The 57,132-nt window shown below is 43.5% G+C and overlaps 1 protein-coding gene across 1 annotated transcript; it reads right to left on the bottom strand.

The window, feature by feature from the left end:
- Positions 1 to 5,385: 5,385 nt before the first annotated feature.
- Gmeb1 (glucocorticoid modulatory element binding protein 1) lies at positions 5,386 to 55,955 on the bottom strand. Its single transcript, XM_045150932.1, has 10 exons — positions 55,666 to 55,955; positions 42,025 to 42,181; positions 34,232 to 34,314; positions 29,382 to 29,506; positions 26,430 to 26,533; positions 20,555 to 20,712; positions 16,128 to 16,259; positions 14,562 to 14,699; positions 10,671 to 10,793; positions 5,386 to 6,223 (listed from the first exon to the last, which is right to left on the bottom strand). The coding sequence occupies exons 2-10, from the start codon at positions 42,150 to 42,152 to the stop codon at positions 5,523 to 5,525; spliced, it is 1,692 nt and encodes a 563-aa protein (XP_045006867.1). The 5' UTR covers positions 42,153 to 42,181; positions 55,666 to 55,955; the 3' UTR covers positions 5,386 to 5,522.
- Between the last annotated feature and the right edge of the window lie 1,177 nt (positions 55,956 to 57,132).

Below are 57,132 nucleotides of genomic sequence, written 5' to 3'. Positions count from 1 at the left end.
ACTCTGAAGTTTCTATGTAAAGCCAGATACACAAAGTGACACATGTATCTGGAGTTTGTATGCAGCAGCTAGAAGTCCGGGAATGCCCATTCTCTCTCTTTCTGCTGGCGGATAAAATCATTCTTGCAGGGCTGCAGAGATGGCTTAGCAGTAAAGGTACTTGACTGCAAAGCCTAAAGGCCAGGTTAGGTCCCCCAGAACCCACATAAGGAAAATGCATATGGTGGCATATGCACCTGGAGTTTGTTTGTAGTGGTTAGATGCCCTGGTGAACCCATTCTCTCCAATAAATAAACAAATAAAAATAGAAAGTAAGCCAGGCATGGTGGCACATGCCTTCAATCCCACCACTTGGGAGGCAGAGGTACGAGGATCACTGTGAGTCTGAGGCCATCCTGAGCTAGAGTGAGACTCTACCTTGAAAAGCCAAAGAAAAAAAAAAGAAATTTTTTTTTTTTTTTTTTTGGCGCCAGGCGTGCTGGCACATGCCTTTCATCCCAGCGCTCAGGAGGCAGAGGTAGGTTGATTGCTGCTAATTCAAGGCCAGCCTGAGACTAGAGAGTGAATTCCAGGTCAGCCTGGCTAGAGCAAAATCCTACCATGAAACCCCCCCCCAAAAAAATTTTTTTAGTGTTTTTCTTATTTGAGAGAGAAAAAATGGGCATGCTAGGGCCTCTAGCCACTGCAAACAAACTCCAGACACATGTGCCACCCTGTTCATCTGGCTTATGTGGATACTGGGAAATTGAATTTAACCACTGCAGTCATCTCTCCAGCACCCCGATTTTTTTTTTTTTTTTTTTTTTTGAGGTAGGGTCTCACTTTAGATCAGGCTGACCTGGAATTCACTATGTAGTCTCAGGGTGGCCTCGAACTCACAGTGATTCTCCTACCTCTGCCTCCTGAGTGCTGGGGTTAAAGGTGTGTGCCACCACGCACCCCCCCTTTTTTTTTTTTACTACACTGAAGTACACCTCTAGCATTACACCAGAACTTCCCTGCAAAGAATTATTCCAGGTGTAAAGGGTTGGCCCGCCCCCAGGAAAGTATGGTTTTTCGAGGTAGGGTTTTGCTCTAGTTTAGGCTCACCTGAAATTTACTATATAGTCTGAGGCTGGCCTCAAACTCATAGCAGCCCTCCTACTTTGGCTTCCTGAGAGCTGGAGTTAAATGTGTGCACCACCATACCCAGCAAGGAGATAGACAGATCAAGAGAGAGGGAGGAAATGGGCTCAGCAAGGCCTCTAGCTGCTATAAATGATGCATGTACCACTTTGTGCATCTGGCTTTAAGTGGGTACTCTGGAATTGAACCTGGATTCTCAGGTTTTGCAAACAAATGCCTTTAACTGCTGAGCCATATCCCTAGCCCTCAATTTGTTTTTTTTTAAGACAAGGTCTCAATATGTAGCCTTAGCTTGGCTGCAACAACTTGCTATGTAGACCAGTGTGGCCTCAAACTTGCAGTGATCCGCTTACATCTGCCTCCCTGTCAAGTGCTGGGATAACAGGTTTGTGCCACGAGGCATGTGGAGCCTAGAAACTGGAAAGGACAAGGAAGGGCCCAAGCAAGTGCATGGGCAAGACAGTTGTACACTAAGGCCTTTGTGAAAAACCACATGGAGCTAGGCATGGTGGTACACACGTTTAATCCCAGCAATACATAGTGAATCCCAGGTCTTCCTTGGACTAGTGAGACCCTACCTCAGGAAAAAAAAAAAAAAAAAAAAACACAAGCGGGGGGGGGGGGTTGGGGTAGGGAAGGTGGTGGTGGTGCATGCCTTTAATCCCAGCACTTTGGAGGCAGAGGTAGGAGGATGGCTGTGAGGTCAAGGCCACCTGCCCTGAGACTACATAGTGCATTCCAAATCAGCCTGGGCTAGAGTGAGACCCTACCTTGAAAGACAAAAACCAACAAAAACAAAAAACATGGAACTAGGTGTGGTAGCACCAAGCTTTTAATCTCAGGTAGGTTTAGGTAGGAGGATCACTGTGAGACAAGCCAGAAGCTTTTGTTGTTGTTATTTTGACATGGTCTCATGTGATTCCTAAATTAGAGGCTTGATCCTTCATTTACTCAAGTCCAGACCAATAAATAGTCCCATAGCTGCACTCACCTCCAGTCTGCTTCAGTATCTCACTAGGTCACCTGTCTGTAACTTTGGTAGTCTGCTGAAGCCTATGGAAACTTCTCAGAATAATGACTCTCAATGCTTAAAATAAAATACAGAAGCCAGGTGTGATGGGGCACGCCTTTAATCCCAGCACTCTGGAGGCAGAGGTAGGTGGATCTCCAAGAGCTCAAGACCACTCTGAGACTACACAGTTAATTCCAGCTCAGCCTGGACCAGAGTGAGACCCTACCTCTAAAAACAAAACAAAAAAACAAATATACACACATACATATGTATGTATGTATGTGTGTATATATATATTGAGAGAGAGAGAGAGAAACCATTGCACTTGGGTATGTGTTTTCACTGCAGAAAAGTTCTGGGTAACAACTCCTTGAATGCAGGGGCCTGTATCTTGTCTCTGCATCGTCAGTGCCTAACACATAGTTGGCACAGACGTGGTACTTACATGTTTACTTAATGAATGGGTAGGAAAAAAAAAAAGATGGCTACTTTCAAGTTAGTTTGAGGAGTGATTCGCCTATCAGTGACTAGCTTGCCTCACCTCATCTGAAATCATCCAGACCAGAGCCCACCTCCACACTGAGTATCAGCAGCAGCTTTCACTGGAAGACCAGGAAAACAAGAAAACGCAGGTATTTCACTGGCTAAGAAGATTTAGCAAGTGGAAAAAAAGTAAAGGCTGTCTGGAGGGCAGCTCTTGACTTAAAACACTACAAACAGTTATGATGGGAGAAAGAAAGGACTTTGAGAAGCTGCATCATTCAAGGGCTCTTCCCTGGGTCTGACTGCTCTTAAGAAGCCATAATAGCACAATAGGAAATGAAATATGCTTTTCTGGGTGCCAGTAACTGTTTCAGTCTTAGACTTTGTTTTTTATCTACCAACAGCAAACCTACGGGAGCAAGAAATAAAAATCCAGTTCCTTCTCTAAAGATATATAAAGGGCCAAAGGTGTGTTCTAAACTGAGTACGAAGTCAATTACTGGTTTTTTTTGTTTTGTCTTTCCCCCAAGGTAGGGTCTCACTGTAATCCTAACTGACCTGGAATTAACTATGTAGTCCCAGGGTGGCCTTGAAGTTACCACAATCCTACCTCTACCTCCTGAGTGCTGGGATTAAAGGTGTGCATGCCTGGTCTAGGTTTTTCTTTTTTGTTGTTGTTTGAGACACTGTCTCATGTATCTCAGGCTATCCTTGAAGTCTCTATGTAGCTGATGAACTGAACTTCAATCTTCCTGCCTCCATCTCCCAAGTGCTAGATACAGACATGTACTACCACGCCCAGTTTGTAACTAGAGATTGAACCCAAGGCCTCAAGCACTTTACCAAGCCCTATTAGAACTTCTGAATAAAAAAATAAAACTGTAATTATAAATCAAATGGAGTTCTCTCCCCATTTAGAAGCTTCCTTAGCTCTTTCTCTGATGGATAGAGGGATGTAATTTTCAGTTATATGACAGCATTTCCAACATGTGTTGGGAGAAAGACAGCTTTACGTGGACACTATATCTCCCTTTTGTCCAGGCTGACCTGGAACTCACACTGTAGTTCCAGGCTGGCCTTGAACTCACAGCTATCCTTCTTCCTTGACCTGAGTGCTGGGATTAAAGAAGGCATGCGTCACCATGCCAGGCTTTTTCTCTTCTTTTCTTTTTCTTTCTTGAGGTAGGGTCTTGCTCTAGTCCAGGCTGATCTAGAATTCATTACATAGTAGTCTCAGACTGACTTTGAATTCACAGCAGTCCTCATACCTTTGCCTCCCAAGTGCTGGGACTAAAGGTATGCACCACCATGCCTGGCTCCCTCTTTTTTTAAAAAAACAAGAAACTACAGGTCAGAGATTTCCTTTTAATTAAAAAAAAAAAAAAATCCTCCCACTCCTAAAGTGTGTGCTTTCTTTGACCTATTTTTCTATAAGTTGTCTGCATTTTCCTATATTTTTCCTAGTGTAGTAAACAATGCAATCAAATAAAAACCAGGGTCCACTCTTGCCCCAAACACTGAAGAGTCAGAGAAGGAATCACAGCATGGAAAATGGCCCAGTCCTAAATATACAAACATTTAGGGAAAAAATCCCTCCCCAAGACATTATTGACATTCCTGGTACAATATAATGTTGCAGACAATGTTTCTTTCCCAGGGAGTCCAGCTCACTAAGGAGACATCCAGTCCATGTCTCAGAAAGGCTAGAGATGTTACCAGTCTTCCCTGTCAAGCCTAAGGCTTTTTATAAGCTCAGTACTTCATAGAAACATCTGTGATATAAGCGGTATAAAAATGAGTCTAAAAGGGGATGAAGGCAGGCAGACGCCTGTCAATGTTCTCCAACTCAGCCAAAAAGCTGAAGAGCATGGGATATAGGAGACAGATGCCAGAGAGCTGAGGGATGAAGAGGAGAACAAGAGGAAGCACCAGATGAGTGGCTGCTTTTGGTTCCCAAGTGCGTGCACACAAACACACACACTCGCGCACACACACACTCGCACGCACGCATGCTGCACCAAAAACGGCAGCTGATCTGAATGAGGAACTCCTCTCAGAATCATGCAACAAAAATGACTGGCTTGGAGCCCCATACTCATGACAACCACAATCCAAGAACTAGAGCGATTTACACCATGTCACAGTTTGTAAAGGAATGGGCTGATTTGGACAGTACATGCTTTGATTAAGTAGGGAGCAAGGCGAATTCTCACCTTTAAACTCAAAGCATAGCTGTGGCATCCCTTGATTCCTATCACTGGCCTCCTCTCAAAATAACACACATGGCAGCAACCCTCGGAGAGCTCTAGAGGCATCTGATACCCCCTGGCAGTAGGAGAGTTCCCTTGTCTCAGCCTTGTCATAGCACTTCCCTTCGTAAGCTGCTGATGGCATGCTACCTTCCCCGCTAGGCAAAGTTCAGCTTCCTTTCGTTTTAGTTTTGCACTGGCCTCTGAGGCTATTCCCAGCACACACACACACACACACACACACACACACACACACACACAAACACACGTGCACTTCTGCATCCACATGTGAGCAGGTTGTCTTCCAGTGCAGGTCTGTGTTCCAGAGTTTTGTCAATGCATCTAACAAGAATAAAAGCACACATATGTACACAGACAAGCCTATCTGGAAAGGGTGCCTGACTTCCCCTAGGAGAAATAACTTTCTTGGGGTTCTGAATGACTAACTCTTTTAACATCTGGAAGGGCAGCTTGTTTTGTCCATTTTTTCAATGAGGGAGAGGAGGAACCCAACACTTTCAGTTACAACAAGATTTTTGTTTTGTTTTGTTTTTTTTAAAAAAGGATTCTATGTGGAAATGAGTGGGACAATGATAAAAATAAACATAATTAAAATTCCAAACCAAAACATAGCTCCTGGCCCAAGATCCCAGTTAATCCTCTAAGACCACAATCTCCACGTTGTGGACTTGATGCTGGTGCTCTTCCATCTCAGCCACTACTTTCTCCTCAGTCCTCAGCTCTGTCTCCAAGATGACTGCTTTGCCCTCAGTGTCTTCAGCCTCAGGGTCTGGGGCTGGGTCAATTTCAATGATGGTCTGCCCATCCTCCGAGGTGCTTTCAACAGCCTGGATTGCTGAGGTGAGGCCAGACTCCATGGCCACCAGCTCCACAGGGCTCACCATGGTGGCCATATTGCCCAGGGTACTCCCATCCTGCATGGTAGTGGAGCTTAGCAGCGCTAAGCTAGATGACGGGTGGATGGTCACTGTATCTGGCGAGCTGCTCTTGGCAGAGGAGACCACTGTGGCATAGCGAAAGAGCTGAGGACCAGAAGGCAGGGTGTGGACAGTCACAGGACTGGAGCCCTGGCTGAGGGTGGCCACTGGAATATTACCCATGGAAAACGACTGACCCACTGGGGTGATAGTGATAGGTGAGATGACTGTGAACTGAGGCTGCTGGGCGGGAGGAGAGGGGCTCAAGACAGTGGTAGAGGCTGGCCGCTGGAGCCGGGGCCTTTTTGGAGGCTTAGGCGTGCTCACAGGCATCAGTACCACATTTTGAACCGTCTGGGACTTCAGCCTGGGATCTTGGGCTTGTTTCTTTTGGTCTTCCAACTGGCGTTCCAGGTCTATGGAAGAAAAAAAGTAAAAGCAGCCTGTAGGCAAAAGTGGAATCTTAGGAACACTAGACAGGTAAAGGAGGTGTAAGGAAACATGGAATCTTGTCCTGGTTTTGCCACCATACAGCTTCAGACAAGTCACTCCATTGTTTCAGGCTGGAGAGATGGCTCAGAGGTTAAGGCACTTGCTTGCAAAGCCTGACAGCCTGGGTTCAATTCCCAAGTACCCACTCCATTGTTTCTAAGATGACTAGTGTGGAATTTTTTTCTTTTTGTTTTTTCAAAATAGGATCACAAGGTAGGTTTTTCAAGGTAGGTAGCTCAGGCGGACCTAGAATTCACTAGGTAGTCTCAGGCTGGCCTTGAGCTCACAGTGATCCTACTGCCTCTGCCTCAGTGTTGGGATTAAAGGCGTGTGATATCATGCCTGGCACACTTTCTTTTTTTTTTTTTTGGAGGCAGGGTCTCACTCTAGCCCAGGCTGACCTGGAATACACTATGTAGTCTCGGTGGCCTCGAACTCATGGCAATCCTCCTATCTCTGCCTCCTGAGTACTGAGATTAAAGGTGTGCACCACCATGACTGGCTCTGGCACACTTTTTAAAAAAAAATTATTTATTTTTATTTGAAAGAGGGAGAGAGAGGCAGGTAAGAGAAAATGAATGAGAGTGCCAGGGCCTTCAGTTGCTGCAATCAATTCCAGACACGGGCTGGAGAGATGACTTAGCAGTTAAGATGCTTAACTTAAGTTTACCTGCAAAGACAAAGGACCTCAGCTCAATTCCCCAGGACCCATGTAAGCCAGATGCACAAAGCGCTGCATGTGTCTGGAGTTCATTTGCAATGGCTGGAGGCCCTGGCATACCCATTTGCTCTCTCTCTCTCTCTGCCTTTCTTTTCTTTTTTTTTAAAATATATTTTTGTTCATTTTTTATTTATTTATTTGAGAGCGACAGACACAGAGAGAAAGACAGATAGAGGGAGAGGGAGGGAATGGGCATGCCAGGGCTTCCAGCCACTGCAAACGAACTCCAGACGCATGTGCCCCCTTGTGCATCTGGCTAACGTGGGACCTGGGAAACTGAGCCTCAAACCGGGGTGCTTAGGCTTCACAGGCAAGCGCTTAACTGCTAAACCATCTCTCCAGCCCTTTTCTTTTCTTCTTAATTTATTTTATTTATTTGAGAGAGAGGGAGATAAAGAGGCAGATAAAGAAATGAGTGTGTCAGAGCCTTCAGATACTGCAAACAAACTCCAGATGCATGAGCAACCTTGTGCATCTGGCTTATGTGGGTCCTGAAGAATCAAATCTGAGTCCTTTGACTTCGCAGGCAAACGCCTTAACCACTAAGTCATCCCTTCAGCCTCTCCCTTTTTTTTTTGATGTAGTCTCACTCTAGCCCAGGCTGACCTGGAAATCTCAGGGTCGCCTTGAAATCACAGTAATCCTCCTACTGCTCCTCCTGAGTGCTGGGATTAAAGGTGTGCACCACCATGTATGTCTGGCTCATGTTTGCCTCTTTCTCTCTCTCAAAAAAAAAAAAAAAAAAAATACTAGACACATTTGCCACCTTGAGCATCTGGCTTACATGAGTCCTGGGAATCAAACCTGGGACTTTTGGCTTTAACCACTAAGCAATCTTTCCTGCCCATTTTGTTTTGTTTTGGAGGTAGGGTCTCACTGTAGCACAGTGTGGTCTGGAATTCACTTGGTAGTCTCTCAGGGTGGCCTTGAACTCACAGCAATCCTCATTCTGCTGGAATTAAAAGGCATATGCCACCATGCCTGGCTTTTTTTTTTTTTTAAGATTTATTTGTTTATTTATTAGACAGAAAGAGGGAGAGAGAGAAAATGGGCACACAAGGGCCTTTAGCCATTGCAAACAAACTCCAGACACATGTGCCACCATATGCATCTGGCTTACGTGGGTACTGGTGAATTTAACCCAGGTCCTTTGGCTTTGTAGGCAAGTGCCTTAACTGCTAAGCCATCTCTCCAGCGCACCCCCCCCCCTTTTTCTTAATAAGCTTGATACAATGCATCACAGATGGAGAGCTCTGGGTAATGGTGTTAGTGTTTGTTTTTTTTTAATATCTTGTTTTTATTTGTTTGAGAGAGGGAAAGACACAGATAGAGAGAAAGAATGGACACACTAGGGCCTCAGCCACTGCAAATGAACTGTACATGCACCATTTTGTACATCTGGCTTTCACGGGTCCTGAGGAATCAAACCTGGGTCCTTTGGTTTTGCAGGCAAACACCTTAACCTCTAAGCCATCTCTCCAGATCAAGTATTTATTTATTTATTTTATTTATTTGCAAGCACAGAAAGATAGAGAGTAGAGAGCAGATGTGTGCACCACTTTGTGCATCTGGATTTATGTAGGTACTGGTAAATCAAGCCTGGGTCATTAAGCTTTAAGGGCAAGTGCCATAATCAAGGACCCATCTCTCCAGCCCACTTTTTTTTTTTTTAGGTAAAATTTAGCTCTATCCCAGGATGGCCTGGAACTTGTAATGTAGTCTCAGCATGAACACAAACTCATGGTGATCCTCCTACTTCTTCCTCCCTAATGCTGGGATTAAAGGTGTGCACCACCATGCCCAGCCCACTTTTTATTTTATTTTATTTTATTTATTTATTTGACAGCAACAGACAGAGAAAGAGGCAGAGAGAGAGGGGGTGGGAGGGAGGGAGAATGGGCGTGCCAGGGCCTCCAGCCACTGCAAACAAACTCCAAAGGCATGCAGCCCCTTGTGCATCTGGCTAACATGGGTCGTGGGGAGAGGAGCCTTGAACTGGGGTCCTTAGGCTTTACAGGCAAGCGCTGAACCAAGCTTTTTTAAAAACTTTTTTTGGTTATTTATTTTTACTTGAGAGCAACAGACAGAAATAGAAAGAGGCAGAGAGAGAGAGAGTGCGCGCACACGCACCAGGGCTTCCAGCTACTGCAAACGAACTCCAGATGCGTGCGTGGGTCCTGGGGAAGCGAGCCTCAAACCGGGGTCCTTAGGCTTCATAGGCAAGCGCTTAACCACCAAGCCATCTCTCCAGCCCACTTTTTTTTTTTTTTTTTGAAGTTAGGGCCTCACCCTAGGCAGGCACACCTGAAATTCACTATGTACTCTTAGGGTGGCCTCAAATTCAAGGCGATCCTCCTACCCAACTCTTTTTTTTCTTAATCAATACTTAATTGATTTAAAAATTGTTTTATTTGGGGCCAGGCATGGTGGCACATGCCTTTAATCCCAGCACTTGGGAGGCAGAGGTAGGAGCTGAATCACCATAAGATCTAGGCCACCCTGAAACTACATAGTGAATTCCAGGTGAACCTGAGCTACAGTGAGACTCTGCCATGGGGAAAAAAAAAGAATAAAATAAATAAACTGGGCTGGAGAGATGGCTTAGTGGTTAAGGTACTTGCCTGACAAGCCTAAGGACCTATGTTCAACTCTCTAGATCCCATGTAAACCAGATGCACAAAGGTGAGGCAAGCACAAGGTCACACATGATCACTAGGTGGCACAAGTGTCTGGAGTTCAATTGCAGAGGTTGAGGCGCCAGCGCAGCAATTCTCTCCCTCTCTAACTAAAATATTTTTTTAAATGTTTTACTTATTTGAGAAAAAGATAGAGAAATGGAGGTAGAAAAGGGAAAGTGGGCATGCCAGGGCCTCTAGCCACTGCAAACATACAAGATGCATGTACCACCTGTGCATCTGGTTTATGTGGGTACTGGGGAATTGATCCGGAGCCCTTGGACTTTGCAGACAATCACCTTAACTGCTAAGCCATCTCCCAGGCCCCTATTTATTTATTTGAGGTAGGGTTTCACTCTAGTCCAAGCTGACCTGGAACTCAATCTGTAGTCTCAGGGTAGCCTCAAATTCACGGTGATCCTCCTACCTCTGCCTCCCAAGGGCTAGGATTCACCCGGCCACCCCCAATCTTTTTTTTTTTTTTGAAATAGGGTTGGTTATTCTCTTTCAGCCCACAGAGCCAGTGTGAGCACCGGAGCATATGTTCTAAAAAGGTAGCTGTAGCCAGGCGTGGTGGCGCTCGCCTTTAATCCCAGTACTTGGGAGGCAGAGGAAGGAGGATCGCTGTGAATTCGAGGCCAGTGTAAGACTACATAGTGAATTCCAGGTCAGCCTGGGCTAGTGAGATTCTGCCTCAAAAAAACAAAAAAACAAAAACAAAAAAAAAAAAACAAACTAACTAAAAAGTAGTGCTTTGAGATGGAGAGATGGCTTAGTGGTTAAGGCGCTTGCCTGCAAAGCCAAAGGACCTGTGTTCAATTCCCCAGTATCCACATAAGCCAGATACCTTGGCCTCTGAGTGCTGGGATTGAAGTTGTGGGCCACCATGCCCAGCCTGGTAAATATGTTAATCCTCTGCAAAATTCAAGAATATGAGCAAAATGTTTCCTAAGAAGTGAGATAATTTATACGTACCTGTCAGAGTATAAAGAAACTGCTCTTCTCCTTGCTCTATTTGGTTCCTTCTGTTGTCCAAAACCTTCTTAACTGTGTCCATTAGGCCAAATGTATGTGCCACATTGTTAAGAACAGCAGCATCTATTTGAAACAAACACATGCCATAAAGTTAGACACAAGAGTTCTATACCCTGTTGTGGTGGCACACACCTTTAATCCCAGCACTTGAGAGGCAGAGGTAGGATTGCTGTGAGTTCAAGGCTACCCTGATACTAACAAATGAATTTCAGGTCAACCTGGGCTAGAGTGCAACCCTACCTCGAAAAACCAAAAAGAAAGGCTAGAGAGATAGCTTCGCAGCTAAAACTCTTGCCTGCAAAGTCTAGGGATATAGGTTCAACTCCCCAGAACCCATTTAAGATAAATGCACATGGTGACGCGTGTGTCTAGAATTCATTATGCAGTGGCAGGAGGCTCTAGCATGCCCATATTTGCTCTATCTCTCCCATAAATAAATAAACATAGATAAAATATTTAAATAGTAATTACATGTAAAATAGATTGTAAAACAAAAAGGTTTCTAAGACAGGTGCAGTAGTACACACCTTTAATCTCAGCACACGACAAGCAGAGGTAGGAGGATCATCATGAGTTCAAGGCCACCCTGAGACTACATAGTGAATTGCAGGTCAGCCTAGGATAGAGTAAGACCCTAACTTGAAAAACAAACAAACAACAAAAACTTTAGGGGGCCAGAGGGATGGCTTAGTGGTTAAGGTGTTTGCCTGCAAAGCCAAAGAACCCAGGTTTGGTTCCCCAGGACCCACATAAACCAGATGAACAAGGTGGCACATGCGTCTGGAGTTCATTTGCAGCAGCTGGAGGCCCTGGCACGCCCAGTCTCTCTATCTCTCTCCCTCTTTCCCTGTCAAATAAAAACAAAATATATTTAAAAAAAAAACTTGAAATAGTTGTATTGTCTGCCATTACTATTTTTTAATCTTTATTTTAGGGACAGAGACAGAGCAAGAGAGAGAAAATTGGTACACTAGGGCCTCAGTCACTACAATCAAACTCCAGACACTTGTGACACCAAAGGGGCTTGTGCAACCTTGCACTTGCCTCACCTTTGTGCATCTGGCATATATGGGATCTGGAGAGTTTTACACGGTCTTTAGGCTTCACAGGCAAACTCCTTAACCGCTAAGCCATCACTACAGCCCTTTCATTATTTTTTAAATATATTTATTGCAGAATGAGAGAGCAAACACTCATGGGTGCATGGGGACTTCTTACCACTGCAAATGAACTCCAGATGCACGTGCTATTTTATGCACCTGGCTTTACATGGGTACTAGGGGACTTAAACCTAGACTGTTAAGTTTTGCAAGTCAGCACCTTTAACCACTGATCAATCCCCCAAGCCTCTACTCTTATTACTTCTTTAAAAAATAATACATACTTTATTTGTTTGTTTTTGAGGTAGGGTCTTGCTCTAGCCCAGACTGACCTGGAATTCACTATGTAGTCTCAGGGTGGCCTCGAACTCACGGCAATCCTCCTACCTCTGCCTCCCAAGTGCTGGGATTAAAGGTGTGCACCACCACATCTGGCTAAAAAAATATTTTTTACTTTATTTATTTATTAGAGAGAGAGAGGCAGAGAGAGAGAGAGAAAGACAGTGGGTGCAGGAGGGCCTCTGCCCACTGCAAACAATGCACTCCAGACACATGCACCACCTTGTGCATCTGCCTTTATGTGGGTACTGGGGAGATGAACCTGGGTCTATTGGCTTTGCAGGCAAGTAACTGCTGCTAAGCCATCTCTCTACCCATGCCATCATTACTTCTTCCTCAACAATATTATTATTTTGGCTTTTTATTTTTTTAAAGGTAGGGTCTCACTGTAGCTCAGGCTGACCTGGAATTCACTATATTGTCTCATGGTGACCTCAAACTCACACAATCCAACTTCTGCCTCCTGAGTGCTGGGATTAAAAGCATGCACCACCATGCCTGGCTTGATGTCTTTTTGTTGTTGTTGTTCTTGTTTTGTTTTGGTTTTGGTTTTTTGAGGTAGGGTGTTACTTTAGCCCATGCTGATCTGGAATTCACTATGAAATCTTGGGCTAGCCTCAAACTCACAGTAATTGTCCTATCTCTGCCTCCCTGTAGTGCTGGAATTAAAGGTGTGTACCACCATGGTTGGCTATTTTGGTGTTCTACTTTTTTTATTATAATATTTTATTTATTTATTTATTAGAGACACAGAGAGATAAAGAGTCAGATAGAGAATGGGCACAGCAGGACCTCCAGCTATTGAAAACAAACTCCAGATGCATGAGCCACCTGTGCATCTGGCTTATGTGGGTACTAGGGAATCAAACCTGGGTCATGGAGTTCGTTTGCAGTGGCTGGAAGCCCTGCTGTGCCCATTCTCTCTCTTTCTGCCTCTTTCTCTCTCTCTTGCTCTCTAAAATAAATAAAAATAATACATACACACACACACACACACACACACACATTTGCAAAGAGAGAGAATGGGCATGGCAGGGACTCTAGCCACTGCAAACAAACTCCAAATGCATGTACCACTTTGTATACCTGGCAGTATATGAGTACTGGGAAATTGAGTCTGGACGGGCAGGCTTTGTAAGCAAGTGTCTTTATTAAGTACTAAGCATTCTCCCTAACTCTCCTTTATAATTTTAAAAAAATTATTCATTTACTTGCATTTGTGTGTATATGTATGTGCATATACCAGGATCTCTGGCTGCTCGAAACAAATATCCATCCAGCTTTACATGGATGGCTGGGAAGCAACAAAAGTCATTTAAAGGTACTTCAACTGCTAAGCCTACTCTCCAGCCCTTCCTTAACTTAAATTTTAAGGCATGGCATGGTGGCACACACCAGCAGTCCCAGCACGAAGGAATCAAAGGACCATGAGTTTGAAGCTAACATGGGCTACACAGCAAGACTCTTTCTCAGAGGATTCTAATAACATCAAAGCTGGGGAGATGGTTCAGGGGATAAAGTGGCTGGCATGCAAGCATGAGAATCTGAGTGGGTCTCCATGTAAAAAAGGGTGTGGTGGTTCATGCCTGTAATCCCAGTGCTGAGAAAGCAGAGACATAAGAATCCAAGAGCTCATTGGCTAGCTGGTGTAGCTGAATTGGTGGGAACTGGGTTTGGTGAAAGACCCTGTCCCAAGAAAATATGGTGGAGAATAACCGAGGAAGATCCCCAATATCAATGTCTGGCCTCTAATACACATGCTCACGTACGTGTATGTGCACCCTTACACATGTACATACAAATATACACACACCCTAACTTTTTTTTTTCTTTTGGCTTTTTTAATTTTATTTTTTTTGTTTATTTTTATTTATTTATCTGAGAGTGATAGACAGTGAGAGAGTGAGAGAGAGAGAGAGAGAATGGACACACCAGGGCCTCCAGCCACTGCAAATGAACTCCAGACATGTGTGTTCCCTTGTGTGTCTGGCTAATGTGGGTCCTAGGGAATGGAGCCTCAAACCAGGGTCCTTAGGCTTCACAGGCAAGCGTTTAACCGCTAAGCCATCTCTCCAGCCCTCTTTTGGCTTTTTTGAAGAAAGGTCTATCTAGCTCAGAATGACCTGAAACTCACTCTGTAGCCCAGGCCAGCCTCAAACTCATGGTGTTCCTACCTTAGCCTCCTGAGTGCCAGGATTAAAGGCATGTGCCACCATACCCAACTTGGGAACCCCTTTGACTTCCACTCTAAATCTGTTTCTCTCTTAGTGGTCTTTAACCTTCCTTATATATAAAATAAAGATAATAATACCAGTTGTGTAGTTAATAGGAACATGCCTACAGTTATGAGTATTCAATAAATGATAGTTCTTACTAGGATCAGTGAACTTACCTGAGACCTGGAAGGGAGCCTGTATGAGCCGCTGCTGAACTCCCCTGAGAAGTTCCTCTATTTCCTTCTGTATATTGCAGACAACCTCTTCCATCAACCCTACATCTGCTATTCCTTTCCAGAACATCAAAGTGTCCTCTGGCACAGAAAGGATAAGAGGGTAAACAAAGGATGCTACTCAGACACTTAGGCACATTCTAGTGTTAAATTCAAAATTATTTTAATACAAAAGGATTTCTTATTAGGACATTTCTGGGAAAAGTTAAAGAACTTCTAGAACATTAGCTGCTTGCCTAAGCTGGCATCTAATTACTTAGCTCCATCAGACTCTTAAGGGCTTGGGATAATTGCTACAATTTGTCATGCCCTCTACTTATGACTCTAGCTATAAAAACAGACATGTAAATCTAATGAAAATATTAAGCTAAATAGAAAATAAATATTTGTAGGGCATGGTGGCACATGCCATTAATCCCAGCACTTGAAGGATTGCTGTGAGTTTTAGGCCTTTGAGGCCACCCTGAGACTACATAGTGAGTTTCCAGGTCAGCCTGGGCTTAATTTTTTTTTTTTTTTTGAGGTAGGGTCTCACTCTAGCCCAGGCTGACCTGGAATTCACTATGTATTCTCAGGGTGGCCTCAAACTCATGGTGATCTGCCCACCTCTGTCTCCCAAGTGCTGGGATTAAAAGTGTGTACCACCACACCCGGCTTACAATTTATGTTTTTAAAATATTGGACACTAAATATTACTTGCTCAAATTCAATTTTTAATTAAATAATATTCAATACTATAAAAGTTAGAGAATAGTAAACTAAATATTAATTCATAGCTATACTCTTCCTAGTCCATATTTATATATAAACAACACATAAAAGCTGGGTGACAGAAGGGGCTCTAAGATCCCTCCAAATAATGGTTGTGTCTTTTCATTTATGTACCCAGTATATAGTAACAATGCCAACTAAAAACAGGCAATAATTAAGGAAATTAATAAGTGCAGAAGATATGAAGCCTTTCCTGATCCCTCTAAGTGAATTATTAATCACTACCCTCTACACTACATACTACCTAATTTTTCCTTCTAATGTCTCAAAGCTTGCTTTAGTTAGGAAATGTGTCAGAAAGCCAGGCAGGGTGGCATATGCCTTTAACCTCTGCACTCAGGAGGCAGAGGTAGGAGTGCCATGGGTTCAAGGCCAGCCTGAGACTACATAGTAAATTCCAGGACAGCCTGGGCTAGAGTGAGATCCTACCTTGAAAAAAAAAAGTGTCAGAGAGGGGGCAGTTGGTAAGAGACATGGACAAATAGCCAAATTTAGCTTTGACCCTTACTGGCCTTGGACATGCTATTGAATCTTTCTGAATTTCTATTCCTTTATATGTAAAATATGTTCTACAACGTGGTAGCATGGATTAAAATAAGATGTTCTTAACTATAGTTAGTATTCAAATTTATGAGGAAGAAACAGCATAAGTAATCAAGAGGCCTTCTTTGTCCATAATCTCAAGGATGATAAAGGATATAAGACCCTATAAAAGATACAAGTCATGCAGAAGAGTACCTGAAATTTCCTCTGAATCTTTTTTCATGCCCTCCTCTGTAGCCATCGTGACAGCAGCAGTGAGAGCTGAATTCCATTCCAGCCCCGCCTCTTCCATGCTCTCTTCTGAGATGGCAATCTGTGTAATACTACCTAAATGAATACCATTAGATTGAAGCCAGTGAGTTTTATGAAAGTTATTCCTATCCTCTATCTCATACTCACAGCTGCAAAGATGGAGAAATCTAAATATGCCTGCCTCTTACCTGTAGGACCATATTTTAACCAGACATCTAAGTAAGCCAGGATGAAAACCCACCTTGCAAAAGAAAAAGATAACAAAATCACAAGAGCTATCTGCTTACTAAGCAGATGCTCTTGAAAAGACTGAAGGTAGACCTGATGGCCAGGGAGCCCAACCAAGACATACTGAGTATAAGAACCTAAAATATTTTAAAGTGGTGTGCTTTGTCATGAACCCTAGTACAAACATGTTTGATACTAAGCATCTAGAATTCCTGAAGTTGCCATAGCTAACTAATTTAATCAGCCTGTAAAGAGAAAGCAAGAGAAATAGAGACAAAAAAAAAAAAAAAAAAAAAAAAGGTAAGAGCCAGGCATTGTAGTGCATGCCTTTAATCCCAATCCCAGCACTCAGGAGACAGAGGTAAGAGGATCACCATGAGTTTGAGGCCACCCTGAGACTACATAGTGAATTCCAGGTTAGCCTGAGCTACAGTGAGACTCTGCCTTGAAAAAAACAAAGAAACAAACAAACAAAAAAAAGAAATTATGAAATCTGCAGGAAAATGGATGGCTCTGGAAAGGATTATACTTAGTGAAGTAACCCAGGTCCAGAAAGCCAAACATCACATGTTCTGTCTCATATGTAGATCCTAGCTACAAATGATTAGACTTCTATGTGAGTAAGAATAAAACTTAGTAGCAGAAGCCAGTAAGCTAGGAAGGAGATATTAAGGAAATACAAAGGGAGGGAGGGAGGGAGGACTTAATAGGATACTATGGTATATATGTAAGTAGGAGAACAGATTAATGGGGGTGGAAAGGCCTAAGTGGGATCCAGGGAAGAGACTGAATAAAGGAAAGGTAGGGAGAGCGCTAATCAACATCTAAGAGGGTATAAATAAGTCATATGGAAACCTACTTTTTTGGACAATGGAACACCCAGAAGCCATAGATTATTCTTTGAAAATCATCAGTACCAAGGATAGGATACCTTCCAAAGAGTGTTGGTTAGGGAGGTCCCTGATACACCTAAAATATTATAGCCTATTGCCAAGGCTTTATTTACAACCAGGAATAGATGCTAAGACCCTATTGTGGAAGACTCCAGATACTTGGGCTGCAAGTTCACTGAGAAATCCTGCTGGAGCTGAGCTGAAAACCTCCTCCATGTAGACCAGCTGGCAGAAAGCTGGAAAAAGCTACACTGCATGCAGTTCAATGGGAGAGAGAGAAATCACCAGTGGAGATACTCAACAGTGGACACTGCAAACCTTAAATTTGGTCAGTCAGACCAAATGAGCCAACAGGTGTAATAGTGGTATATCTGTTTTGGGGGAAACCAACCACCCACTCTCTAATTGGAATGGAGGCCCTCTCCATGAGTGGGAATACATGCCTGATACTGATAACCTATGACAGGGGTAGTCATGAGCCCTAGGGGTGTAACATCTGCTGGTGTCTGGCTAAATGTACATATTATGCTCACCAAACTGTCCAGTAAGCACTTTTCTTAATGTTTATATCCATATATCAATGCTAGTCTCACTTTTGGTTAGAGAAGCTTCTCTTTTTAGATGGTGGTGACCATGGAATGACTCAAAAGGTACCATAGCACTGAGAACAGCACTGAGTGACAGAGGAGTACTCAGCACTGGAACAACTCTGCCACACCTTCCAAGGCTCAGGGTCCATTGCAGAAGAGGTGGTGGGAAGAATGTAAGAGTCAAAAGAAGGGTATGACTCCTTACAACGTTCTCCTCCAGGCATAAAATGGCCTGGATATCTATGAACTCCCAGTGCCTGACACAACCTACATAAGACCATCATAATAAGAGGAAAAAATAATGACATAAAAATAAAAGAGGCTAGCCAGGCATGGTGGTGCACACCTTTAATCCCAGCACTTGAGAGGCAGAGGTGGGAGGATCATCGAGAGTTTGAGGCCACCCTGAGACTACATAGTTAATTCCAGGTCAGCCTGGACCAGAGTGAGACCCTACCTCGAAAAACAAAATTAAATAAATAAATAATAAATAAAATAAAATAAAATAAAAGAGGCTAGCTGGGAGTGGTGGTGCATGCCTTTAATCCCAGCACTAAGGAGGCAGACGTAGGAGGATTGCTGTGAGTTCAAGGCCACCCTGAGAATCCATAGTGAATTCCAGGTCAGCCTGGGCTAGAGTGAGACTCTACCTCGTAAAACCAAAAATAATAATAAATAAATAAAATAAAAGAGACTAGCCAGGCAAGGTGGCACATGCCTTTAATCCCAGCACTCAGGAGGCAGAGGTATGAGGATCACTGTTAGTTCAAGGCCACTCTGAAAGTACATAGTGAATTCCAGGTTAGCTGAGCTAGAGCAAGACCCTACCATGAAAAACCAAAAACTAAATAAATAAGTAAAAGAGACTAGCCAGGCATGGTGGTGCACGCCTTTCATCCCAGAACTCGGGAGGCAGAGGTGTGAGGATCACCATGAGTTCAAGGCCACCCTGAGACTATAGATGGAATTCCAGGTCAGCGTGAGGTAGAATGAGACCCTACATTGAAAAACCAAAAAAAAAAAAAAAAAAAGAGAGAGAGAGAGAGAGAGAGAGAGAGAGGGGGGGAATGTATGATGGAGAGTGGAGTTGCAAAGGGGGAGGTGGGAGCAGAAAGGGAATTCCAATGGTCTATTGTCTATAATTATGGAAGCTGTCAAAAAAAAAAAAAAATTAAAGGTTGGAGAGCTGCTTAGTGGATAAGACACTTGCCAGCGAAACCTAAGGACCCAGGTTCCTCAATCATTTCTGTAGTCAGGCTACCTTAACAATGAACTACTCCATTTTACTTTGTTTTAGCCTAAACTCTCTTTCCTTCTTATCATTCCTTTGGGCCCATTCTGGACAGTTCCTTCTTTGGGATTTTTCCATCTGCAGACAAAGATAAGTTTTAACTCTTCAGCAATTAACTTTTATAGTAACTTAGTGAATCAGTTCAACTTTTAGCATCTGGCATTACATGGTTACTGAGGCTCAAACCCAGGTCATTAGGCTTTGTAGGCAAGCACCTGAACCGCTAAGCCATCTCTCCAGCCATAAAACATTATTTTCAAGTAGAGTATGTTCCTAACTTTTTGGATCTTGGGCATTCTGGTGACTCTGTTGGGCATTTTCAAGATTTTATGATAGTAATTGACACATTTTATTCATTTATTTATTTTTTACAAGGTAGGGTCTTGCTAGGCAAGGCTGACTTGGAATTCACTATGTAGTCTCAAGGTAGCCTTGAACTCATGGCAATCCTCCTACCTGTACCTTCTGAGTGCTGGAATTAAAAGCATATACCACTACACCCAACTAATAAAATTTTTTAAAAGTCAAAATCAAGCAGAGAGAGAGAAAATGGGCACAGCAGGGGCTCTTTCCACTGCACATGAATTACAGATGTATGTGCACTGGCTTACAAAACCACATGCACAAAGGAGAATATGACTGGTGTTTGTTTGCAAGCTTGCAAAGTGTGCCAACCAAAGTTCAATTCCCAGTACCCAAATAAAGCCAGATGCACAAAATGATGCATGCATCTGGAGTCCAGGTAAGCCTGGGCTAGAATAAGACCCTACCTCAAAAACAAAAAGCAGGGCTGTAGGGATAGCTTAGCAGTTATGGCCCTTGCCTACAAACCCTAAGGACACAGGTTCAACTCCCTAAGACCCACATAAGCCAGATACACAAAGTGGCATATATGTCTGCAGTTTGTTTAAAGAGGCTGAAGGCCTTGGTGTGCCCATTCTCTTTTTCTTTTTGCTGAAGTGAAAAGTAGGAATTGTTTATTTTTTTTCTCAATTTTTATTAACATTTTCCATGATTATAAAAAAATTCCATGGTAATACCCTCCCTCCCCCCGCCCATTTTCTCTTTTTCTATCTGCCTCTCCACCCCCCCACCAAATAATAAATAAAATTTAAAAAAAAAAAAAAAAACAGAGGGAGAGAGAGAGAGAGAGAGGGAGAAGGAGGAATACCAGGGAAGCTGAGCATGCAGTATCTGCCTATAATCTGAACACCAAGAAGGCAAAAGCATGAGGATCATAAGTTCAAGGACAGCCTGGACTAGTTAGTGAAACTCTATTCTAGAACAACAAAAAAACCACCTGGGAGAAGTGAGGGGCAGACGTGCTGCTGAAAAGCACTGGGTTTCAGGTGGTTTCCTACCCCCTACCATCAGCCGCGGTGGGTGTCTGCACCACGCTTGTCTGCTGTCCTGGCACGGGAGCTCTTGCACTGCTGATGAGAAGATCAAATTTGGTACTTCTGCAGGTATTGGAGCAAACTTTGTCATGTTGGTAGAAATCAATCTGTCCGGAGTCCATCATTTTCCTGTTCAGGAGACAAGAAGTACCAGTTCAGCTTGTATTTCATCTACAGAGAACTGGGCCCAAGGAACAACAGGGACAACCTGCTGAGTCTGTATAGGTTAATGAAGCCTAATAATATTTGGAGTCATTAGATTATAAAAACTCTAAATGGCCATATAAAATTTTCATTACTCTTGACCACAATGACCAGTATGCTCTCACTGTATGAGTTTACTCATTATAAATATGCTCTTCTAGTTGCTGTTACCACCACGCATTACATATATATTAAGAATGTTGCTGAATGTCAAACCTGACAAGGGAAATATGCTAGCTCATATCCAACAAAATTGAGAAATAGACCAGGAACACCTGTTGCTATTCCCCTCTCCCATTCTCTCTGTACAAGGTTTCATATCCAAGCTGGCCTCAAACTCACTATGTACTCAAAAGGGCTTTATGCCCCTGATCCTCCTGTATGCTTCACCTCCCAAGTGCTGAGATCAGAAGTGGGCACTCCTGTACCTCATAGTACTGCCACAGTTCAGAATTCCTAGATTATTGTCACTTTTTTCTTTTCTTTTTCAAGGTAGAATCTAGTTCTATCCGAGGCTGACCTGGAATTCACTATATAGTCTCAGAGTGGCCTTGAACTCACAGCAGTCCTCCTACCTCTACCTCCTTAATGCTGGGATTCAAAGCATGCACCACCACACTCAGCCTTTTTTCGTTTTTTAAAGATTTATCTATTTATTTAAGACAGAGAGAGGGAGGGGGAGAAAAAGAGAGGGAGAGAGAGAATGGGCACATCAGGGCCTCTAGCCATATGCATCTGGCTTACGTGGGATTTGGAGAATCGAACCAGGGTCCTTAGGTTTTGCAGGCATACACCTTAACCACTAAGCCATATCTCCAGATCCCCCCCACCTTTTATTTTTTGAGGTAGGGTCTTGCTGTAGCCCAGGCAGACCCAGAATTCACTATGTAGTCTCAGGCAGGTTTCAAACTCATAGTGATCCTCCTACCTCTGCTGTCCCAGTACTGGGGCACCATGCCCAGCTATTTTTTTTTTTTTTTTAATGAGAGAGAAAGAATTGGAGTATCAGGGCCTCTAGCAGGAATTGGCATGCCAGGGCCTCTAGCCACTGCAATGAAACTCCGTATGCATTTACCACCTTGTGCAGATGCATGACCCAGTGCACATGTGTCACCTTGTGCATCTGGCTTACATGGGTTCTGAGGAGTCACACCTGGGTCACTAGGCCTCACAGTGCACATGCCTGGGTTTAAAATTTTTTTTTCTTCCATTAAGAACTCATTGTTTCATGCATATTAGGCAAACTTTCTACTAGTGAACTATACCATAAGCTTTACAAAGATTTCTTTAAAAAGAGTTTAAAAAATATTGAAACAAGGGCTGGAGAGATGGCTTAGCGGTTAAGTGCTTGCCTGTGAAGCCTAAGGACCCCGGTTCGAGGCTCAGTTCCCCAGGACCCACGTTAGCCAGATGCACAATGGGGCGCACGCGTCTGGAGTTCATTTGCAGTGGCTGGAAGCCCTGACACGCCCATTCTCTCTCCCTCTGTCTCTATCTGCCTCTTTCAGTCTATTGCTCTCAAATAAATAAATGAAATAAACAAAAAATTAAAAAATAATATTGAAACAAGGCATGGTGGCACATGCTTATAATCCCCGTACTGGGTGGCTGAGACAGGAGGAACACCATGAGTTCAAAGGCCAGTCTAGGCTAAAGAGTGAATTCAGGTCAGTCTGGGCTAGAATGACAGCCTGTCTCAAAAAAAAGAGAGGGGTAGTGAGGCATGGTGGCACACGCCTTTAATCCCAGCACTCGGGAGGCAGAGAGAGGAGGATCACCTTGAGTTCAAGGCCACCCTGAGACTACATAGTTAATTCCAAGTAGACCTGGACCAGAATGAGATCATACCTCAAAAAAAGAGAGAGAGAGAAAAAAAAAAAAAAAAGAGAGAGAGAGAGGAGGTTAAAGAGACAGCTTTAGTGGTTAAGGCACTTGCCTGTAAAGCCTAAGAACCCAGTTTCAGTTCCCCAGGACCTGTGTAAGCCTGATGCACAAGGTGGTGCCTCCGTCTGGAGTTTGTTTGCAGTGGGGCTAGAGGCCTTGGTGCACCCATTCTCTCCTCTGCTCCAATAAATAAATAAAATAGTTTTTAAAAAGAGGTAAGATATTCTCAAGAGTATGCTGCATATTCTCTTATAATTTTCTATTGTTTTGGGGTTGTATACTGTGAGTGTGTGTGTGTGTGTTTTTCTGGACAGTGGCTCTCTATGTGGATTAGACTATCTGGGAATTTACTCTATAGTCTATATTAACCTCACACTCAATATCCTCCTGCCTCTACTACCTAAGTACTGGGATTACCAGCACCACCATACCCAACTAGAAATTTCTAATTCCTTTACAATTTAAAAAAAAAAATTTCTAGGTAAGGCCTCACTCTAGCTCAGGCTGACCTGTAATTCACTATGTGGTCTTAGGATAGCCTCGAACTCTCCGCAATCTTCCTACCTTTGCCTCCCAAGTGCTGGGATTAAAGGTGTGCACAACCACGCCTGGCTTTTTTTTTTTTTTTTTTTTTTTTTTAATTTGAGAGAGAGAGGCAGATAGAGAGAGAATGGGTACACCAGGGCCTCTAGCCACTACAAAAGAAATACAGACGCATGTACCACCTTGTGCATCTGGCTTACATGGGTATTGGGGAAACAAACCTAGGTACCTAAGCTTCATAGGCAAATGCCTTAACTGCTAAGCCATCTCTCCAACCTGAAATTTCTTTCATTTTTTCTTTTTTGGTTTTTTCCAGGTAGGGTCTCACTCTAGCTCAGGCTGATCTGGAACTCACTATATACTCTCAGGGTGGCCTTGAACTCATGGTGATCCTCCTCCCTCTGCCTCCCGAGTGCTGGGATTAGAGGTGTGCACCATCACACCCAGCAAATTTCTAATTCTTAACAATACTTGAGCTTTTTCCAGGCTAGAGAGATGGCTCAGCAGTTAAGGTATTTGCCTGAAAAGCCTAATAACCTGAGTTCAATGCACAAAGTGGCACATGCATTTGGCGTTCATTTGTAGTGGCTGAAGGCCCTGGGGAAACCCATTCTCTCTATTTGTCTCTCTTCTCTCCCTTTTTACAAATAAATACAAATATTAAACTTTTTTGATCAGAAAATGAGTATTCAAGGAATAATCATTTTTATCTTCACTAGGGAAAAACTACAATAGTAAAGTTATTGTAAAAACAAAAAGGAGGGCTGGAGAAGTGGCTTAGCAGTTAAGCGCTTGCCTGTAAAACCTAAGGACCGTGGTTTGTGGATTGAGTCCCCAGGACCCACGTTAGTCAGATGCACAAGGTGGTGAATGCATCTGGAGTTTGTTTGCAGTGGCCAGAGGCCCTGGCGCGTCCATTCTCTCTCTCTCTATCTGCCTCTTTCTCTCTCTGTCACTCTCAAATAAAAATTTTAAAATAAAAAAAAAAAGGAGTGGGAAATACTATATTCTGATGTTCATTCTGTGGTAAAGTAACAGGAATTCATTGTGTAACTGCTGTTTCTCAAAAGTACCTTTCTCTTTTATTTTTTTTTTATTTTTTTATTTTTTATTATTTATTATTTATTATTTATTTATTTATTTGAGAGCGACAGACGCAGAGAGAAAGACAGATAGAGGGAGAGAGAGAGAATGGGTGCACCAGGGCTTCCAGCCTCTGCAAACGAACTCCAGACGCGTGCGCCCCCTTGCGCATCTGGCTAACGTGGGACCTGGGGAACCGAGCCTCGAACCGGGGTCCTTAGGCTTCACAGGCAAGCGCTTAACCGCTAAGCCATCTCTCCAGCCCTCTCTTTTCTTTTTAAAAATATTTTAAAGCTGGGCGGGGTAGCACACGCCTTTAATCCCAGCACTCGGAAGGCAGAGGTAGGAGGATGGCCATGAGTTCAAGGCCACTCTGAGACTACACAGTAAATTCCAGGTCAGCCTGGGCCAGAGTGAGACCCTACCTCAAAAATTAAAAAAAAAAAAAAAAAAAAAGGATATATGTATGTATATTAATTCATTTGAGAGACAGAGAGAGAGGAGGACACAGAGAGAGGGCCAGTGCCTCTAGCCACTGCAATCAAACTCCAGTGGCATTATTTGGGTACTAGGAAATCGAATGTTGGTCTTCAGGGTTTGTAGGTGTCTTAACCACTAAGCCATGTCTCCCGCCCTCAAAAGCACCTTTCTACTTTACCAGATTCCCCTAGGATCATCAGTTAGCTGACATCTCCATGGATGTTACACTTCCTCAGCACCTGGCTTTGCTGACTGGACTGGGAAATCTCAGGAAGGGCTGTCATTTACTTTACTCTGAGCTGCTCACCAAGAGGACCCTATTGGATATCTTTTTTTTTTTTTTCCTTTGGTGTTTCAAGGTAGGGCCTCACTCTAGTTCAGGCTGAACTGAAATTCACTATTATTCTCAGGCTGGCCTTGAACTCATAGTGATCCTCCTACCTCTGCCTCCCAAGTGCTGGGATTAAAGGTGTGTGCCACCACACCCAGCTTTTTTTCTTTTTAATATTTGAGAGAGAAAGAGGCAGATAGAGACAGAGAGAATGGGCATGCCAGGGCTTTCCACTGCAAACAAACTCCAGAAGCATGTGCTATCTTGTGCATCTGGCTTTCGTGGGTCCTGGGGAATTGAACCTGAGTCCTTTAGCTTTGCAGGCTAGCGCCTTAACCACTAAGCCATCCCCCTAGCCCTATCCAACATCTTGACAGAAAATTTGCCCAAGTGTGACATAGTAGTGTATGCCTATTTGGGAGGTGGAAGGAGGATCAGTAGTTCAAGGCCATACTTAGTCAATTTGAAGTTGGCCTGGGTTAGTTGACACCTCATTAGAAAAAAAACAAGGGCTGGAAGGACGGCTTAAAAGTTGAGGAGTTTGCCTAAAAAGCCAAAGGATCCACATTCAACTCCCCAGGACCCATGTTAGGCAAATGCACAAGGGGGCACACACGTCTGTCTGGAGTTTGTTTGCAGTGGCTGGAAGACCTGGTATACCCATGATCTCTCTTTTTTTCTCTGTTAAATAAATTAAAAAAAAAAAAGAACAAGGAATATAAATTTACCTTGATCTTTAATCTTAGGGATTTACTATCAAGTTGGGGACTGAGTGAGACAGTGCCTGTCTAAAATGCTTGAAACTCTGGGTTTGATCCCCAGCACCAAAAAGAGGTAAAAGGACTACAAACAAATTAATGTAAGTCAAATAATGTGTGGATTGTACAAGCCAATCCTCTAGACTGAATACAGGTTTAAGAAAGCCGGGTGTGGTGGCACATACTTTAATCTCAGCACTTGGGAGATTGAGGTAGGAGGATCGCCAGGAGTTCAAGGTCACCCTGAGATGACATAGTGAATTCCAGGTCAGCCTGGGCTAGAGTGAGACCCTACCCCAAGAAAAAAAAAAAAAAAAAAGAATTTAGGTTTAAGAGAAAAGACTAAACCAGACATGGTAGCTCAAGTTTATAATCCCAACAATCAGGATATTGACACAGGAGAATAGCAATTAGTTCAAGGCCAGACTGGGTTAGATTAAATTCCAAGTCATCTTGAGCTAGAGTAGACCCTGCTTGGAGGTGGGGGGCGGAGGGACTAGATATTACTATGATTCAATGTTTCAAAGTTTGTTGAAATGTATGAGCTTACCAGCAGAGCTTACCTGAGCATGATTCCACCCAGACGGATGGCTCTCTTCCAGTCCTTCAGAGTAGACTTGCCAGCCAGATGAACAAAATGCTTGGGGCTGATCAACTGATCATTGAACTAAAGTAAAAAGAAAAGTCCAATATAAGTGGTCTGGTGCCAATTTAGGCAGGTCAAGAGGAAGAAGAATGAAATAACTCTACTTGTTACATATAAAAGATATCCAGGCTGGGTGCAGTGGTGCACACCTTTAATCCCAGTACTCGAGAGGCAGAAATAGGAGGACTGCTATGAGTTCAAGGTCAGCCTGAGACTAGAGAGTGAATGCCAGGCCAGCTGGGGCTACAGCAAATCCTCAGGAAAAAGAAAAAAAAAAACAGTATCACAAACCATATCATGTATTTTCCAACCTCCTGTCTTGCATGTCAAAAATAATCCATCTCTAAGCACATGTTCTTTCCTAGTACAAAATTACAGAAGAGGAGGATGAGAGATAAATATACTTCAAAACACAATGTTGGGTCTAGTGGTAAAAAGTTGATTAAATCAACTGAAGAAATATAACCAGTTCTGATAACAAGATTCAGGATGAAAGAACAAGTATGATAGAAACTAATAGCACAAAAGAGCCTCAAAACTCTGCAATCCTAAATTAGTCTTGGATGACATCACTAAGGGGACTACTATTTATAGCTGTGCCCACCTTGGAGACAGAGTAAGAATCATTTTCAGACGCTTTCATGAAAAAATATATATATTTGTTTTTTAAGTTAGGGTCTCACTCTAGCCCAGTCTGACCTGGAATTTACTCTGCATACTCAGGATGGCCTTGAACTCATGGCAATCCTCCTACCTCAGCCTCCTGAGTTCTGGGATTAAAGGTATGCACCACCACACCCTACTTCATGAAGATATTTTTTATAGGTTTTTGTTTGCTTTATTTGTTTGTTTTCTGAAGTAAAGTCACACTCTAGCTCAGGCTGACCTAGAATTCACTCTGTAGCCTCATGGTGATCCTCCTATCTCTGACTCCCAAGTGCTGGGATTAAGGCATATACCATCACGCCCGGCTATAGTTGTTTTTTTTGTTGTTGTTGTTTTGTTGTTTGTTTTTTTTTTTAATAAGAGAGACAGAGACAGACAGACATGCAGAGAGAGAGAGAGACAGACTTGACATGCCAAGACCCACAGCCACTGCAATAGAACTCCAGATGCATGCACCACCTTGTACAAATGTGCAACTTTGTGTACTTGCATCATCTTGTCATCTGGCTTATATGGGATCTGAAGAATCAAACATGGGTCCTTAAGGCCTCACAGGCAAGTGCCTTAACCACTAAGCCATCTCTCCAGCCAGGAGATTTTTTTGTTTGTTTTGTTTTTGTTTTTCAAGGTAGGGTCTCACACTAGTCCTGGCTGACCTGGAATTCACTATGTAGTCTCAGGGTGGCCTTGAACTCACAGCAATCCTCCTACCTCTGCCTCCCGAGTGCTGGGATTAAAGGCATGTGCCACCACACCCGGCTGAGATTTTTTTTAATTATTTTATTTTTCTAGGGAGGGTCCCTCACTCTAGCTCAGGCTGACCTGAAACTCACTATACAGTTCCAGACTGGCCTCAAATTCATAGTGATCCTCCCACCTATGACTTCTAAGTGCTGGGACCAAAGGCATGCACTATTATTAGTTATGAACAATTAAAACAAATTTCTCCTGGTTTGTTTTGATATTTCAAGATAGGGTCTAACTCTAGCCCAGCTGACCTGAAATTCACTATGTAGTCTCAGGCTGGCCTTGAACTCAGCGATCCTCCTATCTCTGCCTCCCAAGTGCTGGGAAAGGTGTGCACCAAGATACAGATATATAGAGAGAATGGGCACACCAGGGCCTCAAGTGGCTGCAGACAAACCCCAGATGCATGTACCACCTTGTACATCTGGCTTATGTAGGTCCTGGGGAACTGGACCTATATCCTTTGGCTTTGCAGGAAAGCACCTTAACCACTAAGGCATTTCTCCAGCCTTAAAAAATTTTTTTTTAATAAACATTTTATTTATTTATTTGCAAGCAAAGAGAACAGAGACAGAGAGAAAGAAAATGGGCATGCCAGGGGTGCTAGCTGCTGCAAATGAACTCCAGATGCAAGCACCACTCTGTGCATCTGGGTCTGTGTGGGCACTGGGGAACTGAACCTGGGTTCTCAGGTTTTGTAGGTAAATGCCTTAACTGCTAACCCATCTCTCTAGCCCAAGAATTTCTTAATTTTATTTATTTATTTGTTTGTTTATTTGAGAGACAGAGTGAGCAAAAGATAAACAGAGAGACAGAGAGACAGAATGGGCATGCCAGGACCACTTACCACTGCAAAGGAACTCCAAATGCATATGCCTCCTTGTGCATTTGGCTTTATGTGGAAACTGGGGATTTTAACCCAGGGTTTTAGGCTTTGCAAGCAAGTTCCTTAACCACTAAGCCATCTCTCTAGTCCAAGAATTTCTTTTTGAGAGCATATCACTTATCCCAGGCTGGCCTATAAATCACTAGGTAGCCAAGGATGACCATAGACTTCTGATCTGCTTGCCTCTACCTTCTGAGTGCTAGGATTAAATAGATGTGACAACAAGCACAGTTTACAGTGCTGGGGATAGCTCTACAATAGAGCAATTGCCTAACATACAAAAAGCCTTATGTTTAGCTGGGCACGGTGATACGTGTGTTTAATCCCAGCACTTGGTAGGCAGAGGTAGGAGGATCACTGTGAATTTGAGGCCACTCTGAAACTACATAGTGAATTCCAGGTTAGCCTGGGCTAGAGCAAGACCCTACCTCGGAAAAACAAAACAAAACAAAACAAAATAAAAGAAAAAGAAAGTCCTAGGTTCCCCACTAAAATTGATTTGGCAAAGGAGAGAGAGGGGGTACTAAAAGAAAACTCTATGAAAATAGGCCTCAGAAAGAAGACATTTACCTTGACACACTTCACATTTATTCCTGGACATACAAACTTCTTCCAGAGGAGAATGGCTTTACTCTCTCCACAAGTTATAGGGTAAGCAATTTCCATATCCTCATTTGCTTCTATAGTGCTTGCGTCTGAAAATAGAAACAACAACAAAAAAAAATCAGTTCTGGGCTGGAAAGATGGCTTAGTGGTTAAAGTGCTTGCCTACAAAGCCTAAAGACCCAAGTTCGATTACCCAGTACCCACATAAGCCAGATGCAGGAGGCAGCGCATGCATCTGGAGTTCATTTGCAGTGGCTAAAGGCCTTGGCATGCCCATTCTCTCTCTCTAGCTGCTTCTTTCTCTCTCCCAAATAAACAAATAAGTAAGACACTTACAAAGCCAGTTCATGCCAGGCATGGTGGCGCATGCATTTAGTCCCAGCACTCAAGAGGCAGAGGTAGGAGGATCGCTGTGAGTTCGAAGCAACCCTGAGAATACCGAGTGAATTCCAGGTCAGCCTGGGGTAGGGTGAGACCCTACCTCAAAAAACCAAAAAAGAAAAAGAAAATGTCAGTTCTGCCAGGCATGGTGGCATGTGACTTTAATCTCAGCACTGAGGAGGATCTCCCTGAGTTTGAGGTCACCTTGAGAATACATAGTGAGATCCAGGTCAGCCTAAGATGTCTCACTGGGCATCGTGGCGGTGGTGCACACCTTTAATCCCAGCACTTGGGAGGTAGAGGTTTGAGGATTGCTGTGAGTTTGAGGTCACCCTGAGACTACATAGTAAATTCCAGTTCAGCTTGAGCTAGAACAAGACCCTGCCTCAAAATTCCAAAAAAAAAGTCAGTTTTGAACAACTTTTCAGTAAAGCTTAAATTCCTAATTTATAATCTCTCAGGGACTAACAAGTCACTTTTTTTTAAATGTGTGTGTTATGTATGTATGGGTGCGCCAGAGTCTCTTGCTGCTGCAAGTTAATGCCTTTCCAGCTTTACATGGGTCTCTAAAAAACTACACCCAGATCATTAGGCTTTGCAAATAAGTACCTTTAACTGCTGACCCATCCCAGTCCCTAACAAATGCTTTTTTTTCCCCCAGGGTAGAGTCTCCCTCTAGACCAGGCTGACCTGGAATTTCCTATGTAGTCTCATGGTGGCCACGAACTCAGGCGATCGATCCTGCTATCTCTGTCTCCTAAGTGTTAAGATTAAAGGTGTGAGCCACCAAGCCCAAAATTCTAACAGGAACTCTCTCTCTTTCTCTCTTTTTTTTTCTTCCTTTTTCGAGGTATGGTCTCATTCTAGCTCAGGCTGACCTGGAATTCACTACATAGTCTCAGGGTAGCCTTGACCTCACAGTGATCCTCCTACCTCTGCCTCTGGGATTAAAGTTGTGCGCCACCAGTGCCCCGCTATAACAAGTACTCTTAATGGCACTGCTGAGAAGTCATCTCCAAGCAGTAGTACCTCACATCTGTCTTACCAAACTCCCACTATGTGACAGAACTATTTCTTCTTTTTCTCATGGTGCGAAGGATCCAAAATCCAGAGCCTTGTACATAGTAGGCAAGCACTATACCACTAAGCAACATCCCCAGCTTTACCATATACTTTTACATGCTTAACATTTTTAGGTTGTTTTGTTTCTTTTGTTTTGTTGAGACAGGGTCTCATATAGCTCAGGCTGGCCTAAACTTCTGATCCTTTCCCTCTGTTTTCTGAGTGCTGGGATTACAGGCACACAACCATATGACAGGCTTGTTTTTATAATTATCCTGTGAGGCAGTAATTGCTTTCAATGTTTTACATATAAGTATATGGGCCTTAGCAAGAGGACACACAGCTAAGATGTAAGGAAAATGCAAAGTCAATTATTTTTAACTTCAAGGTTTCTTTCAACAGGCAACTTCTCTAATGACAGGGATCAATCTGGAGGCTCCAATTTTGTTTGCTTTTATTTTTTTTTCTTCACTGAAACAGGGTCTTGATATGTAGTACTGGCTGGCCTGGTACTAGTTATGTATACCAAGATGGCCTCAAACTAAAAATCCTCCTACCCCAGCTTCCCAAACACTGGGATTACAGGTTTGACCCCTACACCCAGCTTGAACTTTGTGTATGTTACTGGGAACTGAACCTACATCCTTCTATGTGCTAAACAAGATCTTTACTACTAAGCTCTAACCCTAACTCACCCTCTTCTTATTTTTTTTTAATATAGTCTTATTAGGTTGACCCAGGTTTGTCTTAAACTTGTAATGATCCTCCTACCTCAGCCTCCAAAGTAGAGTAGCTGGAATTACAGACCTGTGCGCCAAGCCCTGAGTTAGCTGTGTTTTTATTGTTTGGTTTTTCGAGGTAGGGTCTCCCTCTAGCCCAAGCTGGCCTTGAACTCACAATGATCTTCCTACCTCAGCCTCCCAAGTAAGTGCTGGGATTATAGGCCTGTACTAACATGCCCTACCTACCTACATACATGTGTGTGTGTAGTTTGTTTGCTTTTCTAGGTAGGGTCTGGCTGCAGCTCAGGCTGACCTGGAATTCACTATGTAGTCTCAGGGTAGCCTCAAACTCATGGCAACCCTCCTGCCTCTGCCTCTCAAGTTCTGAGATTAAAGGCATGTGCCACTACACCCAGCTCATATTTATTTTAAAAATGACACTAGGAATCCAACCTAGAGCCTCAAGGATGCCAAGTGTATTCTGTTGCTGTAGTTTTTAAATTTAATTAATTAATTTAGGGCTGGAGAAATGGCTTAGTGGTTAAGGCATTTGTCTGCAAAGCCTAAGGACCCTGGTTCTATTCCCTAGGACTCACATAAGCCAGATGCATAAGAGGCACATGTGTCTGGAGTTTGTTTGCAGTAGTTAGAGGCTCTGGCATGTCCATTTTCTCTTTCTCTCTGTGTGCCTCTTCTTCTCTCTCAAATAAATAAATAAATAAAAAGAAAACATATTTAATTAATTATTTTTTGGCAGCCCTGGAGACTGAACTTTGGGCCTAGCACTTAGTAGGCAAGCATCCTACCACAAACTATGAATACATACCCAACTTCTTGTGGAAAAAACTCAGGAGCCTTCAGGCCCAGGGTTCAATTCCCCAGTACCCATATAAAGCCAGATACACAAAGAGGACCATGCATCAGGAGTTTGTTTGCAGCAGCAAGAAGCCCTGGCACACCCACATTCTCTCTCTGTTAAATAAATAATTTTTCCCCCCGCCAAGGTAAGGTCTCACTCTAGCCCAGGCTGACCTGAAACTCACTGTGTAGTCTCAGGTGGGCTTCAAACTCATAGCAACCCTCCTACTTCTGCCTACCCAGTGATGGGATTAAAAGCAAGTGCAACCATGCCTAGCTAAATAATTTTTTTTTTTTTTCTAGATAAGGTCTCACTCTGGCCCAGAACAACCTGGAATTCACTATGCAGACTCAGGCTGACCTTAAACTTGGGGCGATCCTCCTAACTCTGCCTCCCAAATGCTGGGATTAAAGGTATACACCACCACACCCAGCTTAAGTAAATAAATATGGGGGCTGGAGAGATAGCATAGTGGTTAAGGCACCTCACTGTGAAGCCTAAGGACCCAGGTTGAATTCTCTAGGTCCCACGTAAGCCAGATGCACATGGTGGCACATATGTCTGGAGTTTGTTAGCACTGGATACATGAGGTGCCCAATCTCTCTCTTTCTCTTTCTTTCCCTCTATCTCTAGTAAATAAATAAGAAAAAAAAGAAGAAAATTTAGTAAAATTAAATAAATAAATTTTTGTTTGGTTTTTCAAGGTAGGGTCTCACTCTACCCCAGACTGACCTGGAATTCACTATGTAGTCTCAGGCTGGCCTCAAACTCACACTGATCCTCCTGCCTCTACCTCCCAAATGCTGGGATTAAAGGCATGTGTCACCATGCCTGGCTAAAAATAATTAAAATTAAAAATAAATAAATACAACTACTTTCAGAGCTGGAGAGATGGCACAGCAGTTAAGGCACTTGCCTGGGAAGCCTAAGGACCCAACAATTTTCCAGAAGCCACAAAAATCAGATACACAAGGTGGCACATGCATATGGAGTTTATTTGCAGTGGTCAGAGGCCTCCTGGTGTGCCCATTCTCTCTCTATCTGCCTATTTTTTTCTCTCTCTCAAACAAATAATTTAAAATATTTTTAAAAAAAGTAAAACTCTTTTCAGCTACCCAGCAGATTGATGTTACATGATCAAGTGGAAGCTCTGGTATTGTTGGTAGCATCTCTATCTGTGCCTCCATCAAACTGACAGTAGGCTCACTAGGTTGGGAGAAAACATAAGCGATAGAAGGTAAAAAAAAAAATCTTAGGTTGGGCTAGGTACAGTGGTGTATGTCTTTAATGCCAGCACTTGGGAGGCCAAAGTAGGAGGATCACTGTGAGTTCAAGGCCAGCCTGAGACTACATAGGGAATTCCAGGTCAGCCTGAGCTACAGTGAAACCCTACCTCAAAAAAAAAAAAAAACAAAAAACTTAAGGCTGGAGAGATGGCTCAGTGGTGAAGGTGTTTGCCTACAAAACCCAATGATCTGAGTTCAATTCCCCAGTACCTATGTAAAGCCAGATGCACAAAGTAGTGCATGTGTCTGGAGTTTGTTTGCAATGGTTAGAGGCCCTTGTATACCCATTCTCTGTCTGTCTTTCTCTGTTTGCAAATTAATTGATTAATTAAGTTTAAAAAAAATCTTAAGTTGAGTGGGCTGGGAGCGTGGCTGAGCAGCATGCACACCAAAAAAACAAAACAAAACAAAACAAAACAAAACAAAACAAAACAAAACAAAACAAAACAAAACCCTCAACAAAGCAAGCTAAAATCAAAGGTACTATATTAACAAAACACTTACCAATTCCTTCTTCAATTTTGTGTATTGTGTGAGTTTCTACTGCTACAACTGCTGTGTTGTTCTCCGACCCGGCTTCATAAATCCTGTTATAAAAGTGTCCATCGATAAATAAACTACATAAATTATGAAAAAATTAATATTCACAGCATGGGGTTAAGAAATTTGTTTCAGGGACTGGAGAGATGGCTTAGTGGTTAAGACATTTGCCTGTCTGCAAAGCCAAAGGATCTCGGTTCAATTCCCTAGTACCTACATAAGCCAGATGCACAAGGGGGAACACACATCTGGAGTTCGTTTGCAGTGGCTAGAGGCCCTGGTGTGTCCATTCTCTCTCTCTCTTGCTCCAATAAATTTTTTTTTAATTTTTTATTTATTTATTTGAGAGCGACAGACACAGAGAGAAAGACAGATAGAGGGAGAGAGAGAGAATGGGCGTGCCAGGGCCTCCAGCCTCTGCAAACGAACTCCAGATGCGTGCGCCCCCTTGTGCATCTGGCTAACGTGGGACCTGGGGAACTGAGCCTTGAACCGGGGTCCTTAGGCTTCATAGGCAAGCGCTTAACCGCTAAGCCATCTCTCCAGCCCCAATTTTTTTTTTTTTAAAGAAATTTGGTTCAAAAGGAGGAAGATAAATATATTCTGTGGCAGGCTGGAGGGATGGCTTAGCACTTAAGGCATTTGCCTGTAAAGCCAAAGGACCCAGGTTTGATACCCCAGGATCCACATTAGCCAGATGCCCAAGGGGGCTTATAAGTTTTTGGGGGGAGGGGGTGGGAGGAATAAGGTTTTACTCTAACCCAGGCAGATCTTAAATTCACTATATAATCTCATGGTGGCCTTGAACTCACCATGATCATCCTACCTCTGCCTCCTGAGGGCTGGGATTAAAAGAGTGCACCATAACACTTGTCTTATAACTTTATTTTTAACATGTTTTTATTTATTTATGTATTTGACAGAGAAAGAGGGAGAGAGAGTCAGATAGAGAGAGATAATGGGCATGCCAGGGCTTCCAGCCACTGCAAACAAACTCCAGACACTTGCGCCACCTTATGCATCTGGCCAATGTGGGTACTGGGGAATCAAACCTTTGGCTCCTCGGTCCTTTGGTACTTTGGCTTTGCAGGCAAATGCCTTAACCACTAAGCCACCCCTCCAGCCCCTAAAATATTTTTTTCTAAAATTTTATTAACTGTGTTTCAGAGAGGGGGGGAAGAGGAGGCAGATACAGAGAGAAAGATAGAGAGAATAGGCATGCCAGGGCCTTCAGCTGCTGCAAACAAACTCCAAATGGAGGTGGATGTGCCACCTTGTACACCTTGCTTATGTGGATCCTGGAAAACCGAACCTGAGACCTTTGGGTTCACAGGCAAACATCTTAACCTCTAAGCCATCTCTCTAACCCTATTTTTAACATATGTATTTGAGAAAGAGATATAAAAAGAGGCACAGAAAACAGAGAAGAGTATGGGCATGCCAGGGCCTATGGCCACTACAAACAAACTCCAGACGCAAGTGCCACTTTGTGCATCTGGCTATACATGAGTATTAGGGAATCAAATTCTGGGCCCATCAAGCTTTATAAGTAAGTGTCCTTAATAGCTGAGCCTCCCCACTGCTCACCTGTTGATGGATTTTTTTTTTTAATTTTTTCGAGGTAGTGTCTCACTTTAGCCCAGGCTGACCTGTATCTCACTCTGTAGTCTCACACTGGCCTTGAACTCACAGCAATCTTCTCACCACTGCCTCTTCAGTGCTGAGATTAAAGGCATGCACCACCATGCCTGGCTCCCTTCATAACTTTAAATGGTCATGATATAGTATTGCTTCAAGTACAAAATCAAGCCATACTAGAGAAAGAAAGTAACAAACCGCAGTACCAGCATATAGTTCAAGACAGAAAGAAGCACTCTGACCGTAGAAAACGATGTCCCTTGGTGAAATCTTTAAGGACATCTTAACCGAATTATTGACATAGGCCAAGCTACCAAAAAAAAAAAAAAAAAAAAAAAAAGTGCATGGTGGTGCACGCCTTAAATCCCAGCACTGAGAAGGCAGTGGTGGGGGGATCACCATGAGTTCAAGACCAGCATGGGACTATAGAGTGAGTTCCAGGTCAGCCTGGGCTACAGTGAGACTCTACCAGGAAAAAACAAAATAATAAAAAATAAAATAAAATAAAGAGAAACTATGCCCAAAGTAACCAGCAACAACTAGAGGCATAACTTAACAGAAGGTTATAGGTCTATGGCTATACCATCCTAATATGCCCCAATCCTGTCTAATCTGAGCAGCTAAGCAGGGCTGAGCCTAGTTAGTACTTGGATGGGAAAAGGTTGTGTAATACCTAAGAGCTTCTATATTTATGGAATCAAGTCAGGTGTGGTACCACAGCCAACATTTTTAATGCCAACACGTAGAAGACTGAGGTTGGAGGATCTATAGGAGTCCAAAGCCAACCTAGGGCTACAGAGTGAATTCCAGACCAACCTGGGCTAGAGTAAGAACCTACGCCCCCTCCAAAAAAAAAAGGGCTGGAGAGATGAATTAGTGGTTAAGGCACTTGCCTGTAAACCAAAGGACCCAGGTTCAATTCCCCAGAACCCACATAAGCCAGAGTTTGTTTGCAGTAGCTGGAGGCCCTGGAGCACCCATTCTCTCTATATATATATAAGAAATAAAAATAAAATATTAAAAAAAAGAAGAGCATAACTTGGTGGTATACCCCTTTAATCCCAGCACTCAGAAGGTAGAGGGAGGAGGATCGCTGTGAGCTCAAGGCCAGCCTGTGACTACATATATATGATCAGAAAACCACATATGATATATTGATGCCCTCTGTTTAACTTCTATAAATATAACATGTTAATTTTTACACCTTGTTACCTAACAGTACTACCGGAACACTCTTTTTTTTTTTCATGGATGATTAATCTCCTGTATGGGACACCTCTAGTGCAGACTTCCTTTCTGAATATCACACCGCAACACAACTAACTGCTAAGTGAATAAATGGGGACAGTGTTGTCTCAAAGCACTTTGTTACCGAGTTCTCTTTCCTTCCTCTACCCACCCCCATGCTACTTTTATTTCTAAGCCAGGCATAGTGGTGCATACCTGTCTTGGGAGGTGGAGGCAGAAAAACCAGGAGTTCAAGGACAGCCTGGAATATATGAGACTATCTCCTATCTCAAAAACAAAACAAGAGACTGGGAAGACAGCTCAGCAGTTAAAGGCACTTGCTTGCAAAGCCTATTGGCTCAGGATCAATTCCCTAGTACCCACATAAATCCACATACACAAAGTAGCACATACATGTGGATCTGTTTGCAGTAGCAGGAGGCCCTGGCATGCCTATTCTCTTTCTCTCTTTCCTTTCAAGTAAAATTAAAAATATTGGACATTATTCCTGATTTATTCCCCTTTTTTTGTGCTAAATAAGCACTCTACCACTAATCTAGGCACCCAGTCTTTAGATTAGATTTTTCTCCTTTTCTCCTCATCATACATAATCAATAAATCATAGCCGGGTGTGGTGGCGCACACCTTTAATCCCAGCACTCGGGAGGCAGAGGTAGGCGGATTGTCGTGAGGTCAAGGCCACCCTGAGACTCCATAGTGAATTCCAGGACAGCCTGGGCTAGAGTGAGACCCTACCTTGAAAAAAAAAAAAAAAACAAACAAATAAATCTTGCCACATATACCTCTTTAGCAGCAGTCATCCTCCCTGTCTTTACCTTGAAAAACAAAAATGTGTGTGTGTGTGTGTATACATATATATATTTAGAGAGAGAAAGAAAAAGAGGCTGAGGAAGATAGAGAATGGGCAGCCAGCCAGGGCCTCCTAGCCACTGCAAACAAACTCCAGATGCATGTGCTACCTGGTCCATCTTGCTTTACATGGGTACTGGAGAAATCAAACCTGGGTTCTTTGGCTTTGTTGGCAAGCACTAAGCCATCTCTCCAGTCCCTCCATCTGTCTTTTAATAAATAGCCCCTATGGTGCTTTTCCTTCCATTCTGATACCTCCAGTACAACTGCCCATTTCCTCTTTTGTGATGCAGCTGTTCCTTGGGCTTTGGTTATAATACCTTTAACATCTAATGAACATTCCTGTTTATCTTAGGCCCTTGGGCATAGTCTAAGAGGTCCCCTAGAACATTTACCAACTTTTGCATACCTGACATGTACTGCACTAATAAGCAACATACTTTAATAAATAAGGAATGAACTGAAGGTAAGAAACCACTGCTTAATGTAAGGTTGGAAACCCAATGGGGATGGTGGCTCATGAGCCCTAGGGGAGTAACTCCTGCTGTTGTCTGGCTAAATGCATATATTGCACCCACCAAACTGGCCTATAAGCACTTAAAAAAATTTTTTTTTAATTTTTTGTTTATTTATTTGAGAGCGACAGACACAGAGAGAAAGACAGATAGAGGGAGAGAGAATGGGCGCGCCAGAGCCTCCAGCCTCTGCAAACGAACTCCAGACGCGTGCACCCCCTTGTGCATCTGGCTAACGTGGGACCTGGGGAACCAAGCCTCGAACCGGGGTCCTTAGGCTTCACAGGCAAGCGCTTAACCGCTAAGCCATCTCTCCAGCCCTTAAAAAAATTTTTAAGCCCATGTGTTAATTCTACTCTCACTTTTAAAATACATATTTATTTAAGAGAAAGAGAGGCAGATACAGAGGGAATGGGCACGCCAGGGCTTTTACCACTGCAAACTAATTCCAGATGCATGTGCCACATTGTGCATCTTATTTACTTGGGTACTGGGGAATTGAACTCGGTTGTTAGGTTTTGCAGGCAAGTACCTGAATCATAAGACATCTCCAGCCCTACTCTCACTTTTGGTTAGAGAAGCTTCTCTTGCTGGGCATGGTGGCACATACCTTTAATCCCAGCACTTGGGAGGCAGAGGTAGGAGGATTGCCATGAGTTGGAGGCCACCCTGAGATTACATAGTGAATTCCAGGTCAGCCTGGACTAGAGCAAGACCCTACCTCGAAAAACAAAACAAACAAACAACAACAACAAAAAAAAAAATACAAGAGAAGCTTCTCTTTTCAGATGGCGGTGACCAATGGGATTACTCAAACATTACCACAGTGATGAGAAGAAGTGACAGTGGAGTGTTCAACACTGAGATATCTCTATCACACCTTCCAAGGTTCAGGCTCTACTGCGAAAGAGGTGGTGAAAAGAATATAAGAACCAGGCTGGAGAGGTAGCTTAATGGTTAAGGCACTTGCTTGCAAAGCCAAAGGACCCAGGTTTAGTTCCCCAAGACCCATGTAAACCAGATGCTCAAGGTGGCACATGAGTCTGGAGTTCATTTGCAGTGGCTGGATGCCCTGGCGTGCCCATTCTCTCTCTTTATTTTTCACTATCTCAAATAAATAAATAATAAAATATTTAAGAAAATAATGTAAGAGCCAAAGAAATGGTAGGATTGCTTACAATACAGGCTTCTAAAAACAAAATGGCCTGGACCTCCATGACCTCGCAGTGTACTACCTACCCAGGACCCTCCTCATAGGAGGAAAAGATAATGACATCAAAATAAAAGAGAGATAGCGAGGGAGAGAGTATATGATGGACAGTGATGTATGGGGAGGAAATTATCATGATTTATTATCTATAATTATGGAAGCTGTTAATAAAAAGTTTTTTTTAAAAAAAAAAAAAAGGCTGGGCGTGGTGGTGCACAACTTTAATCCCAGAACACGGGAAGCAAAGGTAGGAGCATCACCATAAGTGTGAGGCCAGCATGAGACTACATAGTGAATTCCAGGTCAGCCTGGGCTAGAGTTAAAAAACTAACCAGGTTGTAGAAAAGGTGGTGGAAAGAATGTAAGAGCCAAAGGAAGTATAGGACTCCTTACAATGTGCTCCTCCAGACACAAAATGGCCTGGATATCCATGACCTCACAGTGCCTAACACTCACTACATTACCTACATAAGACCATCATAATAGGAAGAAAAGATCATAACATTAAGATAAAAGAGAAACTGATTGACAGTGGATCACTGTGAGTTCAAGGCCAGTCTGAGACTACATAGTGAATTCCAGGTCATATGGACATGACCTGGAATACCTATGTATAAATAATGAGATCCCATGCTGGAGAGATGGCTTAAGGCACTTGCCTGAAAACCCAAAGGACCCAGGTTCAACTCCCCAGACCCACAAAAGCTAGATGCACAAGATGGCTCATGTGTCTGGAGTTCATTTGCAGTGGCTGGAGGCCCATCTGACACGCACATTTTCTCACTCTGCCTCTTTCTCTCTCTCTCTCGTTCTCAAATAAATAAATAAATAAAAATATATTTAAAATAAAAAATAATGAGATCTCTTGCATGGGATAAGCTAAGAAATATTGAGGGCCATGGCTTGGAAGTGCTTTGGAGTTCAGAGGAGCACTATGATTTAGAAGACTTTTATTTTAGTTTAGTTTAGTTTTTCGAGCTACGGTCACGCTCTAGCCCAGGCTGACCTGGAACTCACTCTGTAGTCCCAGGCTGGCCTCAAACTCACAGGATCCTCCTGTGAGTTCCAAGATTAAAGGCATGCCCACAATGCCCAGCAACATGGGCATCTGAAAAACTAAGATTGACAATTCAGTTTACAGAGCTGATGATAAATACTTTGTTTTTGTTTGTTTTTTTGAGGTACGGTCTTGCTTTATAGCCCAGGCTGACTTGGAATTCACTATGTAATCTCAGGGTAGCCTCAAACTCAAGGCAATTCTGCCTCCCAAGTGCTGAGATTAAAGGCATGGGACACCACACCTGGCTTTAAACACATTTTTTTGTTATTGTTTTTTGTTTTTTTTCGAGGTAGGGCTTCACTCTAGCTCAGGCTGACCTGGAATTCACCATGTAGTCTCAGGGTGGCCTCAAACTAAAGCTGATCCTCCTACCTCTGGCTCCCCAGTGCTGGGATTAAAGTGTGCACCACCAAACCTTGCTAAACACACTTTTGGACTTACCTTGCTTCAACTCTGACTATACCCTGCCTTTAAGAAACATGTACCTGGGCCTTGTGCTAAAATAGTGTGGATGAATAAGAGGAGGAAATGTGTAATTTACCCTCAATGAGCTCAAACTGTAGAAAAGAGATACAAGGCGGCAGAGAACTACTGCAGTAAGTATGAAAATGACAGTGGGATAGGGAGGCACACACCTGTAATTCTGACATTCAGGAGGTAAATACAGGGTGGGATTACTCTCAGCAACATAAGAGTTTGAGGCCAGCTTGGGTTACATGAGATGCTGGGGCAAAACAAACCAAGAAGCAAATATACCAAAACAACAACAAAAACAACCAGAAAATACACAAATAACAAAAGAGCTTACATCATTGATATGTTGAAATAAAAAGTCAGCCATGGAAAGAATGTAAGAACCAAAGGAAGGGTAGTACTCCTTATAACGTGCTCCCTCCAGACATAAAATGGCCTGGATATCCATGACCTCATAGTGCCTGACACTACCTACACAAGACCATCATAAGAGAAGGAAAAGATCATGACAACAAAATAAAAGAGAGACTGATTGAGATGGGGAGGGGATATGATGGAGAATGGAATTTCAAAGGGGAAAGTGGGGGGGGTATTACCATGGGATACTTTTTAAAATCATGGAAAATGTTAATAAAAATTGAGAAAAAAAAAGTCAGCCATCTCTAAGATGCTGAATGTTCATATTGTGATAAGCAACTGTATAATTCCCTAACCTTAAAACCTCCCAAAAATTTCCCCAATACCCAAATCTCTATCCACTTACCCTTGCTGCACAGGCTGTAACTGCAAGATCACTTGGGTTTTAGTGTCTTCAGGGTTCTCCCCATCATTTCCTTCAGTGGGCACCACAACCACATCTCCTACGGGGACACTCACTTCTGCATTAGCCATCTTTCACATGAAGCCAGATAGCTGAGCTGCTGTCAGAAACAAGAAGGGCAAGTAAGTTTTTCTGGCTTGAAAGATGGCAACCACAGGAAAAAAATGCTAGCTAAGATAATAACCAACTCCAAGAGCATCTGGAATCACGGTCCTCTGAAAAGACGAGAAGATGCTTACATAGGCTTTGATCTTGGAATGTTTTCATAGTTTCCTTTGTATGCTTGATCATAGTTTTCTTAGTGAGATTCACCCAGCTAGCTGTACCAGTTCCTTAGAACCCTGTGTGCATCTCTTCTCAGTTCTAAGTTTAGTGATACTAAGTTGGTAGCTAAAGATTAAATATGAGAATGCATACAATACACAAGTAAACAAGTACCAGAAATCAAAGGGTTGGTTGATTTGTTTGTTTTTGGTGTGTGTGTGTGTGTGTGTGTGTGTGTGTGTGTGTGTGTCAGGCCTCTTGTGGATGCTAAAGAATGCCAGATGGGCCGGGCGTAGTGGCACATGCCTTTAATCCCAGCACTCAGAATGCAGAGTTAGGAGGATCACCTTGAGCTCAAGGCCACCCTGAGACTACATAGTGAATTCCAGGTCAGCCTGGGGAGAGTGAGATACTACCTTGAAAAACAAAGAAAAAAAAATGCCAGATGCCTGGACCATTTTCTGCATTCAGTTTATGTGGATGGCTTGGGAGTTGATCCCAGGTGGGCAAGGTTTACAAGCAAGAGCCTTTAATCACTCAGCCATCTTCCCAGCCTCTAGTGGGTTTTTTGTTGGTTTGTTTGTTTGCTTATTTATTTTGTTGTGTTTTGTTTTTTCCTTTTGAGACAGAGTCTCACTGTGTAGATCAGGCTGGCCTTGACCTTATGGTGATCCTTCTATCTCTACCTCCCAAGTGTTAGATTACAGGATGTGCCATTACTGGCCTATTATTTCTTCTGTAGAGCAATTTACAGCACACCACTAGTTCCATCCTAACAGTAAACTCCTAGGAAGTATGAATTACATCCTTTCTGTGCAAGTACCCATTAAAGCTCACCCAGTACTCTGTCCTTTATAAATATTTGGCAAGGAGCTGCTAACTGAACTAAGCTGCATAGAAAGGGGAAGGTGACTTGCATCGTACTGTCACTTAACAAAGGTTGAATTCACTTTCTAAACTTTAATAACTTCTTATTACTGTTGTTGTTTCCAGGTAGGGTCTCACCCTTATCTAGCCCAGGCAGACCTGGAATTCCCTCCGTAGTCCCAGGCTACCCTCAAACTCATAACCATCTTCCTACCTCTGTGCTGGAATTAAAGGTATGCACCACCATGCCTGGCTTTAAAAAAAAAATTAGCATTTTCCATGATTATAAAAAAATATCCCAAGGTAATCCCCCCCCCACTTTCCCCTTTGAAGTTCCATTCTCCATCATATTACCTCCCCATCTCAATCATTGTACTTACAAATATACAATATCAACCTATTAAGTACCCTTCTCCCTTCCTTTCTCTTCCCTTTATGTCTCCTTTTTAACTTACTGGCCTCTACTGCTAAGTATTTTCATTCTCACGCAGAAGCTCAATCATCTGTAGCTAGGATCCACATATGAGAGAGAACATGTGGCACTTGGCTTTCTGGGCCTGGGTTACCTCGCTAAGTATAATCCTTTCCAGGTCCATCCATTTTTCTGCAAATTTCATAACTTCATTTTTCTTTACCACTGAGTAGAACTCCATTGTATAAATGTGCCACATCTTCATTATCCACTCATCAGTTGAGGGACATCTAGGCTGGTTCCATTTCCCAGCTATTATAAATTGAGCAGCAATAAACATGGTTGAGCACGTACTTCTAAGGAAATGAGATGATTCCTTTGGATATATGCCTAGGAGTGCTATAGCTGGGTCATATGGTATAACAATCTTTAGCTGTTTTAGGAATCTCCACACAATATGCCTGGCTTTTAATAACTTTTTTGAAAAATATTTTCATTTATTTGTAAGCAGAGAGAAAGAAAGAGTATGGGCATGGCAAGGCATGCAAACAAACTCCAGAAGTACATGCCACTTTGTGCATCTAGTCTTACATGGGTACTGGGGAATCAAACCTGGGCCTTCTAGCTTTGCAAGCAAGTGCCTTTAATCTCTGAGCCATCTCCCCAGCTCCAACATTTTTGTTTGTTTGTTTGGGGTAGGGCCTCACACTAGCCCAAGAAGACCTAGAATTCACTATGTACTCTCAGGAGGGTGGCCTTGAACTCAGTGATCCTCCTCTGTTATGAGGTACTAGATTAATGGTGAATGCCACCATGCCCAGCCTTGTTTTTTTTGTTGTTTTTTTTTTGTTTTTGTATTTGTTTTTGAGATAGGGTCTTGCTCTAACCCAGGATGACCTGGAATTTACTATGTAGTCTCAGGGTAGTCAGAACTCATGGCAATCCTTCTACCTCCACCTCCTGAGTGCTGGGTTTAAAGGAGTGTGTCACCACACCTGGCCAACTTTTTTTTGAAACAGGGTTTCATTCTGTAGATTAAAATTGGCCTCAAATTTATGGCAATCCTGCCACTCAGCCTTCAAAGTGATGGGATTAGAGGCATAAGCTACTAAGCCTGGTTAAAAACATTTTTTATTTTAAAATATTTTATTTATTTGAGAGAGAGAGAGAGAGAGAGAATGAGTACACCAGGGTCTCTAGCCACTGCAAACAAACTCCAGATGCATGAACCACCTTCTGCATCTGGCTTACATAGGTACTGGGTACCTGGGCCTTAGGCCTCACACACAAACACCTTAACCATTAAGCCATTTCTCCAGCCCAACAACTTTTTTAATTTTTTGATTTTATACAAGGTAGGGTCTCACTCTATCCTAGGCTAACCTGGAACTCATGCTGTAGTCCCAGGCTGGCTCTGAACTCATGGTGACCCTCCTACCTCTGCCTCCTGAGTTCTGAGATTAAAGGTGTGAGCCACCACGCTTGGCTCCACTTTTTTGTTTTGTTTTGTTTTTATTTACTTATTATTTATATATGTGTGTGCATATGTTCATTATGTGAGTACAGGCAGATGCATACCAAGTGTGCTTGTGGAGGTAAAGGACAGGGTCTCTCATTAATCACTAGACTGCATTTGTTTGCCAGACTATTTGGTTCTGCAAGCTTCCAGGTGATTCTCTTCCCTTTTTGTCATCGGGCATGGATTACATATACCCACCACAGCCGGTTTTATGTAGGGGATCAGAACTCAGCTGCTCACAGTAACATAGCAAGCACTTTATCCACTAAGCCATCTCTCCAGCTCCCACTTTTTACAACACATTTAGATGGTATTCACATAGCTAAGGCCACCCTGTATCTCAGTATGAGCCAAGGATGACCTTTGAACTTTTGATTCTCCAGCTTCTACCTCAAATGCTGGGATTACAGGTCTGCACCACAACACCCAGTTTCTGACCGGGCCTTACTCTAGCCCACACTGTCCTGGAACTCAAGTCTCTAGACTGTGGGATTATAGGTGTGAGAACAGCCTAACAGGAACTTCTCTAATACTACAGACTGAATAGGAAGATAATCTTGTCTGACAGCTATTTTGCAGAGGTACTGAGGAAAACATCAAGCACCATGTGCTCCATGTGCTCACTGATTCTAAAGTATTATCCTACTGTTATAAAAACTCAGAGGGGGGCTGGAAAGATGGCTTAGCAGTTAAGATGTTTGCTTGAGAATCCTAAGGACCCAGGTTCAATTCTCCAAGTCCCATGAAAGCCAGATGCACATGGTAGCACATGTGTCTGGAGTTTGTTTGCAGTGGCTAGAGGCCCTAATGTACCCATTCTCTCCCTCTCCTTCCCCCTCCCTCCCTCCTTTCTTCCTTCTCTAACTCTACAAATAAATAAAAATAAAACTCAGAAGGCCCCAGTACATTCTGCAGCTGTTAGTCTTCACAGTTGAGGAAAAATTATTTTTTAGTGCTAGGAACCAAACCCAAGGCATTGCACATGCTAGGTAAGTGCTCTATCACTGAGCAATATCCACAACCCTTTAGACTACACATTTGAAAAAACAGTCAGAGCTAATGACTCATGCCTGTAATCCTAGCACTTGGAAGGTCAAAGTAGAAAGACTGCAGGTAGTTCAAGGCCAGCCTGAATTAGAGACTATGTCTCAAAGACAAAAAAAAGTCTGGCTGGGCATACTAGCGCACACCTTTAATCCCAGCACAGAGGTAGGAGGATCACCATGAGTTAAGGCCATTCTGAGACTACATAGTGAATTCCAGGTCAGCCTGAGCTAGAGTGAGGCCCGATCTCAAAAAAGCAAAAAGAGGACTGGAGAGATGGCTTAGCGGTTAAGCGCTTGCCTGTGAAGCCTAAGGACCCCAGTTCGAGGCTTGGTTCCCCAGGTCCCACGTTAGCCAGATGCACAAGGGGGCGCACACGTCTGGAGTTCATTTGCAGAGGCTGAAAGCCCTGGCGCGCCCATTCTCTCTCTCTCTCCCTCTATCTGTCTTTCTCTCTGTGTCTGTTGCTCTTAAATAAATAAATAAATAAATAAATAAATAAAAATTTGAAACTATAAACTGTAAAACATTTAAAAAAAAAAAAAGAAAAAAGAAAAACAAGGTCTGGGCTGGAGAGATGGCTTGGAGGTTAAGGTGCTTGCCTGCAAAGCCAAACCCAGGTTTGATTCCCCAGGACCCACATAAACCAGATGCACAAGGTGGCGCATGCATCTGGAGTTCATTTGCGGTGGCTGGAAGCCCTGGTACACCTATTCTCTCTCTTTCTCTGCCTCTTCCACTCTTTCTCCCAAATAAGTTAATTAATTAAATATTTTTAAAAAGAAAAGAAGTCACCCTAGAGAGTACAGGAAAGCATGTTGTATTTACTTAACTACACAAGTATGTGAAGATGACTCGGCCTGTGCCTAAACAGTAAGGCAGCTAATAGATGCAAGCTAGAATGTATACCTAGTACCCAGAACTTATAAATTCCTCAGATCTGCTATAAAACCTGCTTGCCTCCAATACACATACTTAGCACGCACTCAAGTCTGCCTCACTAGCTCTACATCATTCTAGTTGTTTTTTCTTTTAATTTTTATTTTTTTGTTGTTGTTTTGTTTTGTTTTTTTGGAGGTAGGGTCTCACTCTAGCCCAGGCTCACTCGGATCTCTCACTGTAGTTCCAGGCCGGCCTTGAACTCACAGCAACCCTCCTACCTTTGCTTCCCCAGTGCTGGGATTAAAGGTGTGCACCACCACGTCCAGTTTTTTTTCAAAATATTTTTATTTATTTAAGGGGGGGGCAGAAAGAAAATGGGCATGTCAGAGCCTCTTGCTACTGCAAATGAACTCCAGATGCATGAGCTACTTTGTGCATCTGGCTTTATGTGAGCACTGAGGAATTAAACCCCGACTAATAGGCTTTGCAAGCAAGGGCCTTTAACCACTGAGCTATTTCTCCAGCTCTAAACTACTCTACTAGGCTAGAGAGATGGCTCAGTAGTTAAGACACTTGCCTGAAAAGCCTAAAAGCCCAGGTTCAATTCCACAGTACCCACCTCAAGCCAGGTGCACAAGGTGGTGCATGTGTCTGGAGTTTGTGGTGGCTGGAGGCCCTGGAGCACCCATATTCCATCTGCCTCTTTCTCAAACACTCAAATAAATAATAAATAAAACATTTTTTTGCTACTCTTATTTTTATTTAAACATTTTTTTCTCAATTTTTATTAACATTTTCCATGATTATAAAAAGTATCCCATGGTAATACCCTCCCCAGCCCCCTGACTTTCCCCTTTGAAGTTCCATTCTCCATCATATCTAAGCCAGGTGAGGTGGCACACACCTTTAATCCCAGCATTGACAGAGTAGAATCACCATAAATTGAAGGCCACCTTGAGACTACAAAGTGAATTCCAGGTCAGCCTGAGCTAGAGTGAAACCTTACCTTGAAAAAACAAAAAATAAAAAATTTAAAGCCAGGCAATGGTGGCACGCACCTTTTATCCCAGCACTGTGAGGCAGAGGTAGGAGGATTGCTGTGAGTTTGAGGCCAGTCTCAGACTACATAGTGAACTCCAAGTCAACATGGGCTAGAGTGAGACCCTACCAGGAAAAAAAAAAATTTTTTTTTAACAGTTTTGATTTGTTTGTTTGTTTGTTTGTTTGTTTGAGGTAGGGTCTCACTCTAGCTCAGGCTGACCTGGAATTCATTATGTAGTCTCAGGGTGGCCTCGAACTCATGGTAATCCTCCTACCTCTGCCTCCTGAGCATTGTGATTAAAGGTGTGCGCCACCACGCCCAGCTAAACAATTCTAATTTTATCTGCAGCATTTATAACCTGAAACCTTAGTACATTCCAAGTATATAACCACTCACTATACTTTGAACATATATTAATGTAATTTCAAATTTCTGTGCCATATTTATTGCCCAAGTCCTAGCATTTCCCTTCCTCATTTCTTTTCCCTTCAAGGGCCAGTTTAAAGTTCATTCCTTCATGAAGCCACCATTAAAGCATTTTCTTTTCTGATGTCTCCAAGAATGGACTTGCAGTTACACTGCAGTTAACTGGAAAGACTTAATAACTATAACTACACTGTAGCTTTTTGAAGGGCAAGTATTGATTTTTATTTTTTGAAATTTGTTTTGTTTTGTTTTTCTAGTGCTGGGGATTCAATCTATGTATCCGGGGCCACACACATGCTAGACTAGTGTCCTGAGCTCTATTCCCAGCCCTTAGTTGTTTAAAGTATGAGTTTAGCTATGTGGCCCAGGCTGGCTTCAAACTTAAGATCATCCTACCTCTCTGCCTTGCCACCCAGGTGCTGGAATTACAGGTGCCTACTACCAGGCTGGGTGCTCAGGTATTATCTTATCTAAAACACCTTTATGTCTCCCATAGCTCTATTTATCTTAGGCACCAATATGTGCTTGTTTATAACCTAGTCAAAATTCTGCATTTTATGATTCTCACATTCAATTTCTCCTTGAATTCTACACCCTGATATTTATAAGCTTCTACAATGAACTCATGTCCCTTCTCAAACTGGCTCCTTTATTTCCTAGGTCTAACTGGTATTACCTTCCACTCAATTTCAAATGTAAGAAACAAGTTATTTTTGCCTCTTCTTTCTCCTATCTATTCTACAGAGTGTATATATGTATGTGCTGCTTTGAATCACCCTCCCCATTCTCCATCTGTGCTGTTAACCCATATCTGGGCCACCATATTGTTACATGGGCTTTTCTAGCTGCTTCTCTGTATCTGATCTTGGTATCCTCCAGTTCATTCCCCACATAGAAACCAAAATGATCTTACCAAAGGCCACAGGCCAATTTCTCACTTAGAAATCCCTCTATGTACTCCTAATGGGGTTAACAACAAATACAAGCTGGGTGTGGTGAGCACACCTTTACTCCCAGTACTTGGGAGGCAGAGGTAGGAAGATTGCAGTGAGTTCAAGGCCACTCTGAGAGTACATAGTAAACTCCAGGTCAGCTTATGCTAGAGACCCTACTTCAAAAAAAAAAAAAAAAAAAAACCACAATAACAGGGGGTAGAGAGATGGCATAGTGGTTAAGGCATTTGCTTGCAAAGCCAAAGGACCCAGGTTCAGTACCCAGGGCCCACATAAGCCAGATGCACAAGGGCACATGCATCTGGAGTTCATTTGCAGTGGCTAGAGGCCATGGTGAGCCCATTCTCTCTGTCTCTTTTCTATCTCTCTCTATGCTTGAAAATAAATAAGATTTAAAAAACAAAAACAAAACCAGGGCTTTAGAGATGACTCCGTGGTTAAGATGATTGATTGCCTGCAAAGCCAAAAGCCCCAGGTCTGATTCTCTACTACCCATATAAAGCCAGATGCACTAGGTGGCGCATGTGTCTGGAATTTGTTGCAGTGGCTAGAGGCCCTGGTGCACTGTTTTTTCTCTCTCTCTTAAAATAAAATAAAAGCAGGGCTGGATAGATGGTTTAGCAGTTAAAACACTTACCTACAAAGCCAAAGGACCTAGGTTTGATTCCCCAGGACCCATGTAGGGAGATGCGCAAGGTGGCGCATGCATCTGGAGTTTGTTTGCAACAGCTGGAGGCCCTGGCATGCCCATTCTCTGCCTCTCACTCTCTCAAATAATTAAATGGAGAAAAATATTTGGAAAAAACAACAGCAACAAAAAGAAACAAGTACAAACACCTAATTGTGCTTGTATCATTCAAATCAGTCTAACCTCCCTTCTCTTCTCATAGTTCTCACATTGTGAGCCCCTGATTTCTATTTTTTTGTGGGGGGAGGCTTTTTGAGGTAGGGTTTGCTCTAGCCCAGGCTGACCTGGAAATATGTAGTCTCAGCGTGGCCTCAAACTCACAATGGTCCTCCTACCTCTACCTCCAAAGTGCTGGGATTATACACCACCAAGTACAGCAAATTTTTACTAAAACCTAGGGGCTAGAAATTTAGCACAGTGATAAGATAGTTTGCCTAGAAAGCTCAAAGCCTTGGGTTTAGTCCCCAGCAACACACACACACACACAAAAAAAAAAAAAAAAAAAAACATTTTTCAGTATGTTAAAACTTGTCCATTCAATCTGGGCATGGTGGTACATGCCTATAATCCCAGCACTCCAGAACCAGAGATAGGAGGATTACCATGAGTTCCAAGCCACCCTAAGACTACACAGTGAATTCCAGGTCAGCCTAAACAAGAGTAAAACCTACCTCGAAAAACAAAACAAACAAATAAAAAAGAAGTGTCCATCCATATGAAATATTCAGAGGCTCAGTGGAAGAGTACAGGCTTAACTAATGTGTGAGACCATGGGTTCAACTGCCAGTACCAAAGAAGTATTCTCTAGTTTTCTTTATTGTTTTTGTATCTTAGTTTTTATTTTTTAATTTTTATTTATTTATTTATTATTATTATTATTATTTTACAAGATAAGGTCTCATTCTAGCTTAGGCTGGAATTCACTATGTAGTCTCAAGGTAGCCTTGAACTCACTGCGATTCTATCTCTGCCTCCCAAGTGCTGAGATTTAAGGCATGTGCCACCATGCCAAGCTTGATGTTTTTCATGACAATCTTTCTTACTAGGAAGCTCAGGCTGAGCTTGAACTCAAGATCCTCCTAGCTCAGTCTCCAGAGTGCTGTATTTACAGGCATTTATCAGATCTCCCTGCACTGTAGTTATTTTCAAAGACAAAAAAAAAAAAAAAAAAAAAGATCCTTTAAGGGCTGAAAGGATGGCTAAGTGGTTAAGGCACTTGTCTGCAAAGCCAAAGGACCCAGGTTTGATTCCCCAGGACCCACCTAAAACAGATGCACAGGGTGGCAGATACATTGAGTTCATTTGCAGTGGCTGAAGGCCCTGGTACACCCATTCCCTTTCTTTCTCTCTCTCTTTGCCTCTGCCAAATAAATAAATAAATAACACCCTTTAAAAGCAAGCATGGGGGGCTAGAGAGATGGCTTAGTGGTTAAGCCAAAGGCCTTGGTTTAATTCCCCAGTACCCACATAAAGTCAGATACACAAGAAGACACATATGTCTGGAGTTCCTTTGCAGTGGCTAGAGGCCCTGGCATACCTATATTCTTTCTTTCTTTCCATCTACCTACCTACCTACGTACCCACCCACCCATCCATTCATCTATCTATCTTCTCTCTCTTTCTAATAAATTATATATATTTTTAAAGTCAGCATGGGGAAGGCCAAGGTAGGAGTATTGCTGTGAGTTCAAGGCCAGCCTGAAAGTACATAGTGAATTCTAGATCACCCTGGCCTAGAGTGAGACCCTACCTCAAAAAATGGGGAGAGAGGAAAGAGCAGCAATGGCTCAGTGGGTAAAAGCACTTGCTGTACAAGTTAAGGATCTGAGTTCTGATCCCATGTTAACCCGTTCACAGGAGCAAGAATGTCTGGCATCCCAGTGCACCTGCAGCAAGATGACAGGCAGGTATAGGAGAGTCCCTGTATATGCAGTGAAAAAATAAATAAATAATAAGACCCTGCCCCAAACAAGATGGAAGGTGAGGACCAACACCTGAGGCTGTCACTGACTTCCACAGTATGCGAGGTGGCATGTGTGAGCCTTCAATGACATGCAAACACACATGCACATGTAAATATTTTTTAAAAAATTATGGGCTGGAGAGATGGCTTAGCGGTTAAGCGCTTGCCTGTGAAGCCTAAAGACCCCGGTTCGAGGCTCGGTTCCCCAGGTCCCACGTTAGCCAGATGCACAAGGGGGCGCACGCGTCTGGAGTTCGTTTGCAGAGGCTGGAAGTCCTGGCGCGCCCATTCTCTCTCTCTCCCTCTATCTGTCTTTCTCTCTGTGTCTGTCGCTCTCAAATAAATAAAATAAAAACGGAACAAAAAAAATAAAAAAAAAAAATTAAGGACTAGGGGTATAACCCTAAGTCACCCTTAGTGTACACACAACCCCCCTGAAACTATCAAGTCTTTTCAGCTGGATGTGAGTCTACTTGCAATCCTAACACAACTGTAAGTTGGACACCATCCTAGGTTAGTTTGGGATACATAGTGAGCACTTCTCAAAAAGACAAAAAAAGGCTAGGGAGATGGCTTAGCAGTTAAGGTGCCTGTGTGAAGCCTAAGGACTCATGTTCAACACTCCAGGTCCCATGTAAGCCAGATGCACAGTGATGCAAGTGCACAAGGACGCAATGGACACAAGGGGGCTCACACATATGGAGTTCGACTGCAGTTGCTGGAGGCCCTGGTGTACTAATTCTCTCTCACTCTTTCTCTCTGCAGCTTACATTAAAAAAAAAAAAAAAAAAAAAAGCATGGTGGTGCACACCTTTAATCCCAGCACTTAGGAGACAGAGGTAGGAAGATCACCATGAGTTTAAGGCAACCGTGAGACTACACAATGAATTGCAAGTCAGCCTGGACTAGAGTAAAACCCCACCTGGGAAAAAAAAAAAAAAGGAGGCCGGGTGCTGGGCATGGTTGGTACACACCTTTAATGCCAGCATTCGCACTCAGGAGACAGAAGTAGGAGGATTGCAGTGAGTTTGAGGCAACCCTGAGAATATGGAGTAAATTACAGGTCAGCCTGGGCTAGAACAAGACCTTACCCCCCCCAAAAAAAAAAATCCCCGCCATCCTGTGAGTACATAGTGAATTCCAGGTCAGCCTGGGATAGAGCAAGACACTACCTCAATAAATAAATTAATAAAAGCAACAATGATCCAATACTGAAAACTTGGTTGTGATATTTCAATAAAATAACTTTAAAAATGTTTTGTAGCATTTTAAGTGTAACAACTTAGGTTGCCTTTCCAGTTTTCATTTGTATAATTTCCTCTAGGCAAAATGTAAAATAATTTAAATAGTATACTTGTAAATTATAATGATGTAAAATCTATGAATATATGTATCTGTGTATGTTGTACACAAATAAATGGCTTTTTTGTTTTTTTGAGGTAGAGTATCACTCTAGCCCAGGCTGACCTGGAATTCATTATGTAGTCTCAAAGTGGCCTTAAACTCAAGGCCCTCCTACCTCTACCTCCTGAGTGCTTGGATCAAAGGAGTGTGCCACCACACCCAGTTACAAATGGCTTTTCTTAACCAAGGATGTTTTTGTATCTGTATGTTTTGTATAAAGAGTTACTTTCAATAACAGTAATGTATAATAAAAACATGTAAAGTTGTTATTTATAAAGAAAGTGTCAGGTTGGAGAGATGGCTTAGTGGTTAACCGCTTGCCTGTGAAGCCTAAGGACCCTGGTTCGAGGCTCGATTCCCCAGGACCCAGTTAGCAAGAAGCACAAGAGGGCGCACACATCTAGAGTTCGTCCGCAGTGGCTGGAGGCCCTGGTGCACCCATTCTCTTTCTCTCTCTGCCTCTTTCTATGTCTGTCACTCTCAAGCAAATAAATAAAAATAAACAAAAAAAAAAAAACAAATTTAAAAAGAAAGTGTCTGTTGGGCTTGGCACATTCCCCCCCAAAAAGACAAAAAAAATCCCATGCCTTTAATCCCAGCACTCGGGAGGTAAAGGTAGGAGGATCTCGGTAAATTCAAGGGCAGCCTGAGACTACATAGGAAATTTCAGGTCAGCCTGAGCTACAGCGAGACCCTACCTCAAAAAATGTGGAAAAAAATTCTATCTACAAATAGTTATTTCACTATTGTGAAGTTTAGACTAAATAAAAAAAAAATCTGCCAGGCACAGTGGTACACACCTTTAATCTCAGCTCTTGGGAGACAGAGGTAATAGGATCGCTCAGAGTTGAGGTCACCCTGAGAATACACAGTGAATTCCAGGTCAGCCTGAGCTAGAATGAGACTCTACCACAAAAAAAATAATAATAATAATTCCCCACCAGTTGTGGTGGCCCACTCTGGTGGCTAATTACTGGAAAGGGGAGGCAGGAGGATCACAAATTTAAGGCCAGCCTAGACTATACTTTTCCTGAGTGCTGTGGCTCATGGGAGCACTTGGGAGTCTGAGATCATGATGTGTTCAAAACCAGCCTGGGTTAGAGTATTTGGGTTGCCTCAAGAAAAAAATAAGTTGAGGGGCTAGAGAGATGGCTCAGCAGTTTAGGCATTTGTCTGGAGTTCATTTGCAGCAACTACAGGCCCTGAAGAGCCCATTCTTTCTCTGCCAGGCACAGACAGGCCTTTAATCCCAGTGCTTGGGATGCCTAAGTAGGAGGATCGCTGAGTTTGATTGAGGCCAGCCTGACAGTACATATTGAATTCCAGGTCAGCCTGGGCTACAGTGAGATTCTACTTTGAATAACAAAACAAAAAGTTGAAACTTTATTTTTACTTAAGTGCAAACTCCTTAGTTACTCCCTTTTTTACTCGTTTAGAAGGTGATCCAGAACGATCCCAGATCACATAACTATTATATTGGGAAATAGCCAGAGAAAATGAAGTTCTGGATAAATCATATTGGAGACTACTGTGTGGGGTAGGGATAGGTGGGGGAATCAATGGGATAAGCTTTTTGGAGTCATCTCACTGGAGTTCAAAGGATCAGATCAAGACCCAAACTAACCCAAATGAAGCTGAGTAGAATGTAGCTAATCAATGTACTTGATGAAGTAAATGAAAGTTATTCTAGTCAGTGGGCGGTAAACATACGAAGTTGGCATGCTGCTGACAAATTAGGAGGGATCGGCACAAGCACTTAATGAAAAATGTTCCATAAATTCACTTATTTGCCTAGGCAAGATGTAGGAAGAATCTCCCAAAAATGGAGGAAACCCCCACTTCTTGGTTCTCACCATCTCTGGTCTTGAAAGAATTAGGCAGCCAAGCCTTCCTTGGAAGCCTAGATCAACTCTAGTTGATCTCTCTCCAAGACCCTCTGGTAAAACTCTGCTCTCACCGCCTCTGCCCCTCAATTAGAGGACACCCTGGCTAATTCCCCTGTCATTTCAGAAAGCAAAGGGCACCCTCATCTTCTTCCCAGCAATTATCTTCTTCTCCCAGGCCTCAAGAACATAGGTTTCCGCCATCCTATAACAGAGAACCACCCTGCTGCTCTCTACCTGTATGTACATCCAGAGCCACTCCAATTCTTTGAGTCCCTCAGGTGGACCCCTGTGCCCCCTCATCTTGAGAAACCCCCAGGCTTGCTGACTGGTCTTGGGGGGGGGGGGAGGACTGTTCCCTGTCCTTCCGCACTCCGTGAAAGGCCTCCTCTCCCCAAGACTCAGAGGCCGGAGACGGCAGGAACCCTCCTGTTCTCAGAACCCCCCATCTGCTCCAGGAGCGGCCGTCACTCCGAGGGTGTCCTCCCCGGCGGGCATGCCGGCCCAATCCCCGGGACGGGACTCAGGCCTGTCCCAGTTCCTCCTCGCCAGGGCCGTGGCTGCTGGAGCCGGCCCTTTGGGGGTTCCCTAGGCTCCCCGGACCCTGCGCCCGAGGTCCCTGGCACCCGGAACGGGTCCGTCCGCAATCGCTCGGGGCCCCTAGGCCAACGACTTCCGGGCCCCTGGGTCCAGGGGCGCCGCCTTCCCCCCCACACCACCGGCACCGGCACCGGAGCTCGCCGGCCTAGTCCACCACGGTTGGGGACCCGAGCCCGGGCGGCACGGCCTGGCCGCGCTGGGGGCGGCCCGGCTGCTCGGGCGGACCCAGCGGCAGCGTCCCCCCACCACCCCCCCCCGCGGCGCCGCGACGTCCGCTCGCTCCCCGGCGGCGGCGGCGGCACGCACAGGGCGTGGGGAGGCGCCCGCGGAGGCAGCAGCAGCCCCCCGCCCCCTGCGCTCCCGCCCTCGCCGGCCGCCGCGCGGCCCCCGCGCCCGCCCGCCCCCACCCCCACCCCGCGCCCGCGCGCCCACCCCTCCCCCTCCTCACCGTCTCCGTCGGGCGGGCGGGCGGGCGGGCGGCGAGCGGCCAGGGCGGGCGGGCGACGGAGCATGCGCAGAGGCCGCCACGGCTGCTACCGCCACCGCCGCCGCCAAGCCGGGCTTCCACACTTCCGGCCGCCGCGGCTGGCGAGCTGGCGCCTTAAAGGGGACGCGTCTCTCTATAGCCGACCTGGCAGAGGATAAACCTCAGGCCCAGGGAGTTGGGATTTTTTTTTTTTTTTTTTTTTTTTGGTGAACATAGGTCTTCTTCGGCCCTTGGAAGGCAGTGTTGGAAAAGGCACGGAGACCCCAGTAACTCTTTTCCCTTTCGCGCTTTATAGCTAAGTAAGGCCTAAATCAAAGAATCACCTTATCCAGATGCCTATGGAGTATTCCTTTTCCATCCCCATCCTGACTGATGACGCTCAGAGTTGAGCTCATCTTCATGTTACCCATCCGGTTGACTGAGCAAGACCAGCAGCTGGTCAGGAAGCCTCTTGTAGCCCCCTCAGCCTTGCCTAGTTGCCCAGGCATCCCTGTCTGTGAGGTTCTGGGTTCAAGTTTTATCTTCTGTGGAACGTTTATGAATATGGGAGCGTGACTTGACAGCGAGAATCCTGTTTCCCAAAAGGCATGAAGACGTGCGTGTCCAAAGAGATGATA

This window comes from Jaculus jaculus, chromosome 5 (genome assembly GCF_020740685.1).
Source record: "Jaculus jaculus isolate mJacJac1 chromosome 5, mJacJac1.mat.Y.cur, whole genome shotgun sequence".
In the NCBI taxonomy this organism is placed as follows: Eukaryota; Metazoa; Chordata; class Mammalia; order Rodentia; family Dipodidae; genus Jaculus; species Jaculus jaculus.
Note: the sequence above shows the minus strand (reverse complement) of the source record. Positions and strands in the feature narration are given on the sequence as shown.

Excerpts from the sequence above, each read along its gene's own strand:
- Gmeb1 (XM_045150932.1), bottom strand. The coding sequence starts at position 42,152 with ATGGCTAATGCAGAAGTGAGTGTCCCCGTAGGAGATGTGGTTGTGGTG. Across the intron at positions 16,260-20,554 it reads GACACCCACCGCGGCTGATG|GTAGTATTACACAGATTGCC; the intron begins GTAGGGGGTAGG and ends GTATTCATTTAG. Across the intron at positions 10,794-14,561 it reads GGCTCCCTTCCAGGTCTCAG|ATGCTGCTGTTCTTAACAAT; the intron begins GTAAGTTCACTG and ends TGTTTCAAATAG.